Source organism: Podarcis filfolensis (genome assembly GCF_964270895.1).
Source record: "Podarcis filfolensis genome assembly, chromosome: 16".
Taxonomy (NCBI): Eukaryota; Metazoa; Chordata; class Lepidosauria; order Squamata; family Lacertidae; genus Podarcis; species Podarcis filfolensis.
The window spans coordinates 39609278-39663069 of NC_139620.1; the positions used below are offsets into that span (position 1 = coordinate 39609278).

Below are 53792 nucleotides of genomic sequence, written 5' to 3' on the forward strand. Positions count from 1 at the left end.
TGCAAGCAATTATTTGCAGAATATATGCAATTAATTATTTGCAATGTTCTAAGTGGCTAATGATTCACAGACAGGTTGACTTCAAAGCAGCTGGTTGACCACAGCAGGTGAAAGTGACCGGACTTCCTCTGCAAAACACACCCACCCACAGGCTGGATGCTTTTCAAACCACACAGGGGAAATCCAGCATGATGCTTTTTTCACTGTGCCCAAGTTTATCAAGTGCAGCACTCTTCCTTAACCCAGATTAAACATTAAAACTAGGAGGGAGGGGATCTGGCTGATGTAGCTACAGCACCCTCACGGAACATTTGTTAACTACCATGTGGCAATATCTCCGCCCAGTGGCCAAGAGCTAAAGTGCTACTCCTAACACTCCCAATCCTCTTCCACAGGAATGGGGAATTTGTGAGGGTCCCCTCCAGGCGTTTCTTGGACTCGAACTCCCATGAGCCCTGGCCAAGGTAGCCAGCAGTCAGGCACGATGGGAACTGGAGTCAAACACCACCGGAAGGCCAAGCACAGCAGTCCCCCACTTTGCCCCAACATTTTCACCAATGAAGATTCAGCAGGCACTTTCTGTATTAATGTTTAAATATTTGCTGAAAACTTTTCTATACTGTCAGGGCTTATGCAGACTAGTAAGAAAAAATATTCCTGTAATAAGTTGGCTGCTTGATATGCGATTTCAGTTTTTATGAGGTTTTGTATTGTATATATAATAATTGTATAGCACTTCCCCATCCCAAAACTGTGATTTATAAGCATTTCTATAAATAAACAAATAAAAATTTATCATCATTTATGAAATCTTACCCCCACCCACACACGCAAAGACTGTTTTGACAGGCCAACACTAAAATGCTTCTCTCCCTCTTCCCCTCTTCACAACCCTGCATTGACACACTAAGAATGAAAGACCTTAATGAAAGACTCAGAGTACTTTAATTTTTCTCTTGAAAAAAGACACACATCTGGAATATTCTCTGTATACTATGGCATGGGAAATAGGATGAAATGGTGTTTGGCAACAGTTGTTAAAAACAGGTCCTTTCCAGTAGCAAAGCTGGGATAAGGTGGAAAGTCTTAGAAGTCTGAAACTGGAAACACTTTGGTGGTGGTGAGCTAAGTCAAGGATACTGTGCCACTCTGGTTCCCAGAATAATCTTAAAATAAAGGCACTTTCCCTTCTGTCACCCCAAAATTAGCACCGTGTTGTTACAGCCCTCAGCAACCCTGATGTGGAGAAGAACCGAGTGTTTCTTCTGTAATGCTGTGCGCATTGAAAACCAAGTGTCGTTTGTGCACGCATGAGCAAGGAAGGATGCATCATGTTTCCAGCTGGGTTTAAACATACAAAAATGACAACAGCATTTAATTGTTTGTGGAGTGCAAGGCGTTGTGCTCAGGATAAAACCAGGGGGAGACTGACATCTTGCCTATGTAGCTTCCACAGATGCAAATTCCACCCTGCTCTCCAAACCCACCCAATTTTAATTCTTACATGAAACTTTTGGTAGGTTGTAATGGGAAGGTGGTGCTGTGGGAGTGAAGGCACTAAAATCTCAGGGCATGGAGATAACCACCTTTACTTTTTCAAAAGGGTCAGCTTTCTGGAAAGCTACTGTAGTGTAAGAAGAGGAGAACCACGTGCACCTATCACTCTTCCAGAGTCAGTGCAAATACACCTGAGTTTGTTCTGCTGGGCCCACACCCAGGCCACATATACTGCTAATAGCCTATTAAGGATCCTTGGCGAAGAGGAACAGAGGTATCAAGTATCAGGAAAAATGCTGGAGTGAACTGTGTTTGAGTCCTTTTGCAGAAGAGGGGTAGTTTCTGAATCCTGAATTTGGCCGTTTGGTAGATTTGGCATCTGTGGAGTCTTTGCTCGAGCATCTCTCTGAAAGAAGCAAGAAAAGTCTAGTTAGAACCTGGACTGTCAGAAAGGAGAGTTCGCATATGCTTCAGTTGGGCTGATCCTGGTGCGGAGAGTCTGCTTACAGTGGAACCTCGGTTCCCAAGCGCCTCCGTTATCGTACATTTCAGCTCCCAAATGCCAAAAACCCAGAAGTAAATGCTTCTGTTTTCAAACGTTTTTCAGAACCCGAACGTGCGACGCGGCTTCTGCTGAGTGCAAGAAGCTATTACAACTAATGGGAAGCCGCACCTTGGTTTTTGAACATTTCGGAAGCTGAATGGGCTTTCCAGAACAGATTTCATTTGAGAACCGAGGTACCACTGTACCACATCCATTGCAGAAAGTGAACATTTTACCAGAACACACCTCCACACAGCAGGAATCTGGCCTGCTTCACATGCAACACTAACAGCACAGCTAGCTAAGTGTTCATGTGCAAGAGCCTCAGGCTTGTGCCCTTTCTGTTTCTCTTCAGTGTGGCAATGAGCTGTCACTTCCATTTTAAACAAACCATAGTTTAGTGTTGTGTCCAGACACTGTGATTAATTTTAATTCTGTTTTTTAAAAACAAAACAACATGCCAGCTTCAAAGACTACAGTTTTGAAATTTGCCTGTTTCAGATGTTCTGAACTACAATTCCAATCATGCCTAGTCAGCATAGCCAGTAGTATTAGATGATAGGAGTTGTCATCCAAAAATTCTGTAGGGCACCAGGGTGATAAAGGCTGAAGTGAGCCACAGCTGACTAGCCTTGGCTTGCCCAGGTTTGGACATAATGCTAAGCTGCAGCTAAACACAGAAGTGAAAGCTTCCAGTTTCCACCTAGCCATGCTGGAAAAGGAGAAAGGGGAAGAGTAGCCAAGCCTGAGCCCCAGTCACTTCACCATAGTCCAGTGTTACATCCAAACACAGCCTCAATCTTTTACCACACTGAGGTGACTGAAGTTTCCCCTCACATTACCAACCTTTACCACACAAGGGCACCTTTGAACAAGATATTGACGAGGCAGAATTGATACATCCCTCCATCAGGCTAATTTCCATCTGTGTAAGAATATGCAAACTGCACAAATATCTAAAGCTCACATTACCTTCACACCTACAGCAGCTGGTCAGAATAAACCAACAGCTTTATCTCTTTCGCTGCCTTATATTTCATCTTTCCAATAACGCTAGAATTTAAGTAAAGCCAAAATGCGGTAATTCCAGACAAACCAAGAGTAGGCAACTTCTTAGCACAATACATACCTGATAAGATTCACTGTTGTAAGATAATGGACCTTGTTTAGATGGCATTAAAAAACAACAACAATGAGGCAAATTCCTGGAGAAGAAATCTTAGCAAGGCTGTTGGTAACTAAAACAAAAACCCCATGTTGGGAGGCAGAAAGCTCCCAAACTTCGGGAGCTGTGTGTAGATAGTTTCAAAAGACACCTTCAAAAACAATGTGGACTAGGATGTCTGATCCGGAATGTATTTCTTACATTGGAATTATAGCAAAGAGTTACTTCCCAAAATCCCAAGCAGGCCTTCATAAACTTGGATCCAGCTTTATCATCATTATTATTTTCAAGTAAAATGAGGTGAGTAAGAGCAGGGTATGGGGGGCTGGAGGAAGGGATCCCAGGAGGCTGTTGTGAGCAAGAGGGATTACCTGGGTGGAACTCAAGATGCCCACTGTTGCGCCTACATCATTTTAAAAGCACCCAACCACTAAAGCAGCCGTTTAAAACCAAGAAGGTTTTAAACAGAATGAAGATACTTTGGTTTTACAATGGTTGACATTACCTTTTATTGTCACGCATCCACCTATAGTTTCGCTTCCTTCCGAGCTGCTGAGTTGATGTTTTTTTCTTTGGAGATGGGATCGGTCCCTTTAGGTCCTGACCCCTTATTACTACTCCAAAATAAAAAGAGCTTTCCCTAGAAAACAATCAGTCTGGTTTAAACAGTGTTTTATGCTCTACTACTAGGTCTGTTTGGTTATTTATCTGAAGAAAGGAGAAGATTATCATTTAAGTGAGGAATGATTTTGTTTTTTAAAAAATAATAAATTCATCTGAAGAATAAGATCAAAGTAATCACTGGAACTAATTTATGGAGTCTAATTTATTCAATGTTTGGTAGAAAAGGTTTGGTTTTCTAGATACAAGATGATTTCCATCTTAGATTTATTAAGAGATGTCAAGTGTCACTTAGGATTTTTTTTTTAAAAAAAGTTGGTTCTCAAGCCAGATTCAAAAATGGTTTGTTCACATCTCTCTCTCTCTTGTTTTTTTAAAGCAATGCTTTAAAAACTCAAATCTTCTCCCTTTGGAAATTTAAGGCAAGAGTTATAAGTCTGCAAGCTTCCCCTATGAGTTATACACACCCACACACACACCCTGTATGTTATTTTAGTTCACAGAGGGCTTTTCAATCTGTCTATCCACACAACCAGCTTACAAGGTAGGCCACTATTATAGACGGCCAGCCCAACGGCAAGAGAGAGAGGAAGACAGACAGAACTTGGCCATGCATCACGGCTGGCTCAGGCATTTGCACGTCTTGGGGTCCAGGCAAAGTGTTTGGCTCTACTTGTCCCTCTGCCACTTTCACTTTGCTCAGATTTCCCAATGGGGCAAGAAGCAGCGAGAGAGAGAGAGAGTTCTCTGTTTGCATGCCCGGCTTTTTCAGGATAAGGCTTCCCATCTAGGGGGCTCTTACCTGTGGGCCCCGATACTTATAGCCAGGGCCGGATCCAGGATTAGAAAATTTTGTGCCAGACTGGGTCCGCATCTCAGTGGGCCCATCTTTCAATGTCTGTTGAGAGAATGAAGATTTCACGCGAACACCATTCTCAACTGGCTTGAGTGAGATTAGAGCTTCATTTAATTACTATAGTCATATTTTTTACTTGATAATCCAGGCTACGAATCACAGATAGCTGTGCAATTGAGTTGGAAGGAATTCTTATTGTTTAAAACAAAGTGGGCTTTAAAGAATCAGGATTCAACCTTCTTATACGTTTATGCCCAATAGTGGCAGCATCTCAAAAGAACTCCAGCTGATAAAAAAAAATCATGCTTAAAAGTTTAATGAATATTAAAACGATCAGCTAAGGAAATCAAGGAATGCACTCTAGTTGGAGCTGCAAGTTGGAGCTGCAAGGCTACTTAACAGCCCTTAATGAGCAAACTACCAGCACTATGCCTTCATAGGGGAATTTTGTCCATTGAATCAGTATTGCACAGGACCAAACTGGACACATTATTCACAAATTAGCTAATGTATAACTTTTTAAAATGTAATAGCAGTGGGGTGGGGAGGAAGACAGAAAAACTCTAAATTTAGAGTGTAGTCAGGACAGCAGAACATTTGATAACTTTCTTGATCAGCAACCAGTAACTGTTATTACTACTGGAAGGAGGAAGGAAACTGGCTGATTTGTGACCAACAGCAACATCATATGGGTAGAAGATGGGTCCTGGAGGATGGATCTTGGTACATGAGGCCACCAGCTTGCTGAAGCTAAGTACCGTACTTTTCGCACCATAGGACGCACTTTTTCCATCTTAAAAACTAAGGGAAAAAGTCTGTGTGTCCTATGGAGCGAATGCAGGGGGGAGGCAGGCAGGAAAAGCCCCCAAGAGCCCCACACAAGCTTCGCGCGACTCTTGCGGGCTTTTCCCCAGGAGGGAGAAGGGACTGACACCGCCAGTCAGTCCCTTCTCCCTCCTCTAGAAAAGCCTTGCGCAACCTCTCCAGCCGCGGGAGGCTGCGCAAGGCTAAAGAGGAAGCCAGGGCAGCGAGCGCGATCCACCAGAGGTAGATCTTAACCCTTGTCTCACCTGGGAGCTTCTCTGGGCAGGAATTCCCTCAGCTTAAGTGGGGTGGGGGAAATGTGGCAGGTAGGGGGGTACCTACCTAGACACTGAAGCCAGTGTCTCTCCGATGAAAATTGGGAGTGGGCATTGTGTGAAGTGGCTGTGGATCTCCTGCCGCAGAATTGTAGGACTGTATAGAGTTGGGGGGCACCCAAGGGTCATCTAGCCCAGCCCCCTCACAATGTAGGAATCGCAACTAAAGAACGCCAGGCAGATGGTCCCCCAACCGCTGCTTAAAAGCCTCCAGTGGTGGAGACCCCCGACACCTTCCGAGGTCATAGAATTGCAGGGTTGGAAGGGAACCCCAGGAGTCATCTAGTCCAGCCCCGGTGGACAGTGGGCGCGATCCATCCCGTTGCGCAAGGCTAAAGAGGAAGCCAAGGCAGCGAGCGGGATGGATCGCGCTTGCTGCCTTGTCTTCTTCTTTAGCCGCGCTGGAGAGGTTTAGCTCCTGGCTGGAGAGGTTGCGCGGCTATGGATCCCGCTCGCTGTCTTGGCTTCTTTGCTCTTTGGGGCTGGGGGGGGGACCCGGGCCTCCCCCGCAGCCCCGAGAAGCTCTGGGAGAAGGTTCCTTGATTTCCCCCTCTTAAAACTAGGTGCGTCCAATAGAGCGAAAAATACGGTAGGTTTGGATCTGGTCAGTGCCTGGGATGGGTGCCACCTAGAAATTGCAATTATGCTGCCTTTGATCACATGTTGGAAGAAAGGTGCGAGATAAATGTCAACTAAATATTGTTGAACTTAAGAAGCCCCTTCAGCCCCCGGCCAACATGGCCAATGGCCAGATGAGATGTGAGCTGTGGTCCTGCAACTGCTGACAAGCCACAGATTCCCAACCCTGTAAAGAACTATAGTTTGGTCCAAACTTCTATGTCTACTCATCACTCATCTCTTCACATCAAGGATGACGTGAATCTAATGGGCCAGCATTTCCCCAAATTTTCAGGGCGGGGAAAGGGGATCTGTGCTTGCTGGGGTTGATGGGCATTGGGGTCAACAACATCTGGAGGATGCACTTATATACCCTATACCCGTAGATCTCAGGGTGGTTCACAACATAAAATTAGAATATAAAAAACACAAAATATGGTATTTTGGATAAGGAATTTGTCAGAAGAGTGAGGGCTGGTGATAAATATGGGGGAAATCCCAGTGTCTTCATGAGAGCATGTGATTTGGGAATTGCTGAAATTGGCCATTTCTGACCCCAGGCCAATCATACGTATGATTACCACACCACTTTTCAAAAACTGTCAGTTTACACATTCAGCTGCCTTTTGTCGAAGACACAGTAATCAAGTGATCTATGCCTGCATTAACCTACTCAGAGTTTGTACACCCACCAAGTAGTTATTTGGAACCAAATTAAGTGTTTTATTCATGAAAAGAGAAGTGGGGGTTGGGGGCAGGTGGAGAGAAATAATTGCCCCCCCCCCCCGCTGCCTGGAAACCCTTCTCCCTGCAAAACAGCCAGGATCCCCATCCGGTGTATTAACTCAAAGGCACACTGCACATGACCAGAGGCATTCCAAACAAACAATAAAACCACAAGGAATGAGTGAGTTATGTGCTTCTGACTGGTCTCAGTATAGTCTCTGACCCAGGAATTGAGCACCCTGCTTGTTTCAATAACTCTTCATTCCTCCCCCTACAAAGTTCAGCCTTTTTCATTCTGTTTTTGACTTTTCCCCCCATTCCTGCCTGAAAGTATTTGGGCAGCCAACCTGGGGACCTGCTGCTTAAGAAAAACAAGAGCACACAGAGCACACATCAAAATTCCAACTCTGATCCTGAGCTGAAATCCTCACCACCACTGCTTGATCTTAAACAAGGAACATATCTACCCATCTAGTCCCTGTTCTGACTTCAGAGGCTGCCAAGCAGTGGAGGCAACAAAGGGGAAAGACTACAGCACCCGAGAGACTGAACCTGGATCACTGAGCTATACACCTTTCCTCCGAGTAGTCCTTCCCTATTGCAGCAAGCCAGGCTTCCAGCACTGGTCAGGTGGTGGCAGAGTCTGCCAGATTCGATCCTACAGGCCATGCCAGACCTCACCAGAACCCATGGAGGGAGAATGGATGGGAACGCCCAAAGTCATCAGCTGTACTTGAGGGTCGATTTTTAAAAATTCCACTAGGAAAACCCTTATGTCCCTGTGGAGATGGCAGTATTGAGTCAGTAGCTCATGTGCTTCTGGCTTGCACTCTTTATAAAGATCTGAGGAGTGAGGTTATTACCCCTCTACTACTATCCATACCAGATTGCTCAACCTTTGCTACTGTGTCTTTTTCCCCAGTAGATCAAGATAACCAGGTGACAGCAAAAACCACATTTTTTTTAGCAGGGGCAATTAGAATAATTTTATTACTTCTTAACATTCCTCAGTTGTTGTTTTTTCCTCACATTCAATCCTAGAGTAGTGCCTGGATTCCCTAAATTGGCGAAAACTGGGTAAGATTAAATTAATACAGTTTTGAAGTTTATTTCAGTCGGTAGAACATGAGGCTCTTAATCTCGGGGTCGTAGGTTTGAGCCCCACATTGGGCCAAAAGGTTCCTGCGTTGCAGGGGGTGGACTAGATGGCCCTCAGAGTCCCTTTCGATTCTGTGATTCTAACACACTTTTCAACTTCCGAGTAGCATGACCAACTTCAAAGCAAACCTAATGAATAGTAGATACAATGCTATCAATTTAAATGGTTTTAAGAGTCCTGTCAGAACAGGTTGCTTAAGCTTGCCTCCTGCAACATTTTGCAACAAAGGGATTTGCAACTGAACAGACGTAAGTCAATTATACAAAGCGGCACAGAGCAGACAGGAGAGGCTCCTTCAGGCAGCTTCAAAGAATGGGGGAGGGGCAAGAACAACTTCCTTTCTAACTAGGGGCTACTTTTAAAATGAGGCTGCATTTTAAATCGCACTTTAACCTGTATTTTAAATTGGTCCCCCCCCATTATGTTTTTACTGTAATTTTACTGGTGTTAGCTGCCCTGAGCCCAGCTCTGGCCGGGGAGGGCGGGGTATAAATTTGTTGTTGTTGTTGTTGTTGTTGTTGTTGTTGTTGTTGTTGTTGTTGTTGTTGTTGTTGTTGTTTGTTGTTACTACTAGCTCCCCAACCCCCTGGTCACCTCAAATATAGATTGCAATTATTTTTAATGCCACACATGAAAAGGATTCCAAAAGGAAATCCTAGTAACGCTGAACTCAGCTCAATTGGTAACTGATTTCTCTCATGGCTGTGAACATTTGCAAGCTTTTGAAGGGACAGGTTTTTACTGTTTTCAAAAACAGGAAAATAATTTCTTGTAGCACAGGGTGAGAAAATATACTTGCTTACTAATAGGAATCCCATTTGTTTTAAAATTACTCAGTCCGCCATCGCAAGCAGCTAATTTAGTAGCCCCTCTCTTGGTCTTCCCCAATGTGGGAATGTTTTGGATGGCAACTACCATCAGCCAGCGTGGCCAAAGGTCAGGGAAGGGGCATCTGGAGGGCACCAGGTTGGAGAAAGCTGTCCTACTCCAATAGCCCGTTAACATACTTGTTTGTGTTATCTTCAAATCTCACAGCCCAAATCACTGGAGCACCTTCCAAACAAACTGATGGTTGCCCAGAGTCCACTTCGTCCCATGCACCAGATGGAACATCTAGCGCACACCTATATCCCTTTAACAGCAAGAACTCACATCACTGGTCATCCATCTTTCAACGCTAACAATGTAGCACCACCAACCTTGGCAGATGGCGACCAGGAGATTTGCAGAGCACCTTTAACCAGGGGTGGGGAGCCAGTGGCCCTCCAGAAGTCATAGAATAATAGAATTGTAAAGTTGGGGTCCTGAGGGTCATCTAGTCCAACCCCTTCAGCCCCAGCAAGCATTGCCAATAACCAGGGGTGATGGGAGTTATAGTTTGGAAACATTGGGTTCTCTGCCCCTGCTTAAAACATTGCCAGTGAAGAAGGCACCAGTGGGAAAACTCATAGCCACGTCACCCTACTGATTTGGTAACTATTTTGGTACAGCACAAAATTCCAAGTCACATTCTAAACAAAGCCACTCAAACTTTGCCCCCTCCCGCGCACTTTAAAAAAGTGTGGATGCGCATGATGTGAGAAATCCAGGAAGTGAAGTGTCTTGTCAAAAGATCCTTGGAAATGCCTTTTCAAGTCATGCTGTGCACAAGCCTTTTGACAAATCACTTCAATGCAGATAGGGATTAAAAACTGATAGGTAGGATAAAGACTTCAGGCATTTCCTTTAATTTAATTTAATTTTTTTTTTAATACTGCAGATTTCAACTGCAGAATTCTGGGCTGAAATGTGTGGTTCTATACCTCCCTTCTCCAGCCTCTAAAAAGTTGAGATCTCATTACTGCCTGTCTAGTGTCATTATATAGTTTAGTCACAAGGTATGTATTTGGGTGGAATCAGCAGTATCCGGGGTCTGTGCTTCCTGGTTGGAAAGCGAATAAAGTTCTTTTCAAACATCTCCCTCTAAGCCTTCCACAACAACTACCAGTACTTTCTGTTTCTTTGCCATTCATTTCATTTTTAAAAGCAAAGCTTTCAATATACAGCTGAACTTCAAGAGTGACAGAATCACATCAGACAGCTGTTCAAGGAACGTACCACCTTTGGCAGCCGGTGCGGAAATAGCATCCTTGAATGCACACCATGTTAAATACAAGAAACCTCCCAACTTGTAGAAAAATAGGTTTTTTGTGGGGGGGGGATGTAAATATGACTTTTTCTTCTTCTTGCCATTCTACTTCCCATATTGGAAATGGGAATGAAAGCATGCCAGCACCTTAGAGTGCCACCTCAGTTGGTGGTGCAAATCCATCAAGAGTCACACCATGGAGTTGTTGCAGATCGTACAGCCTGGCTCTGAGTTTTGGCCTTCCATTATAAAATCTGAGAGGATAAAAAAGAAAGCCAAAACCTGCATTCTGAAACAAATATGAATTTTCCAGTTTGAAAGCAAGTCAATCATGGGATTTAAGGAGCAAAGATTTCAGGGGTTCAGTTTTGATTTGATTTATTATTTTATTGATGTTGTAATTACGCACCAATTTGGATTTTTGTCATAAACAGCTTAGTGCATATTTACATGGAAAAGTGAAATAATAATTTACATAATTCAATCGATAATAATGATGTCGTTTTATTCCTACCTTGCTCCTGAGCCCAAGAAGAGCTGCAGTCACAAGCAGTAAACCTCCCAGGGCGACCAGGATATACTGAGCATAGTTCAGCACCGCAGGGATAGTCACCATAAAGGTACGGTACATTGTGAATACATCACCTTCGATCTCTCCGCTCTGCGCAAAATGAAGAAATGGGTGTCCATATTTTAAAATAAATAAGGTTATGAATAAACCTAATAAACCAAAGATAAAGAGCATAAAAAATACTGATACATCAGGCTGTAAGCGGCTCCAAAACATTACAAAAAATACTCATTTCCCCATGAACTTGTTTGGCTGGTTTATATGTATTATTTTGTAATGTTAGCTTAATCACAGTTACTATGGACCAATTTTTTTCAGTCTATTCATATACAGTAAGATATATACTCCCTCTGCCCCCAGTTTTTAGATATTATAAACAACAGCAGTTATAAGGTTGAGCACTAGTTCTTGATCATTTTCCAGAATGGCATCTTTTAGATAACCAAGCAGAAATATTTTAGGTTCCTAGCGTATATGATTTCCTAACATATCAGAGATATTCGCCTGAACAAATTTCTAGAATACTTCTATTTGAGAAGAATTCCAAAAGATTTATATGTATATGCTTTATTTGATCCACATATCCCAACATTTATCCAATCCTAATTTGTATATTAAATTCAATTTAAGAGGCATTACATACCATTGACAGAGGGTTTTAAAATAGTTCTCCTTTAGGTTTGCTGGAATTATATTAGAATGGAAATTGTCCCAATTAAAGTTCCATTGTTGCCTGGTTATTCTTTGATCCAAACCTCACACCCATTTTCTAACATATGTATCCTGGTTCTGATCCAAGTTCAACCAAAGTTTGCAGAATCTTGCAGAAGTTTACAGAATTATGCTTTTATCCAAATGAGAGATAAATAGAATTTCCAATTTCCCTCTTTCCTGACTTCCCCATATCAGAGAGGTCGCACCTCTAATTTGAAAATATTGGAAGAGGTTCTTATAGTAGCTAATACTGAGAGAAGAATTTCAAATTTAGATTCCCAATTCTTTACTTTAAAACACAGCATATATTTAAGCATATCTCTTTTTTATCAATTCTTCCACCTCCAACAGTGGACCTTCTTTAAAACATTCTTTTAACTTAGTCAATTTTGTTGTGTACCCTTTCTGCTAGGTACTGTCATACCACCACTGCTTGGTTTTTTTAAAAAAAATACAGAGTTTTGGCCGCTACCCTAGGTGATTTTTTTCATTCCATATAAAATACTGTAGCATCTCTATCTCAGGCTGAGACCCCATCTGTCCGCAGACTGTCTCACCAGAGTGGTGAATGCTCTAGTTATCTCTCGCTTGGACTACTGCAATGCGCTCTATGTGGGGCTGCCTTTGAAGGTGACCTGGAAACTACAACTAATCCAGAATGCGGCAGCTAGACTGGTGACCGGGAGCAGCCGCCGAGACCACATAACACCTGTCTTGAAAGATCTACATTGGCTCCCAGTACGTTTCCAAGCACAATTAAAAGTCTTGGTGCTGACCTTTAAAGCCCTAAATGGCCTCGGTCCAGTATCCCTGAAGGAGCGTCTCCACCCCCATCGTCCAGCCCAGACACTGAGGTCCAGCGCTGAGGGCTTTCTGGCAGTTCCCTCACTGCGAGAAGCCAAGTTACAGGGAACCAGGAAGAGGGCCTTCTTGGTAGTGGCACCAGCCCTGTGGAACGCCCGCTCAAAAAGAAGAACAACTACCAGACTTTTAGAAAACATCTGAAGGGAGCCCTCTTTAGGGAAGCTTTTAACATTTAACAGACCACTGTATTTTAATATTTTGTTGGAAGTGGCTGGGGAAACCCAGCAAGATGGGCGGAGTATAAATTAGTAGTAGTAGTAGTTGACAGTATTTCAGATGGGACAACTAACGGAATGCTTAGTAGTATAATTACAATTTGGGGTAGGGTATTTTCCCACACCAAGAGATAGATTAGGAATTCCAGAATTCCAGTTCTTTCTCCAACTCACAAAATAGCTTTTGTTGATTAATCTTTACTATATCAGATTGGAAAACTGAGCCAAAACTAACAAAATGAATTTCAATAGGGACAAATGTCAGGTTCTTCATTTAAGTTGAGAATAACTACTTTTGCTGGCATCCGTCTGTCCTGCGAGACAATGGAGTGTGCCTCTGGCGGTGAAGCGCAAGCCTGTGTATGGAGTTCCTGGGCTGCCCGGACAACAAGATCCCCCCCTCAGCCTCACTGATGTGGTCCAAAGGAAAGTAGAGCAATACGTGTGGCACCAGTCTGGTTGCAGGAGTTGCCGGAAGGAGGTGTAGAAGGCATTATCCAACCCTGTGAGGGACTCCACCCAAGATTTTGTAGGGTTTACTCCTGAGCCTTTTCTTCTCCCAAAGATACCCCGCAAGGCAGCGGAGGTTTAGCATCAGTTTTTCTTCTCCTAGATGGGGTTGAAGAGCCCCATCTGCCCCTCACTTCCCTCTACAGCAGAAACCGCCTTCTTGATCTTTGGATCCACTATTGGTCTCGTCTGCTCAATCTGCTGGAGCCTCTTTTCGCATGCAGGCAAAGTCCCTTACTCACTGAGGGTTTGAGACCCATTGTCTACCCTCACCTGGTATAGTTGGCCTGGCAAAGCCATTCCCGGAATGGGACTGCTGTCACTGGCTGACAACTTCTAGAGGAGCCACAGGTGATAAGCTGAGTGCAAGGTGGCGACCAAAGGTAGACAAGCTACCCCAGAAGGCGCACAATGTGTCTCCCACCAGAGGTACTACCCCTCCCCTAATATAACACAGGGGACACCTGAATTGCCAGCAGTGGATGTGAAAAGCATCTAGGGAGTTAGATTGCAAGTTTAACATAAGTCAACTGTGTGATACAGCAGCAAAAAAAGCTAATGCTACTCTAGGATGCTTAAAAGCTGACATGGATGGCGCCAGGCCTGCTTTCCTGTGGGGAGCATTAATTAAAGGGGGAGTCATCATTGAAAAAGCCTGTTCTTGTGTTGCCCCCTCTTCGGAGGATGCACACAGGGCTCTGGCCCTGCTCACCACCAGCAGGCAGCCCCTGGAAGGTGGCACAAGAGGAAAGGAGGCCTGGGGGTTGGAAAAGGTCCCCCTGTCACACGCTGTAGTCTAGGCAGCATTTCCAAGGGTGGCCCCAGAGTGGCAGGGGAGACAATGTTACAAGCACAGCAGCCTCTTTTGGTTCATTTTGCAGAGCCTAATTCAGACGGGATCAAAAGTGGCAAAAATAGTTGCATTCTCACAAAGGGTGGGGTGGGGGAGCTTTTTCTAGAAGAGATTATTCTGGACAGAGGCGTGATTCATGGCGAAAAGATTTAAAACTTGTAGCCAAGTGTTGAATAAGCCATTACAAAATTGGCTTACGCAAGACCAACAAACATTTAAACACCCCCACTTTAAAAAAATAAAAAATAAAGGAGGAAGCAACAGTGTTTGGCCTGATTCAGCCCACTGCAAGCTTCTCACAACTCACCTCTGAGAACCAAATGAGAGGTAAGACGACTGTCTTGATTGACCCTGTTTGCCTGAAAGATTAGGGGACAACAATGAGAATTGCAAGAACTTTTGATGGTGTGACCGCTGGTTCAACATTCCTTTCTGGATTTAGGGCCCAGCTGAATGTTACATGCGAAGGCAGAGGTGGGAGGTCTCAGGTCCAGGGGCCAAATGCTTCCCTCCAAGCCTCTGTATTGGGTCCTTGGAGCTTTCCCTAGCCACATCCCTTTGCTGTATAGGCAAGCTATAGTTGATCTTATAGATAGTTTTAAGGAAAAGGCTTCTCCAGGCATTCATCCCTCCTTGAATGCTGTTACCTGGATGGAGCATGGTGATTAATGCCTCTTGCTTGCATGAGTAGAGAGGGGAGGTGTGCGCATGCATGCACGCATGTGCTCATCAAAACCTTTGGGTTTTTGTAAAGCTCATTGGTGGGGAAGCTCAGACCAGGGAGCCAGATATGGCCCTGCGTGGCTTGAGAAGTTTTCCCAGGCCGCCCTCTCACTCCAGAAACACCAACGGTAACTGCTCTGCTTTTCACCTCAACTGTTTTTGCATGGCTGGAATATGGTCCCTGAATTCTGATAATGCCTCTTGCTTGTCTGGATGGAGGATACAGGGGTGGGTGTGCGTGTGCGTGGGTGTGTAAAAACTAGCCTAGTGTACACAGATAAAATTTACATTCACTGCTCTGTCCATTTCTGCCTCTGCTCAACACTGACATGTGGCCCTGGAAGGCTGCACAGATTGGAATGTGGCCCTCAGGCTGATAAATGTTATCCATCCTTGCGCTAAGGTGTACAGTATATAAACCCCCAGCAACCTGATCTGGTCAAAGCTGCCTGAGGAAGGGGTGGATCTGGATGAGAAGAACAGCCAAGATGGAGAGAGCAGAGGGTCACAGGGTTGAGAACAAGAAGGCTCGTGGCACCTGGAGAACTTTGCTACCTACCAGATGCCGGGGACTCTCTTCATGAAAAGATTCAGCTGCAACTTGATGGAGCAATTCATAGGAATGCCAGTCAACTGCATTAGGAGGAAAGAGATGGATTTTATCTTTTAAAAACTTTTCCCCCATTTAAGTACTTTTACACTGCTCTTCCAGGATTGACAGCCTAAAAAAATCAATTCACAGCAGCAGCAGCACACAAAACCAAATGAAAGCCTTAAAAAAAAAAGCAATGAAATGAGATAGCAGCAGCAAAACACTAAGTCACTTTTTAAAAGAAGTCACAGTATAGCAAAATAAAAAGCAACCATCAAAAGTTTGATAAAGTCTTTATTTCCAGGGCTCTTGGTTTTATGGCTGGCACAACTGGCATGGAGTGAAGTGGGGGAGAAACACAACACTTTTTATTTCAGCATGGCAGAAAGCACATATACCCTAGATTCTAGCACTTGTAAAAACAAGAAAATCTATGAAATCAGTCAGGCAGAAAGATACTGACTGGTCCAACATCACTCACTGAACTTCATAGCTGAGAAGGAATTTGACCTTCCCATCTTTGGTCACATTCCTCTACCCCACAGGCAGTAAATGTGCAGTGGTGGCCGGTGCCCATAGGGACCGGTAGGGTGAGAGGCAGGGAGCCCAACATTAGGTGGCGCCAAAGCTAATGATAGCCAAAGCCTGCTATTCTACTTTTGTCCTAATCTTCCTCCCTGCTGAGTACAAGCGCAACACTTGGACTAAGCAGGAGGAAGCTAATAGGCAGTGCCTCCCTCTGCACTGGGTGGCAGGCAGGTGGGGGCCAGTTTGTGGGGCAGTGCCCCATTTGCCCTGATAGACCAGCCTCCACTGCCAATGTGGTGCCTTCCAGATGTTGTGAACTATTCCTCACATTGTACCTGTCCATTGGTCATGCTTGCTGATGGGAGTTAGGAGCAGCTACATCACAGGGGCTCCAGGTATATCCCTCGCTTGTTTGGGAAGCATGGGCCAGAAATGAGGAGCCAACACTGAAAACGCCCCTCCCTGGCTGCCAGACGTGTCACCTCTAACAGTGGGGACAGCCAGAGGAAAACCTCTGCCGCAGGACTGGCCAGGTTCATTGACCCAGAGTAGTCAAGACACAATTCAAACCCACCCCCAAAAAATCATTTTATGCCTAGTAGTTATCTTGTTGAAGCAATATACCTCCTAGCGCCAGCCACTAAATATCTTATCTCCTTAATTACAGTTACTTCGATAAAGTATTTATTGCTGTGGTGCTTGGTTTTATGGTTGACACAACCAGGGTGTGTGGCAGGGAGAAGCACAATCCCTTTTATTTCAATATGACAGAGAGTACATATGCCTTAGGGACGCGGGTTGTGCTGTGGTCTAAACCACAGAGCCTAGGGCTTGTCAGTCAGAAGGTCGGCAGTTCGAATCCCTCGGACTATAGAGCGAGATGAGCGTGCAACCTCAGAGTTGTCCGCAACTGGACCTAATGGTCAGGGGTACCTTTACCTTTTTTATATATGCCTTAGATTCCAGCACTCATAAAGATAAGAAAATCCAGCATGTCAAGGGAGGTGCTCCTGATGTTACAATGATGCTCACCTGTGGCCCATCACCATGACTGTGGCTTGCAAAAGCTAGAGGGTTTGCAATGAAGCCAGTGGGTTGTGCAAAATGTTAGTCCCACTCTGAGGAGCCCCACTGAAACTAAGGACCATGACTAACCAGTTTGTTAATTGCAATGGGTCTACTCCAAAGAAAACTCAGTTGGATGCACCTCATTACCTCCATGGGTGAGCAAATTTCCCAAAGGCTTCTGGGATTTGCATGGTGTTTTTCTCAGCTAGAACCCCAAGGGCCACCAACTCGCCAGGTGCAAAATGGCAGCCTGGAGGACAAGCCAGAAAGATGGCAGAAGGGGTAGAGTCAGTTGCCAGATGGACTCCAGGAGTCACACAACAGCCTTGTTCATGTGACATGCTAAGCCAAACCATGACTTCACTGTGAACATGCTTCTTCCCCTCTCCATCTTCCAACCCTTCTCAGGTACCACGTATATAACCTGGTTTGTCATGTAACCCCAAATCATGGTTTGTTTCAGACAGGCTACAACCGATGAGCTAAGACCTAAGCTCGGCTTTTTTCAGGCTTAGTGTTCATGTGTTGTTTCATACTACTCAGGTTTGCACAACAAACCGCACATAAGCTACACAAACGCTTGGGGGTGGTGGAGGCACATTCACAATTAAGCCATGGTATAAAACAAACCATGGCTCAGTTCAGTGTCCTAACCAGGCCACTGAAATGACCTGCATAACAAAGCCCAAAGCTAATTCTGATTAAGTACAGATTAAGGATGTAAATACAAAAACTGTCATAAAGAACTGATCAAAGACAACCTATTAATATTCCTATTCTACAGGTATGGAACAATGAGGAAGAGAGAGAAGAAATTAGTACAAGGTGAGCTATGCATACCCTCCTACATTTCTCCGATGAAAATAGATGTCCTAAGCAAAAACCATTCCAGGATCAAATCAGAAACCGGGAAGGCTTCTGTAAATCCGGGACTATCCCTGGAAAATAGGGACAGACCACTTGGTGGGTCTCTTAGAGCTAAGAGCAAGTCTGAAACCTTTGCCAGCCTACTGCAAAAAACATCTAGACATCTACTCGTTGATCCTTGATGGACTCCCATAACTCTTCACACTCCCACTTCTGTCCAGGTATAAGAATTACCTGCTGTCAGGAGGAAGCTAGTGCTGGCATTTCTACCTGAGCTGCTTTGCAGATCTGCCTTCTTAAAGAGAAGAGTGATCAGTGACTCATCTATGACAAGAAGCCTCTCCCAAAGGCAGCCCCTCTGACTCCATCAGGGCTTTTATTTAACTGAAATATTGCAGCACACTTAGCATACCTTAGCCAACATGCCTTGGGCCATTTTCCTTTTGAGGTGGGGCAACCAGAATGGTACACAGTGTTCCAGGTGTGGTTTCACAATCAATTTTTATAATGGCAGTTTGATAAAGCGTGTTCTCCTTCATGGAGAGCACATGTTGCAGTGGGGGCTAACAAGACACCCCACTGTTGCTGGGCGGGAAAAGAATGTTAGCCACCATTACAATTGAGTTCTATCTGTTGCTGGGGAGATTTATATGTTGCCATTTTGAGATTGACAGCCATAGCTTTTAAATACCCTGCACGCAGCACTGAGCTTCCTCTTTTCACTGCACGCATCGGATCACCCACCCTCCCTCCCTATGTTCAGGGTTGTTCACTTGACCTTGCGATTGCCTGTCATGAGATCATCTGCTTTGGGGGCAGGGGCCCGGTAGGAATTTTGTCCATTTGGCTGATTGGCTGGTGCCATTTGGTTTTTGCCTGCTGCATAGCAAATTGTCACAATTTGTAAGGGGCAAAGAAAACACAGGTCATTCACCAGAGGGTTTTTTTGTTATCTTGACACAAGATAACCAAAGAACACTATGGGTCAGGCTGAATCAGACCAAAGTCCCCTGCTCCCCTTCCAGCATTCCATTCTCACAGCAGCCAACCAGATGCCAGGCACCGACAATTCATAGAATCATAGAACTGTAGAGTCTGGAGGGACCATGAGGGTCATCTAGTCCAACCCCCTGCAATGCAGGAATCTTTTGCCCAACGTGGGGCTCAAACCCACGACCCTGAAGAGTCTCATGCTCTCCCAACTGAGTGAAGCCCCAAAGCAGGCCAAGAGAGCAACAGCACTCTCCTCATTGCGCTCCCCAGCAACTACTACTTTTCTTTGTTGCTTATTAACTGCCTTCCACATCTGTCTCAACTGGTATCCAGAAGGATACCACCACAGACACCAGTGAACCGTCACTGTAGCTAGAATCCCCTGAAAGCCTTATCTTCCAGGAGTTTGTCCAACCCCCTTCTAAAGTTGTCCAAGTCTGTGGCCATTATTAAATCTCTGTAATGTGCCGGGTGGAAATGTTCTTCCTTGTCCAGGTTTCGATATTCTTTCAAATAAAGAGCTGTCAACTTGTCCAGCTCTGGCTTGAAATACCCTCATTTAGGGCCCAATATATCATGCTGCCTGAGGTGGAACAGCAAAAGGGATGTCCCTCTGCAGGCCTGCCTAATTATTTTGGGATCTGAAGCAGACAATCCTGTGAAGTGCCTGTCCTTGGCAGTAAAATACAGCAGTCCATTAACTTATACGTAATTTACTGCCCCTCTGGAATTCGAAAACCAGCTGCTTGAGGCAACTGCTTCCCTCTGTCTAATGCCAGGGCTGGCCCTGGCTGCTTTTATGCTGTTGTATAGTTAATGTTATATCCTTGTTCTAAGTTAGCTATTTTTTACAATTGTATCCCTTTAGGGAAATCCCTTTGGGGTAGAACAAAAGAATATAAAGGGACATACAAAATTATGTATTTGTTTGAAATACACATAAAAATACAACTTACTCCACTGTCACCACCCCTGGTCTTTCTAACCTGACAAAGAACACAAACCTGCCATTTTAGACTAGCACATGCTCGGAGTGCAGAAGGCCCAGGAAATAGCCCTTACCATTGGCCATGTGCATTGGGGCTGGTGCAGGGCCGGCCCATGGCATTTTGGAACCTGAGGTGAACTACAAAATGGCGTCCCCTTCCCCGCCAGGGAAGAAGGGGTGAGTGAAGATCTGCCCCGGGAACAAGCAGGGTGCCTCACGGGTGGGCTGTCCCAGGGCTGGTGGAAGTTGGAATCCCAACAGTATCTGGAAGGCCACAGCTTAGCCCCCTCCAGGTAGAGGGGATGGGAAATAGCCCTGGCTTGAGGCCATGGAGGACCACTCACTGCCCAATGAGACGATACTGTATTGCAAAAGATGGCTCACGGCCTCACTTGGCTTAAGCCCACTTGCCATGTTTTACTGTGATGAGGCATATTGCTGTAATAATGTATTTGTACTGTGAAGCTTTCCAAACTACATTATATCCTGCCTTTCCTCCAAGGAACTGAAGGAAGAGTCCATGGCCACCCCCAATTCCTTCATTTTGTCCTCACAACCACCCTGTGAAGTAGGTCAGGCTGAGTGTTGGTGGTCTTTGGTCAGTTACTCAGTGAGCTTTGTGTAACAGGATTTGAACCTGGCTTTTCCAGATCCTAGTCAAACACTTAACCATACAAAATACCCTGCTTTTCTGCAACTATGAGGTAACAATTGTTACGAGACAAAAATGCTATCTCAAGTGCCTTGGGGTGCAAAGTGTAATAAATAAGGTAATTTAGTGTGTTTTTTTAAATCAAACAACTTATCAGAAGCATGTTAAAAATAATCTTTCCTTTAATCTATATTATTATATTAGTCCAGTGTAAAAGCTCAAAGATTAGGCTTAATGTAGTTCCACCAGAGACCTGCTATAGCTCTCTGAATATGCAGTTATGACAAAACTATACATTTAAAGCAGTATCATACCACTTTAAACAGCCATGGCTTCTGCCAAAAGAGTTCACTAGCAAGAGGGATTGATTGTTCAATTACTCTGAGAATTGTCGCTCTGTGCGGGGAATGGGGGCCTCCTAACAGCTCTCCGTACCCTCTACAGTTTCCAGGATTCTGCGTTGCGGGGACAACCACGTATGAGACTACATTAAAATGTATAGTGCAGATGGGTCTTAGAGTAAAAGAAGGAAAGTAAAAATCTAGTTATGTAAAACTGGAGACAATGTTTGCTGAATAAAGCACCATTCTTCTCAAGATCCAACATGCCTGAGATGGTCTAATGCAATATCAAATTATGAGTCCGGGTATATTGCACTTTCATTTATTTATTGCAATGTTTATGCTCCCCCTTGCCTCTAGAGAGCTCGGGGGCAAACACAATTCTTACCCTCCCCATTTTATCCTCAACAACCCTGTGAGGTAGGCTAGGCTGAGTGATATTGAGAGGCCCAGGGCCATCCAGTGATCTTCAGGGCTGAGTGGGGATTTGAACCCTGGTCCTGCAGGTCATGGGTTCAACGCTGTAACCACCAGTAACATTGTCATTTCTTTGTGTTACTTTCTTTTTATGTGGAATTTTTATATTGTATTTTTTTTAACTGGTAATCTCTTTTTCTTTTTTATGTTTAAAATACTCCTTTGTTCTTCTATTAATTATGTTGCTTTAAATGTGGGTCTTTACTGTATCACAGAATTGTAGAGGTAGAAGAGAACCTGAGGATCATCTAGTCCAACCCCCTGCATACAGGAATACGCAGCTGTCCCAGACGGGATTGAACCTGCAACACTGGAATTATCAACAACATGTTCTAACCAACTAAGGTGATGTTCTAATTGATATTTTGAGCTAAATTATATACTTCTTAGAGGTTGGGGTTGTTGTTTTTTTGGAAATGTGAAGCAATCCAAAGGAGCCCAGACCTCCTAATCCTCAGATCCTTTGGGAGAGACTCTTCGGCCTCGTGTGACCTGCTGGGCAAAAGGAAAGCTGGTTTGTTTTTGTTTTTTTGCTTCTGTTTGAATTTGTGTGTTCAGGCCATTTTAGTTTCTTTTGAAGTGAGAGATGGCTGATGTAATTATTGTGTGTACAACATGTAGCTGTGTTTGTGTTGCGATTGTTCTGTTACTAATAAAAATAAAACATAAAAATGATTTAAATAAATAACTTAAGCTAGTTTCATAAAACTAAATAAAACTATTGTCGTCTCTCTCTCTCTGTTTTTAAAATTGTGTTGCGCATAACAGATTTTGTGTTGCAACTGTTTCCCCACTTAGGAAGATGTTTAGGAGGTTTTCTATTGGTTTGTTTTTAACTGTAATCTCTCATCTACACATTTACTGTTCCAGTTCTCTCCTAACCATCTTATTGCTACACTGGGTGAAATTAAAAATGCTATCACCTTGGTTGCCAAGTAACATTGACAAAGCTGAGTTACACCATTAGTCCCAGGAAGGGGAGGCTGTGTTCCTCCAGGCGTAGCAACACTCCAGCTGCAACTCCCATCATCCCTGCTGCTTGGCCATAATGCCTTGGACTGATGGGAGATGGAGTCCAACAACAAAATACACATTTTGCATGCACCATGTACACCAGGTGTCAGGAACCTGCCACTCTCCAGATGCTGCTGAACTACAACTCCCCTCATCCCTGGCCTCTGGCATTGTTGGCTGAGGCTGAGGAGAGGTGGAGTACAACAACATCTGGAAGCCGTAAGTGCTCCATCCATGTGCCTTTGAAAGCTCCTGCCCATCATAGGCAATCCTGAGTCTGATGGACTACCTGCCATAGTGCTGTCAGCCAACGAAGGTCCAGAGGAAAGAATTAACTCTTTATTCTCAAAAGTACACTTACACGTTAGGACAAGGTACGTCCCTCAATCCTTCGTCCCTCAGCTATTCTTAGGTGTGTACCCAGTGAGGCGTCTCCTGTCTTTGATTCTCTTCTCCTGGCTGTTACAAGCTCCCCCAAGTCAGTCTCCAATCCCTTCTTCCAAGTCAGTCTCCAACCCCCTTTCTCCTCCTTATCCAGCCTCCACTCATCAGGGTCCAGCCAGTCCCTGACACTACCTGACGTTCCTTTAACTCAAGAGTAGAGAACCTTTGGCTGTCAAAGTGTTGCTAAACACATGCCCTAGGAAGTATGGCCGATGTCTAGGGGTGATGGGAGTTGTAGTTGAGCAACATCTGAAGGACCAAAGGTTCTCCATACTTGTTTTAGCTGGACATGCCAAGAAAGCTACAGGTTGGATGACTGCAATGTTCAAACCTCTGCCAAGAGGAAGAAAGCAATTCTTGCTCTGTCTGGCACAGATCTTTCTTCCGCCACCCCGTATCTCCACATGCCTCACCTTCAGGTGTCCTGCCCACACTCCCACAAGGAGACAGAGCCGGCCCCCACCATTTGAGACAAATCACTGCACTAATTGATTTATGATTTTAAAGCTACCTTAATCAGTGCAATAATAAAGAATATCCTTGTACTATGGAATCCATGGCAAGCCATATGCCGCAAAGCAGATTAGATATAGGTGCAAGCAGGCAAGATTGTAAAACTGCCTTCTACAGATCAAGGGAAGGCTGTTGGGTTTGTACCAAGAGTAACTTCCCAGTTCAATTTCAAAAGAACAGAAAATACAGAAGTTACGTTCATGACTATTGGAATAGCATATTTGTTTCAACTTTTCCATTTGTAATTGTTGTAACCTGCCTGCTGGTGAAGGGTGGGTGGTACTGGTAGCCATAATCATCATAAAAATAACCCTGGTCCACCCATGGAGCACAATGTGATGGTAAATGGACTGTATCACTGCATACGGGGACATTTGAAAACGTGAACACTGCGCTCCCTCCTTGCATGTAGAAAACTAGAACTGCAGGAAGCAAGTCAGGCTAGAATTCCTCACCCCCACCAACGCTGCTAATTTTCTACTTACAGACCATTATGTTTAACATGATGGTGCATTAAAAGCATGCTATCCCTCCTCGCCTCCCCATAATCTAAAGTGATGCAATCTACTCTTCCATTCAACAGGCCATATTTGTGGGTCACAGATAAGGGTCCTCATTGTGCTGATAAAATATTACTGTAATCAAGAGGCAACCAGAAGACTTACATCTAAGAGCCTGATAACATTAAATACAGTAGGGTTTGCAAGTGTCATTTCACAAGCCCAATCTAGTTCTAGTAAAATGAGAGAGGGAGAAAAACTTCCCTCTGTCCACCTTCTCCACATCGTACATCATTTTATACACCTCTATCATGCCTCCTCTGACTTGCTTGTTCTCTAACCTTGTAAGCCAGCCCCCCCCCACCCGGTTCGATCACCACAGTGACGCCCACTAAACACGCAAGAAAGCACCAGAGTTAGTGGATGAATGGTTCACTCACTGAGTGCAGATCCACAAAAAGCCCGTGCTTCTCTTCGCTGGGATGCAAGCCATCCACTGTCTCTAACAGTTCTGGGTCAGCATTCAGGAAGTGTGGGTGGGACATGAATACTGGTGCATCTAAAAAAGAAGAAGCAAAGACAAGGAGATCAAAACAAAGCTCTTTGAGGCATAAAATCATCTCGCTACCTGTACTCATCCCTGATCCTGTAATTTTTTTTTTTATTTTTAAGCCTTTGGAATATTTCAGCCAGGAACTTGACACAATGAACAGTATTTCACACCCTTTATGATCATGAAGATTAGAAACGTCACTTAAAAAAACAACCACAACAATTGATCTTCTGCATGCAAAGCTGCAGGGCGGAGATTGTGTGACGCGCCAGTGGGTGGGGGAAAAATATGCTTTTGCAGACAAACAAACATGTAATCAGACATTACTGTGAATAGCATCTTCTGTGCCAAATGCAAGCCTTGATCACAGCAAAAAAGTGCCAAAAATCATATTTGGAGCGCAAATACAGAGAGACTATGTTTTTAGAGCAGTGGGGGCCTTCAGGAAGACAACATAAAATGTAGGAGCAGCCCTGTGGGTTCACACCAAAGGTAAATTCCAGTCCAGCAAACTGTTTTCACAGCAGGGCCATCTGGTGCCCCTGCGTTCTGCCTGTAGGCTTCCCAGAGGCAACAGCCTTCACTGCATTCAATATAAAGGTAAAGGGGCCCCTGACCATCAGGTCCAGTTGTGACCAACTCTGGAGTTGCGGCGCTCGTCTCGCTTTATTGGCCGAGGGAGCCGGCGTACACCTTCCGGGTCATGTGGCCAGCATGACTAAGCCGCTTCTGGCGAACCAGAGCAGCGCACGGAAACGCCGTTTACTTTTCGCCGAAGCAATACCTCTTTATCTACTTGCACTTTGACGTGCTTTCGAACTGCCAGGTTGGCAGGAGCAGGGACCGAGCAACGGGAGCTCACCCCGTCGCGGGGATTCGAACCGCTGACCTTCTGATCGGCAAGCCCTAGGCTCTGTGGTTTAACCCACAGCATTCAATATAGCCCTTGCATTCAATATAGATTGCAGCTTTTCCTCCCTGGGGCTGAGCTGGGGCTGGTTTTCCAAGGATGAAGCAAAAGCTGGCTGTGGACAGCAACTTTATTACCAATTCCTGGAGCAGCCCCCTCCCATGCCCCCATTTTTAAGGAAAATAAATGTATAAGCAAATAAAAAATGCAAGCAGCACATTTGCTTAAAAGGAAACGATTCACCTGAAGCATGAGTGAGGACCAAGACTCAACAGCTGAAAAAACACATTCTTTGCACACCTATACATCAGTCATGAAACTGTAAAGCCACAAATTTCAGAATCCCACATACTACAGGGGTCTCTGTATTACATACTCTTTAACCAACTTGGCACCTAACACAGCTGGACTGGGCCACTTCTTAACGGCAGCTTGAAAATACTTATCCTAATTCTGAAGAGCATTACAGATTAGGGTAAATAATGGGTGATATTAACACATTTCCAAGAGAGAGGCTGTGAATGGAAAGCCACTGATTACACAAGTTAACCAAAGATCCATGAACACACAAACACAAAAAACCCACCATCCAGATTAGGCTACCAGTATGAATTGTGCAAATGAGAAATGTATTTTCCTTCTGCTAGCTAAGGCAAAAGTGCCAACAGAAGACACTCTTGGCCCCTGGAAACCTCATTCTGACATACACGGGGTCAGACCCGAGGTCATCCATCTAGTTCAGAACAGTCTACCACAGACTGGCAGAGGTTCTCCAGGGTTTCAGGCAGGGGACATTCCTAGCTCTGCCTCAAGGCACTGTGGACTGAATGTGGGGCCATCTGCATGGAAAGCAGATGCTCTGGCACTCAGCCACTGCCTTTTCTCACGAGACTGCTCCCACAAGAAGCAGAGATGGCCACCAAGTTTGATGGCTTAAAAGGAGGACTAGCTAGCTGGCTATGATGACTAACTCAACTGTTGGAGGCCGAATGCCTCTGAGGGCCAGTGGCTGGTGGGAGGCTCAAGTGGGGAGATTATTTCTATAGGCATCTGATAGCTAATGCTGTTCTAGGCTGCATCAACAGAAGTCTAGTGTCCAGATCAAGGGAAGACATAGTACCACTTTATTCTGCCTTGGTCAGACTACACTTGGAGTCATTTGTCCAATTCTGGGCACCACAATCCAAAGAGGATATTGACAAGCTGGAATGTGTGCAAAGGAGGGCAACCAAGATGATAAATGGTCTCAAGAGTAACAGTTGAGGGAATTGGGTATGTTTAGCCTGGGTAAGGAGGAGACTGAGAGGAGATATGACAGCCATCTTCAAATATCTGAATGGGTGTCAGATGGAAGATGCAGCAAGCTTGTTTTTTTTGCTTCAGAGGGTAGGATTCAAATCACTGGATTCAAGTTACAAATAAACATCACAAAGAACTTTCTGACAGTAGGAGCTGTTTCACAGTGGAACGGATTCCCTCAGGGGGTTGTGGACTCTCCTTTCTTGAAAGTTTTTAAGCAGAGGTTGGATGGCCACTGGTCATGGATGCTTTAGTTGAGATTCCTGCATTGCAGGGGGTTGGACTAGATGACCCCTGGGGTCTCTTCCAACTCTATGATTCTGTTACTGGCCACTCTGAGAACAGAATGCTGGATTAGATGTGACATTGGCCTGGCCCAGCAGGCTCTTCTTATATCCTGCCCTTCCTCCAAGGCATTCATGGTGGCAAATATGGCTTCTTCCACTGCATTTTATTTTAACAGCCCCATGGAGGTGAGTTAGGCTGAGAAAGTGAGTAGCCCAAAGTCAGCCTCTGAGCCTGTATGTTCCCAAGAGGTGCTAACAATTATACGACACTGAGAGAACATGCCTGCACAATGAAGTCTGCCCAACAGCATTTTACGTATTACACAATCCCCACAGAGAACAGCATTGCCATTGTTCTCTCCCATAACAGTTTGTGATATTGAGCATTTTGTAAGACAGAGGAACGATCCAAGTTTTCATCTTACAGGAAGCTGCTGTTGCACTCACTTGGCTTTTGTAAACTGCTCTGGGGATTTTATTGCAACCAAATCTTGGGAAATAAATTATATACAAAATGTTAGGGGTTCAAACCCTGGCAACCCCACTTAAGAAATCTAGGGCAGGAGGGCTAGAAAAGGAGTCTGGCCGAGATGAACGGGCAAAACGAACTCTGAGCTAGCTTGGCAATGCTTCCGATTCCACATCAGGCAGGCTTTCCACGTTCATATGAGAGGCTATGGCAGCTGTCTCCCAACCTAGCACCCTCCAGCTGTTGCTGGACTACAACTCCCATCATCCCTGACTGCTGGCCATACTAGAAAGGGCTGGTGGGAGTTGGAATCCCCCAAACACCTGGTGGGAACCAGGCTAGCAAAGGTTGGGTTATAGTACCAGATTTTCCTGCAAAACAAACAGCAACAGAACAATGAAAGAGATGTCTAAACACTTCTAGCCCCCCAACCCAACAAATTGGACAACGCGGATGACTGCTGGGGGCGGGGACCAAAATACTTTTTAGACGTACTTAATCGACAGCTGCTGACATTCTGGATTCCAGACTGGCGGCACGGACAGAAGCCTTCGTTGGGAGGATAGTCTGTACCATTGTCAAACAAGTTCTTTGGAGCCACGTAACGTAGCGTTGGTATTCCCTTGAAGTCTCCGGATCTACTGTAGTTTAATTTAATGGACCTGAAAACAGAGGTTTCAAGAGATGAGGGGCATCCAAGCACCAGAAGACATACTTCAGAGATGAAAGTTGAACACGCTGAGGCCCACTACAGCATCTGCTGAAACTGGGGTCCCTTTGTACACCTTCTAAGCTTTCTAGAACTATCTATCTGGCCACTTTTGAACAGAAGTGAGTCATGGTGTCTGGTGCCCATTTGGACTGGTAGGATTTGGACTCTGGGGGTCAGAGAAGCTCACAGGAAGTGGAGCCAAAGCCAATGCGGGCAGAACTAACAAATTCTTGTTTTGTCTGACACACACACACACACACACACACACACACACACCATTTCTCCCCTCTTGCTTCATGTTAGATGTTTTGGTATTAGTGATGTAAACTCTAAAGAATCAGACAAATGGGAAGAGAATAAATAATCATATAATAAATATATAAATAAATGCAATGAATGTAATAAATAAAGTGCTTTATGTTCAAAAATAAAGAGAGCAAAAAACTACAAAAACAGTACTTTGAACTGTGCCTGTAAACAAGCTAGAACGCTGAGTCATTTATTTTTGTAGAGACAGCCAACCTAGCTTCTAGGATGTTGGCCCGTCCCATACAGAGCAGCCCCCAATAGGCCACTGGGAATACCAAGAATCCAGTTTCAACATCCTCAACGGACCGCACCTGATTCAACCGTTCACACGGGAGCAGCCTTTTCGGAGTGCAGCTGCAAGAGGGACGCTGCCAGGTAGGAACAGGCACTGTACCTTCTCCTGTGTGAGACTACAGCCTCATCAAAGGATTTCCTCCCAAAAAGCAAACCCTGAAAGAACATGCCGACCTCATATTTCAGCCAGGAGATGTTTCCATGCCTCCGCTTCCCAGCAGAGACTCGGACTTAGCCAACTTTTCCCATGGGCAGCTGCTGACAGGCCTAAAGCCCATTTGTGGATGATTCAAGGCAAGTTTTTAATCACTTTCTGCCTTTTTGGAGAGTGTCAAGTTCTGCAATTATGTATGTATTCACCCAGTGCCCAGAGCTGTAAATGTACATCAGGATTGGGGCAGCCAGTGGGTGAGGCAAGGTGAAGCCATTTGCCTCAGATGGTGAATCCAATCCCCACCATGCTGCCAACACAGTGCTGTTGCCCTTGCCACTGCTGCTGCGTCATGGTAGCAGCACAGGTGCGGCTGCAGGTGAGGGTACAGTTGTGATGACAAGGCTTGTGGCAGCGAGGGCACGCTGGGGGCTGGGGGCAGCAGCAGCAGGGCAGCAGCAGGGCATTTTAACTACAGCAGCAAAATGTCTCGAGCCAGCCCTGATCAGGATATATATTCTAAACAAGCCAGAGGCAGGGATCTTGCACCAGAAGCCTCAAGTCAGCCTCTGCACTGCTTCTTCTAAAAGCTGGAAAGTGGGGTGTGTGTGAGAGATTATAAAATATAATACAGAGATGGAGGATGAAACTCAAGCAGACTAGAGGTGGGTGCAAGGGAGTGTCAGGCCCCTGCAAAAAAATAAGCAAGCTTTGGTCTCTGTCATCTGAGAAACACTGCAATGTGCCTGCACTGGCTTGGAGTGGGTCTCCAGGCTGGGTCTTTTCCAGGCCTACCAAGAGATGCCGGGGATTGAATGTGGGGCCTTCTGCATGCATAGCAGATGCTCTCCCACTGAGTCATGGCCTGTCCTCTTGACAAGTCTATCTACTGAGCTCAGGATAGAATGCAGATTCCTATGCTTCCAGTTTAGAACTGGGGGGGGGGGGGAATCCTGTGGCTTTCCAGGTATTTGTGGACAACAGCTCCCATAATCTCCAAGGCCTGGCTTTGCTGGCTGGAGCTGATGTGGAGTCCAGCAATACCTGGAGGCGTCTGCACTGTCCCTGCTGGGCAAGCAGGGACTTCTTCTCAAGCTTACCTGCAGGCATCAGGGCTGTACAATTCCACAGGTGAGGAAGGGGTCATAAATGGAGGCCAGATCTGTCCAGATGTCCCATTGATCATGTTGCATTGATCAGAGTTCCAGTAGGACACCTAGAGGGAAAATGGGTCCCTAAGAATAACCAGAAGCTGGGCTGAGTCTAGCAAGAAACCCTCCCTGCCAAACAGGTTAAGCCTGGCTTTCATTACGAACCGTGGCCTCGTCTTCCCCATGCCCAATCCGGAGGAATTCTCCAGACCTTTCTGCCACACAATCTTTGCTTTAATTCAGTTACACAACTTGACTCGAAACTTTCCTTGCCAATCACAAACTGTACCAGGAAACTCTTCCGAGGTCTGAATCACTAGGAAGCAAAAGGTCTCTGAATAAAAGTACCATACAAAAGCTGGAGAAAAAAGAGCACAGGATTTTTTTTCTTAGCTTGTGTAAAACTAAAGCAGCCACTCTGGATACAATCTCAAGTTATCTGAGCTGAATGCATCCATTTAAGAACCTGCAGTCTTATCAGTGTGGAAGGAACCCCTTTCAGATTGTGCAAAGGACTTAAATATATTATTTGACATGGGCCAAAACATCTTGACTGCATAGGAGGATCTGAATGGGTTGATTCTGTCTGCCTTTAAAAGAGAGACACTTACCTGGCCACATGGCTCACTGAACACACAAACAGGACTATTTCTGGGTTAGCGGAGTCTGTAACCTGAAGCGTATGTAACCTGAAGCGTATGAAACCCGAGGTACCACTGTATAGTCAAAACACATTGGGTTCAATGGCAGGTGGGATTGCCAAAGTCATTTCTCCTGGAACTCCACCACCTATCCACTATCTTTTAATTAATTAATTAATTGATGGTCATGCACGTAAAGCTGAATGCCCACAAGTTAAGAATGTGCTTAAGTTGCAGCTTCCATTTCTGCCCCGGCCCGTCACTGCCATGTGGCCCTGGAAGGCTTCCCAGAGGGGAATGTGGCCCTCGGGGTGAAAAAGGCTCCTCAAACTTGGATTACAGCAACTGAAGAATTCAACTTTTTCTTGTGGCTGAATCAGAGCTGTCTCCATGGAAGTTTTTTATTCCCAACCATGTGATGCACATGGTTCAGCCTATCTGATGGGAGCAGGTGAGATTACAAAAGGAAAAAAACGACGGAATCCATGGCAAATCCTATGCTGTGCCAAGTCTTCCATATTAAAAGAAGACTCTGTTCTGAGTTGATGGGGCAGCAAACAGCACTGGGAAGACAAAAGCAGAGCCAAAACATCTTGACTGCATAGGAGGATCTGAATGGGTTGATTCTGTCTGCCTTTAAAGAGAGAAAATGGAAGAGGAGTTTCCACGAAGAGAGCAGTTTGCCGTTACCTCTTTCAGTCCATTCCAAGAATCTATCATATGGACTCTGCTGATGTTCTTCATGCCTGTGTACACCGTGAACAGCCCTGTATTTGAATTATTGAACTGCAGTGGAAGAGAAGATATATTATTAACATGCCTTGCTCACGTGCTTTTCAGAAGGGTTGGGGTTAGGGAAATCAGGGAGCAGAGAACAGGGAGGAAGGCCACTTCATACCTTGCCCTCTTAAGAAGGGTTTGCAAGGAAGGTTGGCCATAGCTCAGAGGCAGAGTATATGCTGCACCTCAGAGCCTTGAATAATGTTCCAAATCCCTGACACCACCAGCAAAAACGATTTCAGGTTGCTGGGCTGGGTGAGATCTTGACCTTAGGCCTTGACAGTATCATTATCATTACATTTACACTCCACATTTCCTCTCCATTTTGCCCTCACAACAATCCTCTAACCCAGGTTAGGCTGAGATATGGCGAATGGCCCAAGGTCACCCAGTCTCCAAGGTATGAGCGCGACACTCTAGCTGCTCTGCCACACTAGCTTCCAGTTTGGATGTTGCCTCTGTGAACAGAGCAGCCTTCCCCAATCTGGTGCCTTCTAGACATTTTGACCTCATTTCCCAAGGTTGGCCATGCTGCCTGGGGTGGACGGTAACTGCTATCCAACATCTGGCAGGCACCACTTTGAGGAAACTGGAAGAAACACTGCTAAGCTGGATGCACCAAAAGTCTGATTCTGTACGAGACACCCTAGACGGAAACATTGAACCAGTCACTGCATTGTTGCCACTGATACCCACCATAGCAGCCAACAGAAGGCGTAGTAGCTAGGATATGGTTACCAGGTTTTTTTCAATGAATCCCGGGACACTCCCTCCCCCCCCTTTTTTTTTGAAGCTGAGTGGCAACAGGGAGTCAGTAGTAGGGATGGTGAGGCAAAAGACCCCGGGCCCAAGCACACATGCATATTGTATAAAGGTGCAAAGCCCTTCTTTCACACCCTGTGAAACATAAATGCACACAGTTTTTTAAAAACTGGGCAACGGCCAGCCAGTCGCGACTCCCGAGCCTCCCCCGATCAGTCGAAACAAAGGGGGAAGGGGGCAGGAGATCTGTACTGTCCCCGGTTCCCCTTTGGCAGTGGCGGCGGCAGCAGCAGTCAGCAGCCTGGAGCCAGCCTGGTAGTGCAGTTGGCTCTGGCTGGCTTCAGGAGCTGCTTGCTGCCATGGCGCCAGCCATTTTCCCTCGCCGGAAGTCCCCATATGATGTGTTGTGACACGCCAGCGAGCAGCTCCTGAAGCCAGCCAGAGCCAACTGCGCTACCAGGCTGGCTCCGGGCTGCTGAGGCTGCTGCTGCCATGTTTCCCAGGGACAGATTTGAAAATCCGTGGACTGTCCCTGGGAACTGGGAGCTTCTGGTAACCCTAAGCTAGGAGCAAACCCTGCCTTCCAGAAATTCCTTATCTGGAGATGTCTTGCAAAACTGGCCTTACTTTTGCACACACTGCCCTGGACTGCTTCAGAAAGCAATTCTTCAATTACATGTTACTGGCAAGCCCTACAAATGCTGGTACATGGAAGGAGTCTTCCTCTTAAGCTACTTTGTTTTGCCATGGGCGTGAAACTGTGCCCAATTATATTTTGCCTTAAATTCCTGACACCTCTGCTTGCAAGGATTAGTTGGGAGGTGACTGGGGAGAGCTCTCTTTGAGGCTGGGCAGGGCAGGCAGATAGTTTGATCTGGAGCAGCTTCCCACGCCTCTCTTGGCATCTGCTACAGAACTGTTGCACCTATCCCTTCTCATTTCCGCCTTGCCCTTCATGACTTCCACCGCACCCCTCCATCACTAAGTTCAGAGACCCAAGCTCCCTCCCAAGGGTTTTACTTACTTCAGCAAACAAGCCAAATTTCCCTTTGAAGGGAAGTAAGCCAGGCTTGATGCTGTTCAGGAAGTCGATGAGCGGCTCATCATAACCCCACAAGATTTCTCCCACCGTCCGGTTCACAAAAGCACCCTGTCCGAAGGCAGCAAAGGTGGCGCTGACAAGCATCTGAGCACCCGCCGGCATGTCCTCCAACATCACCGCTGCAGCCTGGTTGTGAAAGATGGAAAGAAGAGGGAGAGAGAAGGGCGGACAGGTTTTCATGCATTGATGCTCCTAAGAAGAGCTCATGTTGTCTGGCACAGATACATATTGCTGGCTAGTACTGGGAACAGATCCCCAGGCAAACTCTCTAATACACGAATCACCTTCTATAAATGTCTCATATTTAAACACACACCGCAACAACAGCTAAACGTGCCATGGAAACAGCACGATGTTAACCATCTCTACTTCAGAAGCAAGTCTTACTGAATTCAACAGGGCTTACTTCCAGGTATGGGAAGCTAGGATTACAGACTTTTGCAATTTGTATGTATATATGAGAACACTCGATATAGATATAAAATGAACAGAAACTTATAGTCACCAATCCAGGAAATATAAAAATTAAAATAGATATTAAATCATGTGGGTATGTGGTAAAAATATGTAAGAGGGGATGTTAATTTTGTTTAAGGCAGAGGTTTAATATGTGATAGGAAGTGTCATTTTAGTGGATCTAAAATGATGTGTTTGTATTGCTTTGTTGTTTTATATGTTATACTTGGAATGTATAGAATAGTAAGTAATTTAAAATAAAGTAAATAAAATTAACTGGGAAACCTACCTCGAAAGAGGCAATTTGTCACATCTCTGTATGAGTCAGTGTTCTTGGCTCATCTCATTTCAATCAGGAAACCCAGAATAGTGACTCATTCAGAGATATTACCTTTAGAGCAGATAATTCTTACTCTTCAACAACCTACAAGTAAATTTTATGGGATGTAAGACTGGAGTGTGCCTCTGGTATTAGTTCAGGGGGAGGAAAGGTTGAGGGCAGGGAATGGGGAAAGGGGGGAAATCAATTTTAAGTATGCAATCCATGACTATCCCTTGATTTCCCTGCATGTAGCTGGTGGCATTTCTGACTTTTTCCAGTGTAGGATTATCAAAATTCCTTCAGCCCTTAGTAAGCAATGAATCAATTCAACACGCTGCTCTGAATGGCCTACATACTTTCACGCATCTCTTCTCAACCATAACCACTAGATGTTTGGGTATTTCTTTTTATTTCTTTTTTTAAAAGACAAAGATGGAAAGCCAGTATTCAGGGAATTGAAAACCTATAACCACATTGTTCCCTTTTCCTTTCCTCCCACTGCATAGCATATGTTTAAACCCAGGTAAACAAAAACAATTAGAAACTAGAAATAATTATCACAGCAACTGTGAGTCCACTTACAGACACCAAGATATTTGGTATGACAACGTAGTCAGATTCTAACCCAACTGACAGCTCTGGCCGGAAGTAGAAACTCCGATACTCTAAGAAGGAGATGGTATCATTGTCATGGAAAGTTATGTTGGTTTTCTCTCTGTGCTCCCTGTAGAAGAGAGAGGCAGAAAGACTCAGGCTAAATCAGTACCTGCATTGCTTCCACCATGGAAGGCTTTCCTCCATAATAGGCTGTAGACGTTGCAGACACTCCATAGTTTTGTCATATGAAAGCTTTCTTGCAATGTCATTTTCTAGAGACAATATGCATAAAGAATTTAAGTGCTCTTCAACAAAACAGTCTACTTACCACAACACTTCATCTTTACAACACCTGTGCTACTGACTCTCAAACTTTGGGATTGTTGAAATATATGCAACAAAAAAGTAATCAGTTTGAGTCATGCAACAAAAACTGGGTCCACTTGACCCAAAATGTAAAAGCAATGTGGACTGAAGTCACTTCTGGGGCTCCTCTGGGAGCTTCATTACCTGCCCAGCAGATCTGCCCCTGAGGAACGGTCTAGGGCCCACTGCGCAAGGAAGCAAGGGCATGCACCTCTCCCCTCCAGACGCTTGCACAAACCATGTTCTTTGGTACACTTGGGGCTTGTGGGTACATTTGTCAAGTGTTTCCAAGCGGCTGAAGATGGTAGTGGTGTGTGCCTCACTTTGACCGACAGCAGCAGTGGCTGCCACTGCCCGTGGAAGCAGGGGGGCCGAATGGAGGCTTGGCAGAGGCTACTGGTGCTACGCCTGGGTTGATGGCTGAGCATGGGTCTCTCCTCCCAGCGGCTTGGAGGTGACTGCAGGGAGGGTGCATGTGGTGATGTCACACTTACGTGGACTTTGCAACATAGCTATACAGTACTGCCCAAGTTATGGCTGACTGGGATAGAGGGGTTATCCATATTGTTTTCCTGAATTCTGAAGGGCTTGTGATATAGCTAAGAATGGGATGAAGTCATGAAAGCCTGTTTGCTTTTTGTAGGAATGATGCTTTTGGGGAGGGGGCATTTTCTGGTTTGCCTCAGGCAACAAAATGCTGTGGGCCAGCCCTGACGTTTAGGTACAATGATTATGTTAATGTATTTGTGTTTATGTATCTATTATGTTTGTGTGGAGAGGGTATGAGTATTGCAAACCACTTTGAGATCTTCTATTAGCAAACAATTAATGATAACAACAACAGCAGCAGCAGCAGCTTCCTATGTTCATTTAAAAACTGAATCACTATTTATGTCAATCGAATAAAAACCCCTTTAAATCATTTTTTTAAAGTGTCTTCCAATTGGGCAACAGATTTTTTAAAAAAAGAACATGGTTTTTCAATAAAAAGTACTCCTAAAAACTGTAAGCAGAGTCTTAAGAGGCGCTCTTGCTTTTTCTCACATGGGAGGGAATGACGCTTCCAGATACAGTCGTAGGTTGGATTCCAAACGCCACGAGAATCAAACATTTTGGCTCCCAAATGCCGCAAACCGGTTTACAAGCGTTCTTTGGAATTCAAACATCTGATACGGCTTACACGGCTTCCAACTGGCTGCAGGAGCTTCCTGCCAATCAAAAGCTGTGCCTTGGTTTCCAAACGTTTTGGAAGTTGATTGGACTTCCAGAACGGATTCAGTTTGACTTCCGAGGTACGACTATACAATACTTATTTGCATCTAAAAACCGAGTGTGTTTCTCACTCCAAAACATTTTTTTTCATTATTAAGATTTTATTGAAAGTTTTTTTAAGAGTTTTTTCTTAAGTTTTTTAAGAGTTATACACATACAAAGTGTCCTCATTTGCCCACCAGTCAGGGATTAGGGGAACTGTAGCCCAAAATCTCTGGAGGGCAGACCAGGTTGGGAAAATCTGGCCCAAAGCAGAAAAAACCCAGTGAGAAACTCCGTAAAAGTCATAGAACTGTAGAGCTGGAAAGGACCATGAGGGTCATCTAGTCTACCTTCCTGGAATGCAGGAATCCTTTGTCCAATGCGGGGCTCGAACCCAGAATCTTGAGATTAAGAGTGTCATGTTCTGATCTCCCTGGCTTAGGAGTTACACTGTTTTGAGACAAGAAGGCTGGATAGCACCATTATAACAAGCTTCAGTGATTATCATCATTGTTCTCACCTCTCCTCCAAGGTGGTTCTTCCCCCACCCTTCTTATTTTATCCTCACAACCCCCCTGTGAGGGAAACTGGACTGAGACACAGTGACTGGCTGAGTGGGGATTCGAACCCTAGTCTCCTAGGTCTTTCCCCAGCACTACAGTTCACTACACTGGTTCTTTAGCACCATTTTTAATGTTATGAAGCGCTAAAAGCGCTATTTATCTGCTTTGTAAGTTGCAAGGCTTTTTTCATAACCTCCCTCGGATGTCGGCATCCTTTAATCCTACCTTTTCTCACCCTGACACTTCTAAAACAATCCTAGGTGTGCTGCAGACACAGCAATGGGTGCAGATTTCTCTCACTGGCCTCCCAACACTTTCTATTTCAACAGAGGGACAGATCAACACCTCGAACAAAAGGAGTCATTGATCCTGAAACAAATAAGGAGCAATCATGTAACCTTTAATAAGTGGCCCAGCATAATCCACAGGCCAAGGGCGGAGAACTAAAAGGAAAAGCCAATTATATATTTCAACCACCAACTTCACAGAGGATGATGGTGCAAGACTTCTGAAGAAGTGTTCCGTTCAGACTACAACAGATCCTCAGAAGCTTCCGATGCTCTTGCACATGAGAGCCACCTGTTAGTTTTAACAGAAAAGCGTGCCAGTCATGTGCAACCTTTTGCATGCACATGCACACTCACTGCATTGAAAGGCCAATGAGATGCTTGCAGGGGCTCCGCCTGTCAGCATTGGTGGATTGACAGAGGCTTTGAACAGTAAAGAGCAATTCAGCTGGTGGGGGCTCCTGAACTCACATCATGCAGCTGACAAAGCCTGCCAAGAGCTGCCCAGTAGTTCTTAAAAGGAACTGGAGTCTCCGAGAGCAAGGGAAGCTGGCAATCCCAGACGGGTGACACAAGGATGGTGGATTAGGCAGCTCAGCAGAAAACCCTGCTTGCTATGCGCCATTTAAATCCAATCTTGGGGCCGGAGCAGGAGAAGGGATAAGAGTCCCCATTCGCTTGGACTCTAATCTTGGGCAAAGGAGAAACAAAGACATTTGTGCTAAGAGGCTTTTGCTTCATTCCCTTTGCACAGAGCCACAATGCATACATTCAGCACCCGCAAGTGCACCAGGGAGCCACTATAGGCACAACGTACGCAGAGGACAAGCTTGGCATTATGCTGACAGCTAAGCCCAGTGGGGGGGAATTGTGCATGAGATGGCAACAGACCTTGCTGAGTGCTTGGCAAAAGATTTGGATAAGCTTTCAAGAAGGTCTTCCATCACTCCCTCCACTGACCTGTTTCGGTGGCTTTCAAACTCCGTTCTTGGCTTGGAAGCTCATCAAAGGAACTCCAAATTAGAGGAACTTTGAAAGCTGCCTTATACGGAAAGCCCACTGGTCTTTCTTGTTCAGCACTGTCCCCATGAACAGGCAGCGGCTCTGCAGGGTTTCAGACGAAAGCCTCTCCCAGCCCTACTGGGAGAGGGCAGGGGCTGAACCTGGATCCTTATGCATGCCAGGCAGGTGCTCTGCCACTGAGCTATGGCCCTTCAATGATCCCTCCCCAACGGGAAGCAACATGTCCCAAGGAGACAGCCGGGCCACTGCTACCAACCGTTAAAGGGCAGCTGGTGGGGGCACTAGGAACACTCTAGGTCTAGGACACATATTCTGCCCACAAGAGCCAAAATGCCTGAGTTGATTATAAATGGTCTGGGCTTTGGGGTGAGTAAGAAGGTGTACTGGGGAACATGCGTTAGGGAAGCGCAGCCGATCAGTGGCACAGCATCTCCTTCAAAAGCAGAAGCATCTTTGGGTAGGGCTGGGAGTGCCTCTGGCTCGTGAAAACAGGTTTTTTAATTTCACTCCATTGAGCTGGTGCTGGCAGTCAGAAAGGGACAGGGGTCAGACAAAATACATTGGAAATATTTATTTTAAAACAAAGCTCAGAGATGATTAGCATATGCAAGCTTGGCCATAAGTGAAATATAAGAATAAAGGGAATGTTTGAATTAATATATAAACGGGGTGGGGGGGAATTAGACAGACTAATCATTTTTAATTGTTAAGCAGCATGAAAGCTTAAAGCATGAAAATCAGTAAAACCTGAACATCATGTTCCTAAATCTTCCACCAGTCCAAACTATTTACAAGTTTACTAAATTCCCAGCCTTATAGTAGCTGAAGCTAAAGATTAATAAGAAAACTGGATTATAACTACCAGTCCCAGCAGCAACCCAAGGAATTGGCTTCTGTGGACTAAGGGGCAAAGGTCAGAAAGGTGATCCAGAATGGCCCAAACAGGCAGTAAGTTCAGGCCGAGACTGAGGTGCAGCTGCTTTTTGATCTGGCACCTCCAAATAGACCTGTTTTCTCGTCTGCTCTTATCTCTCTCACACACACACCCTTTTTCTCACTTAAACAATTCTGTTATGGTAAATTATGTCAGGGGCAAGCTCCTATAAAATGAGCTTTATTTTTTTCTTAGTTGTTTTTGGGGAGGGACCTAGTCTCAAGCTTAAGCAGAGTGAAAGGAGTTTCATGAAGGTTACTCAGAGCTGCCAACAAATCTTGTATCTTTTTCACTCTGGCACACAATCTCAGCTGAACTAAAGCCTCTCCAAGCCTCCCAATTTCTCATATTCCAGTAGACAAGAGACACTTCTACCCTAAAAGCAGACATTGAGGCTGGCTTAAACAATGGACCAGAGTTTTCTTGACCAGCCTGCTTTGCATTCTTTAGTTTCTGGGGGTGTCACCTTAACCATGCATGCAGGTTTCGTTGCTCATCAGGGAATGTGGTCTGCAGGCTAAAAAAAGCTTCTTCACCACCAGTTACATAAAAATCACGTGTGGTAAACTTTTGCTCCTCCAGATGTTGCTGAATCACAACTCCCATCAACCCAGCAAAGATGGCTAATGCCCAGGGATCATGAGAGTTGTAGTTCAGCAAGATGTGGTGGGCCAAAGGTTCCTCATGCCCAACATACAGGATAATTGACAAGAAAAAAATTAAGATTGTCACATGGGATGAAGCAGACAGAAATGAGCTCAAACCTGTATACATAAGGGCCACGCTGGGTCACCACCGGCTTTCCTCCTTGAAGAACTTCCTTTGGATTCAGCACCTCAAATAAATAGACTGAAAAGAAAAATGGCACCGGGAGGTCTTTCCACAAGTTGAATGCCATGCCACTGGGATCAAGGCGCACATTCTGTAATGACAAACATGTGCTCCATCAGAGGTTGTTGTTGTTTATTACTCCCCGTTCTCCCGAAGGTGGGTTGCAACCATTTAAAAGACAACATTAAAACCAAATTTTAAAACCTTACAATTACCAAAAAAAAATACAAACATGAAAAACAACATCTAGTAAAGATAAAAAGTAGTAATAAAAAGAAACAAAAATTCATATGGCTGGGAAAAAAGCCCTAAGTGTGTGTATTTTATGCGCCACATAGCCAATATAGCGTTTAACCAAAAAGTAGCAGAGAATTAGGCAGATATGCCAGTTTCTGTAAAATGAGGGCAATTGAGTAATAAAGAAAGGAGGGGATATTAAAACAAAGAAGGACAAAAGGGAAGTAAAAGAGAATACAGTTGTTTATTTCTCCTGGAACACATCAGCAGAGCATGTGTTGCATCATATTTACATTCTTTGGCACATATTCTGGGAATTTTTGAGCTAGCATCTGATCTAATCTCAAAAATAAGAGGAATGCACTGCCCAAGTTTTGTACCCTTGAGATGAGGCAAGCCACAACTCAAAATTCTGTAATTAATGAGTAACTTTGTCTCTGAACCCTGATGGGCCAGTCCCCCACCCTCCACCCCCGGGAGCTGGTGTTTAGGCCCTGTGTCCAACTCAGGCGAGGCTGCTTGGAACCAGCTGTGAGGAACCAGTGGCCATCCAGATATTGGGCAGCATGACCAATGTCCAGCAACATGTTCCCTATCCCTGAACCAGAATGCAAAATTACATCGCCCGCTTATCAGTTTAGTTAGAGTGTATTTAAATCAATGTTTGAACAACTCTGCAAATGCAGGATCCTTTGCTGGAGAGCCATTTTGGCACCATCTGCCTGCCTAGGTCAGGCCTTACAGGGTGGTCGTAAGTGGCCTGCTGCAAGAAATGTCATGGTGAGGGAGCAAGGAACCATGCTAGAAGAGAGAATAAATGCCTAAGGACATAAGACAAGCCCTTTTGGCTCGGGCCAAAACATCCTGGTCTCACAGTTGCCACCCAGGTGCCTCTGGGAAGTCCAAACGAAGAACCTGCGTGCAACTCCCCCCACTTGTGATCATTCCCAGCAAAGAAGAAACAGAGCTACAAGGGGAATACAGAAACCCTAAGTTACTGAATCACTAACAATATCCATATGTAATTTTATTTATACGTTTTTTGTTTTTTTAAAAAATAAGGGTCTAATTCACATCAGTTATCCTAGTGCCTTTGTACTAAATGGCTAGAAAACTTTTTCACTGGGAGAAAAAGTTTACTTCTAAGCAAGTGGGATAAAATATTGCCTGTATCATTCTACTTATTTCTCTGCAAGTGAGGCCTGCTCTGCAGTATGCATTTAAAGCAGTAATCTGCCCCCTTTTAAAAACAGCCATGGGAACTGGGAACTGTCATCTGTTCAGGGTGCAGAGAGTTCTTAGGACGTCCCCTACTCCTCTCACCAATGGACATCCTCCCCACCCCCAGCTACAACCACCTCCACAGAACACTTCTGACTCCCAACGGTGCCAATCACAAGACGTTTTCTGGCATATGTGCCATAATAGCACATGATGTTCTGTCAGGGTTCATAACTAGCCAGTGCAGGGGATTGAACAAACAGCCTATTGAAAATGGACATGTTACGAGTCCTGAGATGCTACTGCGGGTTTTCTCCACACCAGATTAAATCCTCAGCTTCAAACAAAGTTCTGCTTTAAAGGGTGTTTTCTAGGATGTAACACAAGTTGCAAGAACCACTTGAGGCAGAAGCCTGATCTTTTGAGATGCGAGAAGAACTTTGAGAACTCATCATATATGCTCCAGTTAGAACAGAAATTGTTTGTAGTGCCGTCAAAATGAGGTTTCTTGAGAGTGTGACAGCTCAGAGAGAGCTTGGAGAGGCAGCTGGTTCCCTTTAGAGTCAGTCATTTGGTTATCAGAAGAAGAAGAAGGAGAAGAAGAGGAGGAGGAGGAGGAGTTTGGATTTGATATCCCGCTTTATCACTAGCCTAAGGAGTCTCAAAGCGGCTAACATTCTCCTTTTTCCCTTCCTCCCCCACAACAAACACTCTGTGAGGTGAGTGGGGCTGAGAGACTTCGGAGAAGGGTGACTGGCCCAAGGTCACCCAGCAGCTGCATGTGGAGGAGCGGGGAATCAAACCCAGCTCACCAGATTACGAGTCCACCGCTCTTAACCACTACACCACACTGGCTCAGAAGATACTCGGATAATTGATCAATCAAAAACCACAGCAGGAATCAAAGCAGTTTAAGAATTGGGCCCAGCGACTGAGTGGGCAGGGAGCCAGAGAGAATGCAGTAGTAAGAGTTGGTATAACAGAGTCCAAAGGGACTGAGCTACAAATTATGAATTCCCCAACTTAAAATTTGTCTGCTATGAACTCATTAGGCAGCCCCAGGAAAGCCACTCTCTTGGTTCTATCTGCAATAGGTTTTAATCTGAGTCATCCCAATGGATGCAGAGTGTGATGTTGCCTTGGACATTTTAATCACAAAGGTAGTGTGTGTCTTCCATCAAGATATCATTTAAACTTGTGAAAGATTTTATTAGAGGGAACAAATGTAATATACAAGTGTGATGTTGGGAAAGTATTAACAAAGCTTCAGAAACCAAGGATTACAAAAACGATTTGGTCCTCAGGAAAAGTAATTGTATAAGCTGCCACTTCGCGGTTAGGTAACCTAACCAAGCACCTTTTATAAGACTGCTGCGCATTAGACTAATAGCAAAAAAAGGGGGGGGCTGAACCAACATAGCCGAAGAGGTGCACACTCTTGACCACGGTGATAAACTCCAATCCCGTTTGGATTTTATTTGGAACGGTGCTGTATTGTTAAAACAAATGTTTACAAGATACAACATGCTTTTTACGAGACATTCTATTTATTTCTGCAGTAATATCCAACCGTTTTAGGAACTCCTCTCTGGATTTGTAAACAGTTTACTCCTTGGTCTTTTTTTGCTACTGAAGATGTCTCACAAGGCAGCGGGTACAGATTTTTCCTCAGGATTTACTCCCAAAGCCTTTCTCACGAATGAGCATAGCTGCAAAGTAGTGGAGGTTTAGGATCACAGTTTTTCTTCTGCTAGATGGTTTACCTTCCCAGGTTGATGAGCCCCATCTGCCCCTCACTTCCCTCTACAGTATGTGCAGAAACCACCTTCTTGATCATTGGACCCACTATTAGTCTTGTCCACTCCATCCGCCGGGGCCTGTCTTCACATGCAGGGGGTTGTCCCTAACTCAGTGAGGGTTTGAGACCCATCAGCTATCTTCCCCTGGTTTAGCCAGCCATTGAAAGCTGTTTCTTGGGGTGTGGCTACTGTTGCGCGCTGACAGCTTCTAGGAGCCACAGGTGAGAGCTGAGTGCAGGGTGGGGACCAAAGGTGGACAAACTACCCCGGAAGGAGCATGGCATGTCCCCCACCAGAGGTACTACCCCTCCCCTAAGACACACCTGTGACCATGTAGTTGGTCCTTTTAAAAGGCATTGTGCTACTGTTGCTCTTTGGTTTCTTGCCTCTCATAGTTGTGATGCATATGATGTTTTAATACAGGGTTAGATACATGCAGAAGGTGCCAGGCTCAGTCCCGAGGCAGAGCAGAGAAAGGCCCAGTTGGAACCCCGGCAGAGTTGCTGTTGCCAGTAAGACCAGCGGACAATGATAAGCTAGAGGGACTCGTGGTCTGACTGGGAATAAGGCAGCTTCCTATGTTCTTGGGGTCCTCCAAATATTGTTGGACTCCAGCTGCCATTAGCCCCAGCCAGCATGCCCAATGGTGAGGTATCATGGGCAAGCGTTCAAAATTAGCTAGGTGCCAGGTGCATTTTGCACCTTGCTTTTGACCACTTGTGAGCAAGTGAAGATGCCTGGGCCCCAGGATGGCACCTGACATTTCCACCATCTGGGGATCATTGGATCGGGACTGTTTGCACACACCAATACCCCATCCTGTAGAAGAGGTCACCATGAAGAAAAAGAGGTCAGAATAGGCCTATATATATGTGGCTGTCCCTGGATCAAGTGACTTTCCTTCTCTAAGTTTTCAAAGTTCTCAACCTGGCTTAAGGTTGTCATCTGAACTAGCCACATGTTTAACTGAGAATCAATCAGAGACAGTCCATCATTTGAAAAATAAGACTTTTTAGAGCCATCTTGCCCCCCAAAGGCAACTAGACTTTCCATTTTGGTGACTGTAGCCTTGGTTTAAGGAGCCCTTTGGTGCCTAGCTTATATATTTGAGTTTCTAACACTGATCATGGGAGCTGTAGTCCAACTGTGTCCGAAAAGCCACAGGTCCCCTATCTAAATGGAGGATGTGTTATTATTTCCCAAGTGTAGATGCAAAAGTGGCTTGAATGCAAGGCAAGGAATGTCTACTGCTAAGTGGAGAGAGACTCTGGCAGGCAGAACAAGAGAGAGGGTTTCCTGCCAGGAGACAGGCAAGCACCACCCGCACAAGGCCATTCTTGGACTCCTAGAATATTTGGTTGTGCTTAAATAGACCACAACTGAAAATATTTGATCAGCCATAGTCATGTGGTCACTGGGATAGCTCAGCAGTGCCTTCCAACGCTACAATTCTATGTTTCTGTGTCCCCAAATTCCCTTCTTCACAGGAATGTTTTTCTCAATGTTGACCAAATTCATTTAGGCTTAATCCCTTTGCTCATTCTACAGCCTCAGCAGATAAGATCAGATAAGAGAAGGCAGGAAAGGGCGGAGGGAGGGGGAAGCCAACCCCCCCTTCCCTTACTTTTAGGAATATTTTGCAATGAGGCTCCTATTTGTGCATTAGAGCAGGAAGTGTTTCTGCTGATCTGATGCTTATGTAAGACAATGTCAGCTGCTCAAGCCCAAGCCTCCTGCCTTAACACAAGACTTCTGACAACAGCTGGACCCATGGTCTAATGCACCACCTGCCTGAGTCTTGCAGCTTTCCCTATCATTGTACCTCTATTTTTCAGATGTCCCTTAGGCAGTTGCAAAATACTTTTTCCTAAAAGTCCCCCCCCCCACTGTATTTATTTAGGGCTTGACTAAGGCAGTTCCTGTTTATTTCCTGAAAAGCAGAGGTAAAGGATAGGGTTGCCAATAATTGGACTATAGTTATATTAAACCTACAGCTTATTCCTTCCACAAACACCATTGCCTCATGTGGTTTTCCAAAGGCTGAAGGACTGTTCAACTGAAGTCCCCCTTGCAGATTATGGTTCAGGCCAACCTCTTGGCCACGCTGGTGGTGGCTGGTGGGAGCTGGCGCCCAGGCACCTCTGAAGGGCCACAGCTTCCTCATGCCTGGCTTAGGCCCTGGAACAGTGGCGTAGCGTGGGGGGTGCAGGGGGGGCCGGCCGCACCGGGCGCAACATCTGGGGGTTAGGGCAAATCCACGGGTTAGGGGGCGCAAATCCATGGGTTAGGGGGCACAAATCCACGGGTTAGGGGGCGCAAATTACTTGCCTTGCCCCGGGTGCTGACAACCCACGCTACGCCACTGCCCTGGAATTGGAGTTTCCTTTAATTACAGCTGCCAAACCTCTTTTCTTGGGAAACTATTGTGGCCATATTTAAAACAGTAAATTGTCTAACTTTGTAAACCACTCAGTGCAAGTGTATGGTCTCTCCTCTCTTTATAGGAGCTGGATACATTTATTATTCTGTACCAAACAATGTAGAAAATCATTATAGCATAAGCTCTTTTTGGAAATAGAAGTAAGAAATGTCATCATAAAGTTGCAGTCTTATAACTTATGTACATTTACCTGGGAGTATTACATTCCACTCAAAGATTCAGTGGGACTTCTTCTCAGTAAAGATGCATAGGGTCGTATTGCCTGCTGCAATATGTACATGTACTCATATGCCAAGGAACTGTGGCCCTGCAGAGATTGTTGTGTTCCAGCTCACATCAGCCCTAAGCTAACACAGCCAATGATGAGAGCTGCAGTCCAGCAGCCGCCCCCCCCCCCCCCGCTCTCCAGAGATCATGCCTGCTTGTGGCAGAGTCAGGGGTCCATAAAACACAAGAACAGCTTGTGACATTCCAAGGCAAAGCTCAAGTGTATACTAGATAAGATGAGTGGCTCAATTCACAGCAGCTGAAACTGGTACCAACAATTTAATACAGCTCTGCTTTATAGAATTGTAGCATTGCAAAGGACCCCAAGGGTCGTCTAGTCCAACTGCCTGCAATGCAGGAATCTCAGCTAAAGCATCCATGACAGATGGCCATCCAACCTCTGCTTTAAAACCTCCCTTGAAGGAGAGTCCACAACCTCCCGAACAGCTCTTACTGTCAGAAAATTCTTCCTGATGTTTAGTTGGAATCTTCTTTCTTGTAAGTTGAAGCCTTTGGTTCAAGTCCTACCCTCCAGAGCAGGAGAAAACAAGCTTGCTCCATCTTCCAACTAGCAACCCTTAAAATATTTGAAGATGGCTATCATGTCTCCTCTTAGTCTCCTCTTTTCCAGCCTAAACACACCCAGCTTCTTCAACCGTTCAAGGCTTGGTTTCCAGACCTTTGACCGTCTCGCTTGCCCTCCTCTGCACACATTCCAGCTTGTCAATATCCTTCTTAAATTGTGCTGCCCAGAATTGGACACAATATTCCTTCCAGGTGTGGCATCACCAAGGCGGAACAGAGTGCTATGTTGCTTCCCTTGATCTGGACACTAGACTTCTGCTGATGTAGCCTAGAATAGCATTCACTTTTTTTTGCTGCTGCATCTCATGTGTGACTGTGTGTGGTTGTGTGGAGTTTTCAAAATATTTATATATACAAAAGAAAAAGAAACACAACGTTTAAATATCTCCCCAAAATAAGATGGGTATAAGGTCTAGAATAAATCACTATACTGGCACTTTGGCACAAAGAGGAAGAGAAAATAAGTAAAAGGACAAATTGCATTTATAGTGAAGACAAAAAAAATAATGTAATCCAATCTCTGTTCTACGTAGCTAATGCGTAATTGGCATATGAAATAAAGTTACACTATATAGCTTGAATGTTTGCAGCTTCTCTTTCCCTTGTAATAGTTGTACATGGGAGTAACTTTCTCCAATATTCCAAAGATTTTTATCTCTGTGTATACTTTATTGGAAGCCGCCCAGAGTGGCTGGGGCAACCCAGTCAGATGGGAAGGGTACAAGAAATATATTATTCTTACTATAAAATTAAATAACAACAACAACTTTACCAAAAAGAAATACAAGGTCACTCCAATCGAAGGTGGAAGTATGTGCCTTTAACAGGAAACAAGGTTACAAGCAGGTATAATATCTACCAGCTGTGCCTAAGTTCTGTATCAGCGGTGCAATATTTTCATTGACATTTCACAAATACCTGGTGACACAGATTTAAATCAGTTTTTTATCCACTCATTCAGACAGACTTCGCTACTGCTATATTCAAGCCATCTTCCCAGATTTTCTTTGGGCCCAAAGAGGAACCTGTTTGCCATAGCTTTGCCATGCTAATTTAACATTTTTGAGGGTGGTGCAGGGAGTAGCCTGATCTCAGGTGAATCCTACATTAATTGAAGGGGTCTTGAGGACAAATAAATGCCGGGTCCTACCTGCACTAAACATTTAAAGCAGCACTCGTACCACTTTAAACAGTCAAGGCTTCCTCCAAAGAATCTTGAGAACTACAGTTTGTTATGGGTGGTGAGTTTTAGGAAACTCCCTATCAGAGCGGTAGCTGGGGGGGGGTGTCTAGCCACGGTTTCTGATCCAGTGAAGCCCCCTGTGGGTTTCTGCTACGGTGTGAGAAAGAAATTCTGAGGGACAGAGGGAGGGACAGGAAGCTGAGGAAGAGAATCAGTTGGACTAGATGACCCTTGGGGTCCCTTCCAACTCTACAATTCTATGATTCTATGATACCTTCAGAACTTTGAATGCGCTTAAATAGCTAAGGTTGAGGGATTTTACAGACTATACATGATCTGCACACAGGAAAGTAAGGGGGGGTAAGCATTTTCCCTGCCAGAGGCAGTTCCCTGGCAAGCTCTGGTCAGCCCGGCTGCATTAGGAATGTAATAGATAGGCACTTTCTACCTTTCTACATTAGCTCCCAGTACGTTTCTGAGCACAATTCAAAGTGTTGGTATTGACCTTTAAAGCCCTAAACGGTCTCGGCCCAGTATACCTGAAGGAGCGTCTCCACCCCCATCGTTCTGCCCGGACACTGAGGTCCAGCGCTGAGGGCCTTCTGGCGGTTCCTTCATTGCGAGAAGCAAAGCTACAGGGAACCAGGCAGAGGGCCTTCTCGGTAGTGGCACCCGCCCTGTGGAACGCCCTCCCACCAGATGTCAAAGAGATAAACAACTACCTGACATTCAGAAGACATCTGAAGGCAGCCCTGTTTAGGGAAGTTTTTAATGTGTGACATTTTAGTGTATTTTTTGTCTTTGTTGGAAGCTGCCCAGAGTCGCTGGGGAAACCCAACCAGGTGGGCGGGGTACAAATAATAAATTATTATTATATCACCTTAGACTTGCAAAAAGCATTTCTTCACCTCACATGGAACCTAAAATCACTACAAAACTATCATTTCCTAAAATGAGTAATCAAACAAAAATAAAACTGAAAGGAATCTTGTTGAAGCTTACTCGGGAGTAAATTTACATGTCAAAACTCCTTGCACAGAACCAAGAGGGTTAGGTTTTTTCCTCAAAGAGGAAAAAAAATTTAAAAAAGGAAACACCAGAGGGTCTTGGCTGATCTTATGGAAATGCAGTCTTTGACCAAATAGACAATTGCTGCACACAGAAGTTCTACTTTTGACAAACAATTTGTTTTTAGTGGAAGAGATACTCATTTTCCCTTTGTTCATACAGTAATAATACTTCTTAGGATTCCTTTGTATTCAAATGACATTGTGCCTACTTTTATGTCCTTTACGAATAAATCTTTCAAGGGGGGTGCTTGTATGCATGCATGTGTATGTACACAAACATGCATGGGGGGGTGGAGTGCCCAACTGGGTCTAGGTGGCAGGAAGCCCAGTTTCAGCCCTGCTCCCTATTCCCTTCCAGAGCTGCAATCTCCAGATTGGTTTAACACTCAATCCCTTTTCCCAGGGAACTCTGGAAATTGTAGCTCTGTGGTCGAATAGAGTCTCCTAACACTCACAGCCCCCTTTAAAAACTGCAGGTCCAAGGATTTTTGGAGGAAGCCATGACTGTTTAGTGTGGTGTGATGATGCTTTAAATATATAGTGAAGACGAGTCTGTGGTAAAACAAACTTTGGCATTGACTCTTCACACATATATAAAAATAAAAGTTCCAAGAGGACAGGGGAGTGTTCAATCTACCTCAGAAAGTTTTTTCACGATTTCTCCCCTTCCCAAACAACACTGCACAACACAAGTGTCTTTATGGAAACTTCCCCAATGCTCTTCTTCTCTTTTGTTGCACACAGTCATTGCGCATTGCAACTACATAACATCTTCGGAGGGTATCGTTCAGGTCAACAACTGGTCCCCATCTGCCCTTAAACCTCTTGTAATTCTCAAGAGTAGGAGGAAGAATTGTCAGCTGACACCTGACAAGACTAAACAGTGTCCTGGAGTGCCTTGTATGTGGGTTTTCTGCCTCGGTGACCTGACACAGCAATTTAATTCTTACAGTTCTGCTGTGCAAGTTTGTTGGACCAACAACTGAAAAACGCCCAGAGACAGAACACTTCCTGTTCCCAGAAAATGGAGGCAGCAGTAGAAAGAACAGAAGCATGACCTCATTTTTTCAAATCTATCTTCAGCGCTATTTCTGCAAATGAGGACCCCAATTCTGCAGCAGAAAGTCAAGATTCTGAAAGTTTTGGATAATCATGTTTTTCCTAAAAGTTACTGCTTCCTGCTTCTTCCTGAATTAGCCAATGAGGGGTCATGAATGCTTTTGCAGAGTGGATAGATTTCCTTTGAGCAGATATTAACATGAGGGAGGCGTGAACAGAAGCTTAGTGAGAGGATGCTCACAAAGGAGGCACCTTGCCCTCTGACCTGCATCAGATCCCCATGCTAGCCCGCCCTCCCTCACAGCACACTTGAAATCACAGCATTTGCTGCTTACCAGCTGAGGACCCCATGGGGATTTGAGGGCTGGTGCACTGTGCTTTGCCTCTCTCTGCCTTGGCCCCAAATCGCAAATGCGCGCACACACAAACTCCCACCTTTCAATCTATCAAACAGGAATAAATTACAACAGCCCTGCAAAGCACCTTATGATAGGCATTTTTGGCAGTCTGGATACTCTAATCAACAGCACAATACAAGTAGCAAAAATAATTATCTAGCAAACAGGACATTCAAACTCACTATTAGTCATTCATACACAGGACAACAATTGTATCATAGTCAGCAAGTATATGCTTTGTGCAGGGGCCTTTAAAAAGCAAATATACGAACACACATTCAACTGGCATACAACCCAGTTAGTTTGCAACATTCTGCACCAGATGAGATGCTCATTATAAATCTTCCTCCAGCATTTTACTTCAACCCAATTTCTGGTAAAGGAATAAAGAGACACACACATGCACACATAGTCTCTTTTTCACCTGGGCTGAACTGTGCTCTAGGTAAGGAACCCTTTCCACATCCCCTCTACTTGTTCAGATTTGCATCACCTTATTTTATCCTATTAATTTCAATGGTAGGTGATGTTCCTAGCCTGATGCTGATTTGCATCCATGATTTATTGCTTCATGCAAATTGCCCAAGCTGCATGCACAGAGCAGAGCAGAAATCACACAGACCCACAATGCTACAGGGTGTGCCTTTCCCCCACAGTTAAAGGAACAATTACATGAGGTATGTGCCAGATATCCAAGAGTGAAAAGGAACTGTCTATTCTATTTGGACGAGCTGTTGAGTATAGAGTTGAGTGGATAGCCCATAGCAGGTGGACTCCACAAGCCAGCCTCATTGCCAAGGACATCACAGCTCAGTGGTAGAGCATCTCCCTGGCATCTCCAGGCAAGGGAAGAAAACTCCTGCCTGAAACCTTGGAGAATAACCATCAGTCTGTGAAGGCAATGCTGAGCCAAATCCTGCCCTCATCACACATCCCAAACAGAAATAAGCACCAGAATTTCTTAGATCTTGGAGAAAGGGGTTTAAGAGGAAGGTTTCATAAGCAGTTCACTTCAAAGGCTATATTGCAAATACAGCTGAACTAGAGGTTATGCAAAATGTGCAGTTGAATAACTACATGCTTAAAAAGATAATACTACTAGGTGCCATGGGGAATCAGTTTGCACTGGGCTGGAGCACATGAGGAAATGAGCTCAATTCCTTCCCTCCTGTGATGGATCTGGGGGAAATTTCCCCTATTGAGGGCAATCTTTTTAAAACAGTTCTCTCAGATTAAGTGTCATGGACTGGCTGGATGCAGAGGAATGGTGGGAGGCACCAGCTGGGGAATGTCCAAGAGAAGAAGGCTCAGAGCCAAAGAATGGTGGTGGGATGACAATAAGTGGTCAGAGGGAGAAGAGAGAGCAGACTGGGAGTAGGAGGTGTTGGAAGCTGAAGAGGCAACAGGGGTTAGTGAGCAGGGGGAGTCTGTGGCAGAGAGAAGTCCAGCTGAAGCAGGAGAAGAGTGTGGCCAAGAGGCAGAGATGAGATAGGATGGTGAAGAAGCAAGGGGGTCTCCCCTCCTGCTGTGACCAGCTCCCCTCCTCCCATTTGTCTCTCAGAACCAGAAGAGGTATGAAGAGGGATTGCTTGGGAAGGACCCAGGAAAGGAGATGATTTAGGTAGCTGTGGGAAGGCAGGGACCTTCAGTCTCCACAACTGCCTCATGGGGCAAGACCTATCAGATTTGCTGTGCTCATTACACCTGGCATTCCTCAGCAGACCTTGTTTCTTCTAATAAAGAGTTAACTTCACTTACTCTGTGATTTATTGCTGGCTCGCTCCTGACAGAAAGAGATATGCTTGGTCTGCTTATAGAGTTCACCACACCTCCTGAGCTGTGATCCGAACAGAAATCTCCCCCAGACACAAACACCAAACATACTCCATTTTGCCTTTGTGGGGAGGAGGCAGCCATTAGGAGCATTTTAAATATACATTTTAAGATTCAGTGTTGCAATCAGCCTTAACACACATGCATAGTCACTAACGTGCATTTAGGATAATTAACTATGCTGTCCCAATTTCCATTCAAATGCACAGGATGTATAAGATGGGGACAATTAACAGCATCCTTCCCAGGACAGGTAAACAAGCTACCTCAGGTGCGTGCTGGTCAGGCTCTCTTCCCTCTGCAGCCCCAACCCAAGCCAACTGGGAACTCTATTTTGAAGGCAGAAGGAGCAAAAAAACCCTAAAAGCTGCCTTATACTGAATTGGCCCACATGATCGTAGCAGCAGGAGAGTAGCTGGGTCAACTTCAAAGCAGGGAAAACTTTTGCTATGATCTTCCTGCTGTGCTACTGCTCCCCCCTGAAGGAGAGGAGAGGCGCTGGACCATCCCTGGAGGATGCTGGACCCACCAAGCACGGATCTGCAACAGCTGGCAAATCCAGACTTCTGGAAAGGGGAAATTGTTAGTTTGATGTGACTGATTTTAGGACTAGGGGGAGGTGGTCTTCCCCCCCAGAGCGGCAAGTAAGATGTCGAGTCGCATTTTTAAAAAGCACCTCCTAGGAGACCCCCGCCTCGAGGGGACCAGGTGCCCCTTCTGTCGGCGCGCCGGGAGCCAACGCGGCAGAGAGCGCGCCGCGCGCCCCCGGCTGGGCCAGCCCGGCGCCCCGCGGGAGCGCGCCGTGCCCGCCTCGCCCCCCCCCCGCGCCCCTACCTTGACCACCTGCTCCTCCAGGATGGCCGGCAGCGAGACCACCAGGAAGACCCCGGAGCCCAGGCAGAGCAGGCCGGCGATGGCCAGCCCCACGGCCGCGCGGAAGGCGGAGCAGCAGCGCGCCATGGCGAGCGCAGGAGGAGCCGGCGAGCAAGTGCCTCCGGCGGACCCGAGAAGACGCCGCGGCCGCCGCGCTAGCCCCCATTTACGGTCCCGGATTGAGGCCGGGCCCGCCCCGCCGGACCGCCCCGTCGCGCCCAGAAGGGCCGTCCTTCGCAGCCGGGCGGGGGAGGCGCCGACGCGGCGCTGGGAAGGGAGCTCGTGGGCGGGCGAGCTGCCTGGGGGACGCGCTTACTCGCGAGGAAACGGGCTGCGCGCTTCCTTCCGAGTAAAGCAGCACAGGAGGAGGGCGCTTCTTCAGGCTGGCAGGTTGGCCGCCCCAGGCGAACCCAGTAAAGCTGCGGTGGGTCGTGTAACATGCCGTGTAAACACGTGGACCGACTGGTGGTAAACAGAGCAGGGAGCAGGAGTTCTGTAGCTGCCTGCACGCCTCCAAGCCCAGTTTTGACTTAGCAAGCTCTTTAAGGTGAAGGATCCTTCTTGGATATAAAAGCCAACCTCCCCCACTCCCCTCCTGGTTTTGGGTAAACTAGGGTAGCATACCCTCCCAACATTTCTACAATGAAAATAGGGAAACGTTGGACATTCCAGGATCAAATCAGAAACTGGGGTGGCTTTTTTAAATCTGGGACTCTCCCTGGTGAAAAGGGACACTTGGAGGGTCAGGTATTTATCCAGTTTGTCGGCTGCCAAAACTTACTGCTGCCTTTATGAGGTGGCTGTTTTGTGTTTTTTTTGGAGGAGCCCATTACTACATTTATGTTTTTTAATATGCCAGAAGCTGCTTGTAGGCTTCTAGGTTACAAGCAGCTA

The 53792-nt window shown here is 45.4% G+C and overlaps 1 protein-coding gene across 4 annotated transcripts; it reads right to left on the bottom strand.

Moving 5' to 3' along the window:
* Positions 1 to 926: 926 nt before the first annotated feature.
* Positions 927 to 53302, bottom strand: SCARB1 (scavenger receptor class B member 1). 4 transcript variants are annotated; one of them, XM_083590283.1, is made up of 14 exons: positions 52860 to 53226; positions 39867 to 40024; positions 34661 to 34802; positions 33223 to 33426; positions 31347 to 31442; positions 29965 to 30080; positions 27894 to 28060; positions 24321 to 24439; positions 15463 to 15536; positions 14488 to 14539; positions 10968 to 11114; positions 4630 to 4725; positions 3712 to 3846; positions 927 to 1903 (listed from the first exon to the last, which is right to left on the bottom strand). In XM_083590283.1, exons 1-13 carry the CDS (start codon positions 52983 to 52985, stop codon positions 3733 to 3735), a joined length of 1611 nt encoding a protein of 536 aa, XP_083446409.1. In that variant the 5' UTR covers positions 52986 to 53226; the 3' UTR covers positions 927 to 1903; positions 3712 to 3732. The 4 variants fall into 4 exon arrangements, with proteins under 4 accessions (XP_083446409.1, XP_083446411.1, XP_083446408.1 ...); XM_083590285.1 differs by lacking the exon at positions 4630 to 4725 and having other exon boundaries at positions 52860 to 53112; XM_083590282.1 differs by lacking the exon at positions 3712 to 3846 and having other exon boundaries at positions 52860 to 53112.
* Between the last annotated feature and the right edge of the window lie 490 nt (positions 53303 to 53792).

Bases quoted from the DNA above. Each gene is read 5' to 3' on its own strand.
- SCARB1 (XM_083590282.1), bottom strand. From the start codon at position 52,985: ATGGCGCGCTGCTGCTCCGCCTTCCGCGCGGCCGTGGGGCTGGCCATC. The intron at 4,726-10,967 runs GTAGGAATAAAA...TTCTCTCAACAG, and splicing joins TTCTTGGGCTCAGGAGCAAG to ACATTGAAAGATGGGCCCAC. The intron at 1,904-4,629 runs GTAAGAGCCCCC...TGCTTCTTTCAG, and splicing joins ATAAGTATCGGGGCCCACAG to AGAGATGCTCGAGCAAAGAC.